Raw genomic sequence first — 60,948 nt, 5'->3', positions numbered from 1 at the left:
ACAAACTCCTACCCCGAGGACCTGACAAACTGCTGCATTTTTGGATTTAAAACTTACATTTCCAAAGCCCCTTGTTCCTTTGAAGTAGCAGAACATGAGCAACCACTGCTCATTCACGGAGAGTTGAAGGAGGCAGGGTTTATGGGAGGAGAAGGGATCATCATGGGGCTCTTTGGGCAGGGGGTTCTCTGAGGTCCATGTGCACTGGGGTCACACACGTGTTCCATCTCCCATTCTGCTCCTGGCTCAGTGTTTTTTGTGTAATTCCAGGGTTTATACACAGTGGATAGATTATGCCAGTTAAAGGCAGTGTTACGACTTTCACAGCTGAGGAAATCAGAGCCCCACCAAAGAAAAGTCAAAGAAATTGCAGTAACTCCTTGAAACGAGCCAGGGTACAGGAATGCTCCCTTCTCCTGAACATCCACTCCTGAGTGCAAGTGGGACATGTCAGGGTCAGCTTTCTGAGGAATTTTCCAACTTTCAGAAACTTTCTCCAACTTTTGGAAGTCAGCTGAATGCAAAGCAGGGCTGGACTTGGCAGTGGTTGGCTCAAGTGATCTTAGAGGCCTTTTCCAGCCTAAATGATTCTGTGATTCTGGATCTGGCTCCTTAATACTCATAATCCCAGTTTTACAGCAGTGCCTCCCCCTTGCAGAGGTGCAGGTCTGTGTCCAGTCCCCCCGTGATTCAAGCAGGTAAAGCCAAGCTTGCGACATCACAAAACAAGAAGTGGCACTTTTGGAAGAGGAGAAACCTTTTCAAATTATGCTGGGAGATGGACTGTTATCCCAAATCCATAAAGGACAAGAAGATGGGTGTGAAATTTCCTTTAACCCCACAAATTTTTGATGCAACCTTCTGCCTTGTTTTGCCAGCAAGGTGCAAAGTGTTCTTCCCCCATCCCTCAGTGCCACCACGAGACCCATCCAAGCAGAAACCCAAATACTGAGTTTCTTTCCCCAGGATGCTGGGCCGTGGCCATATAGAGCCATTCTGGGGCTGCTGAGCTGGGTGGTGGCAATCAGCAGACAAAAACAGCTGGGTGACATTCAGGGGGACACCTGGGAGCCTGTGAGGGGGACAGGAGGCTCTAAACACATGCTTAAACACGGTGCCTTTTGCCCAATAATCAGTAACATCAAGAGAGCGACATTAAACAAAATAATAAATCGTGCCCTGGCCCTCAAATTGGATCCCTTTTTTTTTTTATTTGATTTTGCTAGGATTTATTCCCTTTGACAAACCATGCTGTTTAGAATACAATAGTGGCATAATCACAGCCTGAGGCCCTCATTCTTCAAGATAATGGGATACTTATTCATCTAAGGCAGGTACAAGTCTGTCCTTGGCTTTCATTTTACAAGATTACTTGTATTTCTGTCTCATTTGCAGTAGGTGATATCTGTCAGAAAGCAATTTTCACCCAATTTGGGGTTCTTAATATTTTCTCTTTAAGCTCCTTTGTTGTTGATTTTTCCTCCCCCCACCCCTTGACATGCATTTTGCAAGCAACCCATGGACAAGCTACCTTTTCTCTTCCCCCCTTTTAAACAAGCAAACAAATAAATAAATAAAGAGCATCCCTGGCCCTGTTTACACAGCTCAATAATTTATTAGTTAAGCGTGACAGCACAGGAATTTTTCAGTGTACGAGGCAACCTCCTGGCTGGTGTGTGTTCCACTTCACCCCCAAGAAAAGGAGAGCAGCGCTCACTTTTGTTTGGCCTGACGGTCTGAAAGTTCAGAGGTAGGAGCCCCTCGTGCCCCCAGAAATGTGCCAAAAAAGCAGTATTTCAAAGGCCAGCTGGAAGACCTAGGCTGAGGTCCTGATTCAGGCTTTGAGGGTTTAACCTCAGCATTTTTTTCAAGTAAAAATGAATGAAAAGCAAGTTGTTAGGTTTGGGGGTTTGGGGTTTTTTTTTGGGGGGGGAGATTTTTGCAGATATTGTTGGGAAATTAAAAAAATATTGGTCCACTAGCAAGATTCTACTTCATGCTAAAAAGAAATATGTGGTGGATTTTTTAAAAGTTAAAAATGAAGTGAAATGGGGAAAAGTATGTGATAATGTGTTTGGACCTAAAAGGCATTTAGATAAAATTCTAACTATTTGGGATTTCAGCCCTTCCAGATTCCCTGTGTGAAATGCTCCTCTCCTTTCCTTGCTTTCCTGTTTTCCCCTGCTTGCCCTGCAGCCCTGCCTGCTGTTTTTGGATACCCCAGGTCAATTTGTCCCTAAATTTTATTTGCAAAATGCAATTGTTCTTGCTGAAAGCTGCAGGAACGTGGGCAGAGGTGAAGCCCCCTCGCCCCCCTGGCTCCTGAGCTGAGCCCTGCTGCAGACACCACACATTCCTGCAGGTGACAGCCCTGCAAACCTCCTGGGAGGTGCAGGGACTTAAAAACCCAGGTGGAAGCAAAGCAAACAAATAAAATTTGGGAAATGGAGCTGAAGTCAAAAGAACATCTCTCGTCTCTCTTTGCTTAAGCCGTTTAGAGGGGCTCTGTGTGCAGAGGAATTACTGTGAGGTAACTCAGACACCTTTCTTTTCTCCATGGGTGTCTCTGAAGGCAAAACTAATTCACTTCTGCTCCACCACGTCTGCCCTCTATTGTTCCCCACTAATGTAATTTTTTTTTTTTTGTCTTCAGAAACATTCCTGCCTGTGTAATCATCTCCAGCACAGAGAGCAAGGAGAGGAAATTAAGATGTTATTGAGGATTTGAGAGATCTCATGTTTCAGAGTGGATCAGAGGCCTTGTTTTTTTTTTTTTTTTTTTCTCCTTTAAGGTGCCTGTTTTGGGGAGATGAGGCAAATATGTTGTGTGGTTTGCTGAGGTGAAGCAGGGCTGGTCTTCAGGAAGCTGTGATGCTCCTCACTTCTCCTGACACAGCAATAAATATGTCCTTAATTCCACACGTGGGTCCCTCTCAGCAGGTCATCTCTTGGGGGAAGAGTTTCACCTCTGGTGGTCTCCACAGGCCAATCCCAAGGAGTTTTTACTAAACAGCTCCCAGTTCTCCTCGGGGAAGAGAGGACTATGTGAAGTGTCAGACAAGTTTTGGGGTTTTTTTATGACATGAAGCAAAACTGAAGCTGACAATCTCTGAGTATTGTTTTGTCTTCAACAAGGCCGAGCTGGAGGGAGCTGAGCTGCTTCCACCAGGCAAGTGATTTGTCTTGTTATAGGAGAGTTCATTTTTTAACTAAAGAATGAGACTGTACACATGAAAATCCATCAGCAGAGGTTTTTCCAGGGTAACACAGTGTATTTCAGTTTTCCTCATGTTTCCCAGGGCAGCTGTGAGGACCTGCATGGAGATTTTAAGGTGGCTTTGAAAATGCTTTTTGTTTCACTGCTTCTTCTCATGGTGTCATTGGAGAGATGGTCTCCTGTCCCCAGCAGCCACACTGGCCATGGCCACCAAACCACTGAGATGACACCTGGCTTAACTCACAGAGCCTTTGTGATGCTCATCACCTACTCATTGACTCCATAAGAAAAAAAAAATTGGAAAATTAGCATAAGTATTGCATGTCAGACTAAACTACTTGCAGCTGCCTTCGAAATAAGGGCTGGTGTAAAGTTTACTGCACAAAAATGATAGATAAAAAGTCAGCCTGGGAGTCACAGGTGCCTCAGCTGGGCTTCCTGGTGGTGGTGTGTTCTGCTGAACTAACTTCACCCTCCTGTGCATCACTTTGCCCATGTGTTTCCTTGTGGACATGGTGCAGTCCCACACGGATATTTCACCTTACTAATGCAGAGAGAACGTGCTGGAAAGAAAGCCAAGCTGAAGGAAATCTGTACCTTGCTTTTTGCACCTGTGTGTGAGCAAACTAACTTTGCTTTAGGCCACTGCATTCCCTGCTCAGCACTTGCTGGGATGGTGATTTGGAAAACCATGGAAACGAGTGGATGCTGCTGGAAGCTCAAAGGTCTGTAAACATGATCTCTGCTCTGATGGCTCCAGGAAAAGCAGAGCTGAGAAATGGTCTTGGCTTGTCCCAGCACTGCCCTGCTCCCAGCAGAAAAACAACCTGGGGTGCAGGTTTGTGAAAGAGGAGCAGGATTAGGGCTGCAGAGGGGCAACAGGGTCACCCTGCTCCTAGTCCTGCCACGTGGATGGGAGTCTGGGACTAACTAGACTTGGCTGAGCCACCTGGATGGGTCTTTGGTAAATCAGGGCTTGGAGAAAACTGTTTCCCTGACGTCTGCTGATTTCTGTGGAAGTCAGAGAGCTAAACACCTTCTGGGCTCTGTGTCTAATCTGGTGAGCCTGGTGCAGGCGCGATGCAATCCTGCCGTTTCTGCAGCTCGGCACTCTCCCAGCTCCAAGGGAATGGAAATATTCTCCTTCACCAGCTGCACAAGGCAAAGAACAGGCTGCAGTCTGACAGTGGAGAGCCTGGGATTCATCATCCCCATCCCCATCATCCCCCGTCCTCACCTGGGGCTGGCAGAGACAGAAGGTCAGTGCTGAAGAATTTGCCAGGGCTGAGCTAAAAGCAGCATTTATCCAAAAAGGGGCTGCAAAGCGTGGAGACACCAGGTAAAAGGTAAGCAAGAGCCCCAAGTGATATACAGACAAAAGCTGCAGGGATTTAAGCCACTTAGGCTTTATTGATGGCTAGGTTTCTCTGAGGTGTGCCTTGAGCAGGTTAAAATAAAACACCAGCACGGTCCCTGCTGGACTTGCAGCTCCTGAAAACAGAGGCAGCCCCAGTGCATAACAGGATCTTCACAGCTGTTCTGGGGCTTGAATAACATTATGGTGACTTTGCATAGATTTTTGCCCTTAATGCAAATAGGGAAATGATTTTCTAATCAGGTAAGATTAGGCTGAAACATGATAGCTAGAGTTTGGTTAGTTAATGAAATACAAAGAAGTAGCCTGTACCTTTGTAAACTATTTTTAAAAATAATGCAATGTTAAAAAAAAAAAAAATTGGTTTCTTTGGCTAGCAGTCATGTGAGAGAGCCTTGATGCAAATCTCTGTAATGAGTGCATTCCGATGAGCGTTTGAAAAATATATATGTATTTATTTGCATTGATATGTTTATATGGCTTTACATATCAACTTAGTCAGGAAAAATTGAATAAAATGTCTCAGGTCTGGGAAATGAGAAGAGATTATGAAAAGCAGATTTAATATAGCACCGTTTTTTGATGTTTGTGGCACATTTCATCATATTGCCAGAGACACCCAATTACACAGCTTGCAGAGTAATCAGCAAATGGGGAATCCGAAGGAGAATATTAACTCTGGTCTTTTTTTTTCCCCCTTTTTCCTCCTCCTTCTTTAGCAAATATTATGTTATGCCTTATGGAAATGGATCAAAATGCCACATGTGCAGTTAATACTGAGCTCTGGAGCTCTTTCAAATCTTATTTTTTCCCCTCACATTGTATTTTTCTGGAACAAACCTCCTGATAACTTTAGGACATGGTCTTCAAGGCCAAAGCACCACCTTAAACTTCCTGCAAGTTTGGCTTTCAGTTTTAGCTGGTGGCTGGCTTCACCTCATCAACCTTGCGTGAGGGACAAATTGAGTTATTAATTGAAGATAACCACGTGCAAGGACCCAATCATAGTTCATCCATTTATTTCCCTCTTTGTGAAGGCAGGAATTTACTGAGCTATTCGGTGTCCTTGATGGTCACAGACACTCCTTACCCACATGGTTTTTAATATTCAAAGCAGACTGGTAACTGCAGTGGAAAAGGAGATCTAATGATTAATATTTCCCTTACTGTGGATTAAAAAAACCAGCAATGGCTGCAGTGTAGGACAGTTGTGGCTGGCTGTTATTTTGGGTGCATGTGATCAAACAGTCTTCAAAGGCACTGATGGAACTGGGTCAAAACTATTAGCACTAAAATTTTTGCAGGCGGGGGTGTTCCCAGTCTCTGCCCACATTCCCACTGTTCTGGTTCTCTGCCTGGCTTAAGAAAAAGCCACTTTTCTTGAGAATGTCTAAAATGTTATTAATCACTGTTACAAATGCACTTCCATTTCCTCCCAGATTACTTTTTCCCTTCTATGTGTTTCCCTTTGCATTTTTTCTACAGTTGAGAAAAGAAACTGGGAAGTCATATTAATGGGGGATGACATTTTGAAATGGAATAATCTGATTTTTTAAAAAAGACCTTGATTATCAGATGACTTCAGGAAAGTATCGATAAACTCAGAAAAATATTTTTTTCCATCTGCTTCACCAAGCATCAAATTGGGCCTATACCCAAGGTGAAAAGGCCATGAAATCTCTACCAACTTCTTGCCCAAGAAGTAGTTTCATCTTTTAGGTTCAAACCAACCCTGAAACAACAGGGGGTGCAGGAACAAGTTTGCAGGAGCTTTTCTGCCATCTCCTGGCGCACAGCCCCCCATGGCTAGGTGTGGAAAAGGGGACAGGCTCTCCACCAGAAGAACAGGAACATCCTCAAAATCACACAGAAGGCCCAGTCGTTTGAGAGTGGTCACATTTATTGTGCACCACTGGCTTTAGGGATGTAAGTTTGCTCAGGTCTTTCCCATCTTCACCTCACCAGGCAGGAATTTCCCCTGGGTTGTGCAGGAAGGTGACAAGAGGTGCTGCAGCCGCTGCAGTGGTGTCTTGTGGCCCAGGGGGATTTTCACCTGCCAGCCCAGCTGGAGATGTCCCCCCCCAACACAAGAAGCTTTTTAGCCAGAACCTTTTTGTGTGCAGAACATTTTTCTGTGTGGTTCCAGCCTCAGGTTAATGAATGATTCACAAATTGCATTTTTCTTGGTTTTTTTTTCCTTTTTATTAGTGGAGTATGAAAACAGGCAATAGTTTTACAGAAAGCAGGACTGGCACAATCGGTACATAGCATCATGCTGCAGCTTTTCAGAAATGAATATAAACTCTTTTTTTTTCTCTTCTTCTTCTTCTTTTACCTACCAGAATAAATAAATATGATACACATTTGAGTTCCTTAATAGTGAATTCTAAAGCACAAGGTCTTACACTACAGCTCAATTTTACAGCAATCTGTACAGTATATTACTTTGATTTCCTTTTTGCAATTTAAAAGCCTTTGTTCCTTTGCAAGATGGGTCTGACATACAAACACGAATACACTTTGGAGCTAACTGTACACCTTGGGTCAGAACCTGGGAAAAAAAAATAACAAATTGACTGCCTCCTGGGATGAGAAAATAAACAAAAAAGTGATTTTCCATTGCACAGACGCATCTAAGGTTCTGCTTTATGGGATGGCCCCACTCAATTGACAGATAGAAAAGGCTTTGGCCATTCGTTGGGCACCAGCTGCACCATTTAATTGCTGTGGGTTTAACGTGTGTCTTACAGAGGTTTTGAAGAGAACTTCCAGCCTGGAACCCAGACTATTAAAAACATAATTGCATTTTTTGTTAGTATACAGAGAATTGTGTGTTCTTTACAAATCAGTGTGGGGGTTAATGTTGTTCCCAGCTGTGCTCCAGGGAAACTGCTGCAATAATTCCACTCTGGCAAGTGATGAGGGTCCTGATTTGTGCATCTCAGCTTTTGCACCTCTTCCCCAGGAGTCTGGGCCAGCCAGGGACGATGTGGATGCTGCTGCCCGAGCAGCTGGGAAGCAAACAGCATCCACAAAGTCTGTGGGAAGCAGGGAAGGGAACCTCCATCCCTGCTGGGCTGGTGTGTACACGGTGGGAGAGCGCAGCCGCACGCCAGGGCAGGGGATTTTTTGTTTGTTTGATCTTGCATTGCTGAAATTTTTGGGGGTTTTTCTTTTTGTTGTTTATTGCACCAACCTCTTCTTATCCTTCCACTACAGATTTGGGCTGAGAGCAGACCTATGCAGAGAAATAGCTTTTTTTTCACTCAAAAGAAAAAAAAAATAGAGGTATTATGCTGCTCTAGAACAGATCATAAAAAACCAGCAAGGGGCACATGGAGGGCTAAGAAGGGAAGAAAAGAAATATCAACACAGCTTGTAAAAACCAGCAGGAAAGTTCTGTAATTGACTTTTTTCAAGCTTAATTGAATTATGTTTCATAGCTACTGTAATTAAACTAATAGAATATGGTGGATTTTAATTTGCATTCCTTTTCTAGAGAGGTTTATTTAATCCTTTATGTATTAACTCCTCAGAAATGTCCTGATGCTGCTCAAAATTGTCACGTCAGTGGAAGTACCACACATGGAACACAGGGACAGAAGTAATTACAGTTCCCACGTCTGTGTCCACCCACTTTGGTTTTTCTTCAGCAAAACTGAGCATCTCTCTGGCTGGCTGCAGTGGCAACACATACCTAGAGCTCATTGAAATTCTTCACATGGTGAAACATCTAAATGAGAAAGGAGATGTGGAGGGATCTTCTTGCTGATGATTATTTTCACATTTGGCAGCTTTTTTTGAGTTTCTTACACAGCAAATGATGATTTTTCTTGGAGGAAATAGAGGGAAGAAAAATATCTCCCTTTATTCCCATATTCACCATCAAGGACTTTTCCCCTTCTTAGCCAAAAAAATTTAAAAGACAAGAAAAAGGAAAACAAGATGTTTCCTTTCAGCCTCCCAGCATCACTACTGGATACTTTCTCATTTAGTATTTCTCCTGCACTGTTTGAATATTTCCTTTTTTCCTCTCTCTCTCTTTTTTTTTTTTTTTTTTAATTAACACTTATTAGACTTCTCTTGCAGTGTAGAAGACATTTAACTGCAGACTTTTGCTCTCAATATTGTGAGTGATTTTCTCCTGGGACTTGGTCCTGCAAGAACCATGTATAAAACCTTTATAAATTCGCTAAGGAGGGTTTGGAGCTGTAGCTGGTTCACCAAGGAGAGCCAAAGCAAACAAAGCCATAGGAAGGGCAAAAGACTGGCAGAGGAAATGTCCAGATCTACGACCTGTTCCCAAATAGGAACTAGGGAGACTTTTTCCAGATTTCCCACCACTGTTTTTAAAGGATTGGGCAAATTCTTTTCCTGGCCTACGTGCCACGCTCTGCATTTGTCTGGCATTCCTTTCATACATTAAAAAATCAACTTGATCATCTGCCCCACAGAACAAAAAGAGTTGCTTCCCTTTTTCCATTTCACCTCCCCGTGGGTGGAGCTGTCCCTGCCCTGGCACCAGGCTGGCACAGCATCCAGAGGGCATGGATAACTCTTCCTCCCCTGGACCAGTTCAGTTGTAGGGCCTCTGTGTTACACTCCATGCATTTTATGCCTGTGATGGAAGAAGCCACGTTATATCCAACTAAAGCGTTTGTTAAGAAGTGTCAGATCTCTGTCTGGAAGTGAGGAGGGGAGCCTCAATCTGTTTTGATTCTGAAACTCATCAGTGACTTCATTTTCCTAAATAGCTGGGGCTGGTGGAAGGAAAGGGGACAAGCAGGGCTCACATCCCAAATCAGGACATTTGCAGGGGTTCTTCCTGCAAATGGAGAAACATCCAGTTTTGCAAAGTTCAAAGAGGAATTATGCAGAATCAGTCCTTTCAGCCTTCCCAATACATACACAGGATTATATTGCAAGTGGAGTTTCTCCCTGTGTTTTTTCATAATTTTGCAAGTGGAATTTCTCCCTGTGTTTTTTCATAATTTTCTTTTGGTCAGAAATAACCCAAGAGCTCAGAGACCTTACAACAATATGCAGGAAATACTCAGTTTTGACAGATAATTAATTGTTGTACTTTTGCAAGCTGTGAGCCTAGGTTATTGCATTTTTGCATTTCCAAATCAATTTTGGCTCTTTAGGTCAGCTCACTCCCCTCATGGATGTTTAAGGTTGACTGCAAGAAGGCAAACCCCAAACTTTGCATAAAATACTTCAGGGGCTCATCTGTATTTAAGGAAATCTTCTATTTTTCTTCTGTTTATTTTTAAATTTTAGACAGTTTCACCCTGATTCAGAATGGGAGAAATAATCTCCAAGTGGAATTATTCCCATGCCCTGGTCCAGGACCAGCTGCACCTCAGTCAGCTGCTGCTCCTCACAGAGGCAGATGAGGAGGGTGCTGAACAAATACCCCAGGGAAGTGATGGAGATCTGATTGTCTCCTCTCCCAGTTTGCTTCCTGAGCCGTGCTGGCCTCACCCTGATGTTGGTTTTTAATGGGGTGAGAGATGCTCCACTGGGAAGTTCCTGGTAGCAGCTCCAAGGCTCTGTGAGGAAGGAGATGAGCAGAACACAGGGATGAAGGGGTCAGGCTCCAGGGTCAGTTGAGATGTGTGAAGGCTGTGAATGTTAAAATGAATTTTTGCACCGAGGCACAGGGAAGAGTTTCCCTCCTTGGCTCAGAGGGAAGGTCTTGTCTCCCTCCAGAGGATCACGGCAAATCTAGTGCTGGATCAAGCTTATCCCCTGTGCTCTCTGTCCTCCCCTTGCAGGAGCAGGCCATAAACCCAGGTGTTCCGACCTTCCTGTGGCAGATGCTGTGGTATCCATCCTGAGCCATGGTAAGGCTGTGTGTGCCCTGGTGTGAGCTGATGCCTCCCTTTCCAGCCCCAAGGGCAGACAAGAGATGCCTGTGTTACCTGGGATGCTGCAAGAGTGGCTGCAGCCCTCTGCTCTCTGCCTGAAACACCCACTGACATGAGCTGCAGTTTCATGGGCATCTCTTATTAATTAAAAAAGAGCTCAAGTGCAGATCTGATCTCCCACTCAATTACCTTATTTGTTCACTGGCACCAGGGAAGGACATCGGAAGGGATGCTCATTAAATTTGTGTTTGCCCTGCTCTGGTAAAGAAACTCCACAGCCCAGAATGGTGCAGAGGTCAGCAAAAAATACAGGTGAAAAAAAAAAATACAGGTGAATAAAACCTTTTGAGGAAGGAGGAGGAAAATTAAAGCTTTGTTTGGGTGTCCCTGGTTTGGGTGACAGACAGCAAAAAAACGAAAGCTGGGACTTTGTTTTTGGGCAGAGTAAATGTGCTGTGGTGGTTTTAATTTACTCAGAGTCCTTTGAAAGTGGCAGCCAAAAATCTGCTTCCTACAAATACATTTGGTTTTGGCAAAGTGGAGAATTCTGCTGGTCATGGTGGCTGATTTGACACAGTCAGGAAAACTAAAGCATGAGAGAAAAGCCCCAAACTGAAGTGTTTAGCACAACAGAAATATTTATGGAAGACACTCCATTTTCCTTGGAAGCTGGTGCAGTTGATGAGCTGCTCCCTCCAGAGGTCTGCTCCTGCTACAGCTTTATGAGGGATAAACTATTATATCCCATCAAACAGTTCTTACATCTCCATTTGTGGGAGTTAGATGCTTTTTCAAGAAGTAACAATGTAGCTGAACACACTCTTCCCCTCCACGTTTAAACAGGTAATTTGACCCCCAGTATGAAGCAAGGTGGGAGTGAGAGGGGCCACACTTGGGTGGCTATGGGTCTACACTTCAGGTTAAATAAATTCTGATTATTTGCAGAGAGACAGCACAGATCTGCCCTAACAGGCTGCTAGTGACACACCCAGTCCACACTCTTGGGACACAAACATACCACCTGCCCCAGAGTCACTCTGGATTTTTTGATCCTAGGCAGTATTAGAGATGAGATCTGAGTATCATCCCGCCTTAATGCTCAGAGGAATAGCAGTGAGTCCAAAATGTTTATTTGAATTTGTTAGGCATTAAAAAATTAAAAAAAAAAATAGTGATTTAAATTGGCAGAAACATTCCTTCTCAACAAGGAAAACCAGCCAAGGGTGAATGATGAGTCATTCCAATGAATGAGACTGAAACTGTTCAGTGCAATAATTCTGAAGCTGGTGAATTTTGGTTACTTGCAAATCCTGCATTTTTGGCAAGTTCATCTATCCCTCCTCAGTTCCCAAAAGAATATAAAGGCCCTGCTTACACCTGCTTTGCCTCCAGCAGTTCAGCATTTGTCACTTGCTACATTTTCACTTGATAACCACTTTCTGGACTGAAGGCTTGAGAATAGAATTGGGTGATCAGAGATTTTTTCCTAGATGCAGCTTGCATCAATCAAGTTTTTTTGTCAAAGAACCATAAAATTCATGGTGTGTTAACCCACCAAGAGTTCATATGAAATTTTTATTACTATCTATTGTCAAAGTAAGACCAAAATGCTCTCCAAAAAGAAAACCCTGTAATTTGTAAATAAAATTTACACTTCACTGAAGATCAAAGAGGAAACAATATAGATCAAAAATAATCTGCAAATTTGGCCTGCATTTTCTCCTAGCCAGCAGTGTTTGGCCAATATTTTGTCCTCTTTGAGCAAGTGCTATTAAAAAGAAAATAAAAATGCCTGCCTTGTAGGAAGTGCTTAAACAGGAAAATCACCTTCAGATCATTTCCCGGTTGTTAAAAAATTTGCTTTAGCAGAGAAGGGAGAAGTGGAGTGGTGAAGTGCACGATCATGTCTCTTCCTCATGAACACCTTTATGATGCTGACCCAAGAAGAGCAACTAGCTACCAGCGGAGGCCAAGATGATGGCTGGTTTGTAACTCTGATACTAGCTAATAAAATTGAAAAGCAAAGGGGAATAAAAGCAAAAGAGGTCACAGTTCTGTAACACTGACAGTAACACACAGATGATGGGTGCTGTCAACATTATAAACTATATACAAGACGAGAGGCAGGACTCTTTCTTCCCCCAGAGAACATAACAACAACAACAAAATAAAAAGTGAATAAAACACAGTTGGCACCTTATCGAGGGGATGAGGAGAAGGGGCTGCTCCTGAACGTTACAGGCTGGACTCATGGCAGTCCAGAGGACAGTTCATCTGTCTAAAGACACATCCTCTCCCCCTTCCTCATTAAATACTCAGTGAAGACCAGGCCAGCAGCAATGTCTGACGCAACCGTGGTGCTGACAGGACGTTAATAAACGCAGAGTTTTCCCTGCGAGGGAGCACCTCACTCCAGGGAGAGGCGGGGGCGCGTGGGGATCCGAGGGTGCCGCGGCAGTGCCAGCCTCTGGCGCGCTTCTCAGGGCAGTCAGTTGGGGAGGGTGTCCAGCCCCAGCGACGCCGCGTGCTGCTTCGCCCGCAGCCTCAGGTTCTCAATGCTCGTGGTTTTACTGTTCAGGCTGGGCAGGGAGCTGGAGGCCTGCAGGATGGGGGAGGACCAGACCTGCTGAGCGTGGGACAGCGACTGGTAATAGGACTGACAGTGCAGGGAGCTCAGCGGGGCCATGTTGACGTTCATGCCCAAGTAGGGCATGGCAGACGGTGTCCCCATTTCAAAGGAGGAGTAATGGACCAAGTTGTTGGTGGCTGCCATGTGCTGGCGGAACTGCTCCTGCAGGCGGAAGAGGCTCAGGGGCGAGGAGGAGTAGGAGTGAGTCTGAGCCAGGCCGCTGCTGGACGAAGGCGTCACAGTCGCGCTGATAGGGGACTCTGTAGCAGGAGACAGAGGGGACGGGGGTTATTCCTACAGGCTGGATAAGCAGGTGCTTATTCACACCCCAGAAATGTTTGGGCAGCAGCAGGGGTTGTCTCTTGTACCAGAGGGCAAACGAGAGAGAGTGTGACAGCTCACGAGAGCTGAACTTGTGCCCTTCCTACAGCTGGCACCTCAGAGTGTAGAAATGGGCTGAGCTCTGCTGCTGCTGGGCACTGCTCTCCCCAAGACCTAACTGCAGCAGAAGGCCTTTGCTCTTTCAGTGCTCCAGCTGCAGTGGAGATCCTGCCCTCTGTGGGGCCTGTTCCATGCTGAGGACAAGCCTGGGCAGCCTATCCCTGAGCACCCACTCCACAGGGAATATGGGACGATACCCAAGCACCTTGGAAAGGGGTGCTGACCACCAGCCTGCCAGGTGCTGACACCAACCCCCATCAAGGCGCTGCCCCTCACCTGCTTTTGGGCTCGCTCTCTTGCAGTTCAAAGTCTTGCTGTCCACACCAGGGCTCTTGTCCACTTTGGCCTCATCCAAGGTGCTCTTGAACTCCTCCTCTCTGTCGGTCTGGTCCTCAGGTGCCGACTCGCTGGCAGACTGCTCCGACAGGGTCAGGTTGAGGTCGGTGCCCACCTCGCTGGGGAGGCTCTGGACCTTCTCAGTGTCCGCGGTGGGAGCCTGGGTCTCCAGCACAGGGGGCTCCATCTTTCCCTCGCTGTGGCTCCCCTCACAGTCCTTCTGCTTCTGCAGCTGCTCTTTCTGCAGGCTGCGCTGCTTCTTCCGGAATTTGGCTCTCCGGTTCTTGAACCAGACCTTCCGTGCCACAAACAGCAAGGGAGAAAAACCAGTGAGAGTCCTGCTTAGGGCCCACTAAGCATCACTCAGCTTCAGGAGCTTCAGGGGCACCCCAAGTAATGAGGGGATGCAAGCCCATGGTGCCCAAAGGCCATTCCACTTTGCTGGACCTTAGAGCTCGACTGTTTTTACTGAATCTACAAATAACATTTCAAACAGCCTAAAAAATACCCGGCCTCTATATTGATTCTTTAACAGGCTCCACTGCTGGTGTTTTTTGGGGTTTTTTAGTTCTTTTCCCCTAAATTGGTTAGGCAGCTCATCCAAAAAAATGTCTTGCAGCTGTAACTTCTGAAGACATTACACTGGCTTACAGTGTGTTAAGTTTTTAAAACCATTTGGTTATAAGTGTATCAAAACTATGATGGCAACACTCAAAGTATATCATTACAGGCAAAGGCTGGTGTTTGGGAACTGCATTTAGGAAAGGGGAGAGAGCCCATTATTTTTTTAACTTAAATCAGTAGACATGTATTAGAAGAAATATATTAGCAAATCTTGTTTGTTGTTTGCTTGGTTAGATAAGGGGACAAAGCATTTTTTATATCAAAATGCCTTGATACTTATATAAAAGAACTAATTTTTTTCCCACAACTTTTTCTCATCGCAGTTAAAAATATTTGTCTTTTAAAAGACAAGAACTGCTTCACCAGCAGGTTATGAACTAGCACATTTCACTAATTGAAACTGAAAAGCAAACAAAAACAAAAAGCAAACCCAAACCTTGGCCTGAGATGTTACAAATATTGACACTGGTGGAAAAGAGCAGCTGGAATTACTTGGGTCTCTACTTTTTTAGAAAGCTTGAAAAGCCTCGCAAATAAATAAATAAATAGACTTCTGTTGCTGTTTCTAAAATTTCCCCAAAGAAATGTGAAAGAACAAATGAAAACCAGTGTACACTTCAGACAATCCTAAATTTAAAAAATGTGCGGGTGGATTAGAAGTTTCTTAAGCAGATGTGTGACTTTGGATAATTTTATCCTCCCTGCCCCTGCCTTTGACAACTTTACTGCCCCAAAATCTTTGCTTCCCCTGCAAGAATCCTGGAAGGTCAAGGGAGCTGTCAGCCCTCTGGGAACCCGGCTGTGTTCTTTTAAACATCCCCACTGGCAAACCCCCAAAATATCAGTACCTGGACTCTGGCTTCGGGCAGGTTTGTGCACATGGCCAGCCGCTCTCTCATCACCACATCTGGGTAGTGAGTCTTCTGGAAGGTCTTCTCCAGGGCCTCCAGCTGCTGGGCGGTGAAGGCCGTGCGACTTCGCCTTTGTTTGCGGTGCTGGGATCCATAACGTGCCTCCAAAATGATGTCTTGAAATGTACAGCCGTTGGAAGACAAGGAAAGTGGCCAATTTAATTATTGGAATTTGTGCGCTGACAGTCGAATAAAGCATTTGCTAACATCAGACAAAACTACGGAATGTTTTTTCCATTCCTTTAGAGCTAGTAAAACACATACATATGGATTTTACTGGTGAACTGAGGTGTCCAAAGAGATAAAATCATTGCAGAGGGGTTAAAACTAGATGACCTTTGAGATCACTTGCAGCCCAAACCATTCTGTGATTCTAAAAGCCTGTTCTGGAGAGAGAACCTCTTCCTGTGACAGCTGTGAAACCTGTTGAGACTCTGGTGCTGAATATGGCTGAAATAACCCAATATCAGTGGGGCAGGACATGCAGATGCCCAAACCCTACCATGGCATAAACGTCTTCCATTAAGAAACACAGCTAAAAATGATGTGGGGACATTCACTCTTGCACTTTAATGTCTTGTGCATAGCCCACTGCAGTCTTCAAGGCATGATATTGGAGAGCTGTTCTGGGCTCCAGTTCAGAGAGCATTTAATCTCATGTGCTTTTGTGCATTTTGCTCCAAAGCACATCCTTCACTGAGCACGGACACTCTCCAGCATCTGGGATGGAAACACCAGCCAAGGCCACGTCCAGCCCCACTGGTTGCAAGCCCAGAGCTCGTGTGCTGAGCTCTTCTCTGCAGAGCACCTACTCACAAGGTCTGACTTTGCAAACCAAGCTTGGAAAATTGAGGGCAGAGAAGAAAATCAGACTGGGGAAAATCTGAGGCCAACAGTAAAGGGCTTATTATTTTACCAGAGGGGTTATTATTGCACAACAGTTAGTGGGAGTAGAAAGATCTTAAATCAATGAAAATAAGTTACTTGAAAATGAAAAAAACCCACCCTTTATTATGCAAGTTGGGACATGCTGTGCTACAGCCCTGGAATGAAACAGTCTGGCAAGAGGTTTGCTCTCATAGAGGAAATGCAGAAAGAGCAGTGTCTGGTATCACTTTTAATTCGGTTAAGAATGTGACTTCCAGTAGAAGGGAGGAATGAACACACGAGAAAACAACAGAACAGGGAGAAAAGCTGGCACCATCAGCACACGGAGCCCGATGAAGGCTCTGGCTGCTGTTTGTTTGCGCTTTTGTCACGAGCGTCGTGACACGAATCCAAACAATAAACAGAAACCTGCTGTCAGGCCACCCCAGCACCACACAGCCAGGCCTCAGACCCACTGGCTAACGAGCCTAGCAAATCAGCTTTGCACTGCTCAAACATTCCTCTTCCAAAACTTCCAGCTGTTCCATTCTAGGTCAGCACTCGCAGCGCCCTCCTGGGGCATTGCCAAAGCTGCGTGGTTTTGGCAACCTGGCAGAGATGTGATCATGCTAAAGGTCTTCAACAATATAGCGCTGGTTGCATACAAGAGAATTTTGTGTTTGAGGAATCAGAGCTCCTTGGGGAGTTCAAATGCTGGTGATAAAGCTGCCCCTGTGGAGGCAGAAGGACGATCCTTGTGCATCCAGGCACAGCTCACAGTGCAGCCAGGTGAGGAAGAGGGACATTCCAGCACAAGAAATTAAATTGAAGCTGCCCCAAAACACTTTAAAAAGCTAACATTTGTGTTTCAAGTACACGAAAACAGGAGAAAGGGCACTGGTTAAACACCCTACCTAAACACCCTACCTGCAGGCTGGAATATTCCCAAATTTCTAGAGTAGAGGTTAGACCTACCAGCTCCCCAGAGGCGGCAACTCATGCATTAAGTTTGGCCACTCCAGAGAGAGGCAACCAGCAATTATTTTAATGTTTTAACTATGTTTTCAGGCTTTGTGCAAGAAGGAGAATATAAATTGCAGGTGAGGCTTTGCAGTTACCACCAGAAACCTCTGTTTTCTGACTTAAGGTCATTTGCTTTTGTGCTGCTTTATTCTGACTGTCCCTGGAAGGCAAATGAGATCTATAACCTGCACTGAAAGATATTCAGAAGTAACAGAATGTGAGGCAGCTGCAAAGGAAACAGCTCATAGGTATATAATGCCTACACTGCCAATGATAAGCAGACAAGGGGACGGTGGGATTTAATTTGGAAAATCTTCCAGGTGGGTTATTAATTTTAAAGATAAGAGGTCAGGAAACCAATTGAATCTTCCAGTCAAGAACATGAGAATAGTTTTTTTAATTCTTTTTTTTTTATCTTCCTCTGCTTTAGCCTAGTTAGGGCCAAAGACATTTAGTCCTCCATGCTCTACTCTAAAAGACAGAGATCACAAACATCTTTCAAGAGATCCTTGCAGTTAGAAAAGGGGCACCTTGAGATGCAGGGTCTGCAAGGTACACTGCGGAGTTCAGGGCCATCTGCTCCCATCTGACAGCCTGCACACTGAAAGGGGCAGGGAACAAGGGGATGGATGACCAGGACAAGGACAGTGCTTCCCCCATCACTCTGCAGCCCAGGAACAGAGCCAGGAGCAGAGTCCAGGTCTCTTTGATTCCACTTGGTTGTTTACTGATGAGGATAGTGACCCCTGCTCTGCCCTGTGCCATCCCAAAGATCCCACAGGCCACTTGCAACCATGCTAAGAAGGTGACAAATAGAAGCTGGATAAGGGAACATTGCTGGCACAAATATCTGACAGCCAGCTGTGGCTCAATGATCCAAAGAGTCCAAGACTTTACCATCATGACTTTGTGGACTGCCCACCTGGGAGAACCTTCCTGAAACTTCTGCATCCTTATTTTGGCTTGAGCAGTTATTTGTCATATTTAGCCCACCAAAGCTCTCTGGACAGGTAATTTTTCCCACCTACTCTAGACTGGAAGGAATCCCTCTGCATTTTTTTTTTTTTAACTTTAATATCAGACAACTAGAAAGCTATCTTGGAACAGATACACATTTTTAGGCAGTCAGGAAAGATAATTCCATTCTGGGGAAGTTTCTAGAATCACAAGTATGGTAACTTTTTATTTTAGCTTCCACATCCTGGTTGTCAGATCTGCTTTACATCACTGCATCCAAGTCCAGACCAAAACAGTGATGTTGCAGCTGCTGATCACTTACACTGCAGGAGCCTTTGATAATCTGGATGTTTCATGGAAGGCTGAAATTTAGAGCAGATATATGTGCCCTATCACACCAAATATTCTCAGGTTTCCATTCATTATTTTTGAACAATTACTTCTACCAAGTCATAAAATACTGTCTGGGCTTTGCACTTCCTAGTAATGAGAGCATCAGTGCAGCGCTGTTACCACCACGGCTGAGAACAGAAAACCAGCTCAGATGTTCTGGACCAGCAGCTCCTGTCCTCAACAGTGCTGTGTAAATGACACTGCCTGGGTAAAGTCACATGTGACTTGATTTAAGCTAAAAAGCTGTTTTATGGAAGGCAGCATGATCTGCAGGAAAGTGCCACCCAACACAAGGTTTAGGATCCCCAGAAAGGAACAGGTCAAGGTGAAACACAAATAAGATTCAAATGAAGATCACCTCCCAGAGAGAAAAAGGGGTTTTTAGGAAAGAAGTGGAAAATAGTTGCTTGAAGAGACAACATGGAGAAACAATCTATGGCCTGGGATGGCAGGAGGTGGCTGTCAGGGAATGCAACACCTGGGTGCCTGAGCTGGGGAATCCAATTTACTTTGTGATCACGTCCACTCTTGCCTTATTTACTAACAAGAAAGGGAAATTCTTTACTGTTTTCTGTTCACTCATTAAAAGACATTTCAGTGTCTTTTTAATTCTCTCTTTTCAATCCCATATAATGAAGCCATGTCCCATCTCAGGATCCTGAGCTTCCCAGCTGCCGGAGGCCAGTCTAAAGCAAGGTGCCAGCACACACTGGAGGGCAAATGTCACCTGAGAGCTTGGCCACAGGGACAGCACTGAGGAGCACACCATGCCCCTTGGCCCTCTCACACTCCAGAAGAGCTTCACTCACTGCAAGCAACACGGATTTTTTTTTTTTTTTGTGGCGGATTTTTTTGGTTTCTTTGTGTGCGCAGGTTTCTCCGTTGTTGTTTTTTGGGGTGGTTTTTTTTGGGGTGGGGTTTTTAGCGCCAGGCAAGGGCACTTGCCATGAGTTGTCCTTACCAGCCAGTCTCTCTGCCAGGGTGAGGGCGTGCACGGAGGGCCGGTAGTCGGGGGCGTGCTGGGCCTGCTGAGCTGCCTGCTGGTGGAGGTTGTACATGGCGCTCAGCGAGTTCATGGCGTGCAGCGAGTAGCCGTTCACTCCATAGTGCTGCATGGTGACATCAACCTGCAAAACAACACCCACAGGAGACAGGGGCTTAGGGACCTGCTGTTCCAGCTGCCCGGGGTCTCAGCAGAGCTTTGGAAGTGCTGAGCTCAGAACTGAAGTGTTGCATGCAAGGCTCGTGTTTGACGTCTCAGCCCCAACATGTTCTGGGACAGGAATGGAAATATCTTCTGTACACCTGAAGCACCATCAGCACAAGGCCAGCTTCCAAACTTAAAGCCCAGAATCTGACTATATCTCAATCATGCTGATCAAAATACGGGAAATTAATTTTTTTGCGTACCACAATACAGTTTATCATAGTACAGTGACTTTTAATGCATTGTCCTAGCTCTATCCCAGGGCTAGCTGGGATTTTGCCCCTATCACTGCCTACAGTGGACTATTTGTAATCCCAGTGCTGGAATATCAAATAATGTTTCTCATCTGAACTCACTCATTTATAATTTGTTTCCATTCATTATTCATTTTTCTAACAGGTCTTCTTAAGAAAACACAAATGATATGGGGGGGGGGGGGTGGGAAAAGAGCGTGTGTTGTAAAAGAAAATAAATCTGCACCATAATAGCACCAAAAATGTTATGGCTAAAGAGGGAATAAGGTTTGCAATAAATACCGACATTTCATAACTCAATAGCAAGGAAATTATTTCAGAAAACTAATGGCTTTTTTTTCTAGTGTAGGCTCTGCGTGAAACTTCAAGCTCTTTTTCCTTACAGACCATCTGTAAAACTGAGCTAATATTGATCTCAAAAGCCAAGCAATGCTTCATTCATCCCTGTAAATGACTGAGGGCCTCCAGGATGTCGTTTCTGCAGTTTGTAAGACATCAGAAAGGAAGTTGTGAAACATTAGCCACAAAATAAATTTTTTAAACCACCGTTTACATCAGTAAGTCACCATCTGGAAAGTCAGTGCAATGAACAAATGCTCAGGGAAAGAGGGTCAGCCGGACTAACTTAAGGAAAGCAGACATCTTTTCAGGCAGCCTCTTAGAAAACAATTTAAACACAGGAGGGAGGTGATGATTTCAGGAGAAATGCTCATGGTTTTAGGAGGAATGTGATGCATTGAACGGTGAAAATTTGGAAGAACGATTATCTGCTCTATTTTTTGTACTGCAAAAATTCCTTCGTATTTGCCTGTAAATGATTTACACCATGGAGGGACAGACTCATGGTGAAGAGGCAGAGATGGAAATGAGTTGGTGCCACTGCCCCTCCTGCTCTGAACTCCTGTTCTTTTCACCTTGATATAACAAGTACAAACATGAAGTGACCTTGTGCAACATCCAGAGACCAAGTGGGAGTTCCTTGAAAAGCAGCTGAATTTAGTACAACAGGGTCTGGGCCATCTCATGGCTTCACCCTCACAAGCATCTCTGCACTGTGGTGCCCAGGAGCAGGGGAGGGGAACATGTAGCTGAGTTTGGTCAAACAGTCTGCCAGCCCAAGGATGACCTTCATGAATGTGAGTTTTGGTTCTGGGACTGTCTCTCAAACAGGCTGCATAAAATATAAACCTGTAATTTTGGGGTTTAGCACTCTGCTTCATTCCTGTTTCCCCAAGACCCTAATTTCATTTCAGCTATCATTTCAGCACTGAGTGCCGTGGAGGGTGACAGGTCCGGGTGTGGTGACACCACAAAGACCTGACACACACCCCAGTGCCAGCTTCATCTGCTTTGTGTCTGCCTGTTCACCCACTCTGGATTGGCTCCCCACTCTTGTAAGACAAAATGTGAAAATGGGCATTTTCCAAAGCTCACAAGGCTGCCACAGCTCTGCTCAAATGGAGCTTAGGAAAGATTTAAGCAGTGACAAAATTTTTGCTGGTTCTCTGATCAAGGTGATGGACTTCACACACCAACAGGTTTTTGGCATTCTTATCTATTTTCCTCACAATGGGGTTCACAGCGAAGTTACAGCTGTGATGTTGCTTTCTGGGACTGCAAAGTTTTGCTGCTGGTGGCACGCGTAAAGGGACGTGTCCCAGTGACCTGTGCCACTGACATGGCCACAGAGGACATCTCCCACCACCTGGGAAAGACTGACCTGCGCTGCAGCCTCACCCCATCCTTAGTGTGGCTCATTTCCCAGGAGGATCATACCACCCAATACAGTTGTTCACTGCCTTGCTGTCTCAGACAAGGGCAGGACTGGCTTTTCTGGCCAACACAAGCAGCAAAACAGAGGTTTGCAACTTCATTCTGCATCCTCTCCTCTCACCACCTCACTCGTGAGCCAGGTGGCTGGTTGCACCAGCTTTGGCCAGCGGGGTAGAGGTCTCAAAGCTTATTAAGTTCCTGCGTGTTTCGTGAAAACCATTTGAGGACACAGAACCTATTAACTGCCCTGGGCTGCTGCCAGACCTCTGTCCTTAATAGAAGCTGGAGAATCCACACCGGGGCTCAGCCTTGCCAGGAGATACGTGGGAGGCCAAGTGTCTTTGACTCCCAGCTCACAGAAATGCCTGTTTTTCTTTTCTAATCCCCCTTGCATGTCATCGGCTGTGTAGGAAGCTGGCACATTAAAGGAAAAACTAAGAGGGAGAGGAGGGGAATTTTTCCCATACCATACAGTATTCCAAGGACACTGCCAGTGGTGCTGTGTCTGGAACCCGGTGTTTCCACTGAAACCCTTGCTCCAGTAATATTTTGGTGGTTTTGATTGTTAAAAGATGATTGTATGTGTACATTTTTGGGTGGCCTAGAAGAAAGCGCATTTAAAAAAAAAAGAAAATAAAAAAGAGAAGGACCTCAGAGGGGTGGACTCATGATGGGAGTCAATGCCCATCACAGCTTTGGTGACAACTGCCTGTTACGCTGCAGTGCAGACAACAGGCAGAACTTCCTACTCACTTGTGCAGCAAATGTATCATCCCAGATTCCGTATAAAAAATGAGGGAATTTACTGAGCGAGACGGTTCAGCCGGGTAAGCAAAGTTAACTGAGACCACAAATAGCTCCTGTTTAACTGTCAGCTCCGAGCTCACTCCAACCCCAATAAATTAAATATTTAAAAGACATCATGCAGCAATTTTTTTTTAATGGAGAAAGTCATTCATCAAGCCACTGCTGTGTTTCACAAGCTGTCGAATAGTGCTTACACTGGTTAAAATAATCTTTATATTTCATTAAGCAACCAAATAAGCTGATCCCTTCCCACTGGCTGTATAGATGGTTTTAATTTTCAAAATCTGCAAATGCATCTTTTATGTCTCTGCATGGCTGGAGGGCCTCAGGAACAGCCACAGCCAGGAGCAGGATGGGAGCAAAGTTTGAACTCCTGCTTTCTTGAAGGGTATTGCCTTGAGCAGCTGTGGATAAGCTGGGAGGGTTACAGGGTCCATCCTGAAATAAAGAGGATTTCTCATCCCGATTTTGTGCATCAGACATCATTGAAGAGTTAGGAGCAGCCAAGAAAGGAGATGGAAGCTGAGGAAAGGCGCAGGAAAACAATAGGTGAGAGAAAAATGCCCCTGATGGGAGCCTGTGGGCTGATGCTGCAGCGCTTGCTCAGCACAGGCGGTGTGGGCAGTGCCTGGGTTGGGCCGGTGGTCGCTCCCTGCACAGCCCCTCAGGGCAGCAGCAGAGACTCTCCCACCCCCAGCATCACAACCCAGCCCTCTCCCAGCTCCCCACCTTGCTCAGCACCGATGTGAGATCCCCTCACACGCCCTGCACCAGACCCTGCCGGGGCTCCCACTCCTCCTGCCTTCACAATCCTGGCATTGCCACCCCAGGGTCAAAATCCCTCCTATGGCTCACACCTCTCACTTATGTTTTCGCTATGGAAGGCTCATGGATTCTGTGCCTACTTTTGTTCCCAAGCCTGCAGACTTCTCAGACCTCAGGAGCCGTGTCCTGCCAGGATCCAGCCTCACAGACAGCACATGGGATCTCCCCTAGCTCTAACTGCTGCTGGGAGAAATCCAGCTCTCTCCATTCCTGCTTTGCTTTGAGGCCAGGCAATGCAGGATTCTGCCCATCCCAGACTAATCCAGGGACCCCACCACTCTGTATTCAGCTGCTGCTGTTCAAAACAATCTGCACATTTACCAGCCAGAAACAGGAGCCCTGTTATCCCAGGGCAGAGCTGCCCTGCTCCAACCAGCGTGGCTCCCATCCATCCCTTCCCAGCACTGGCCCTGAAAACCTCAGGTTCCCCTAAAGCCATTCAGCACAAGAGTGGTGCCGTTTATGGTGCACCACGTAACAGCGTGGCACACAGGGGAGATCTGACCCTGGGTTTTCATATTCTCAGCTTTGTACAAGTCTTTAAGTTCCCTTATTTGGCTGGCAACTAATTTTGTATAATTCTGCATGTAATTCTGTCCTGAGAGAAGATGTGAAGAGAGACCCACGCATTTCCTCACCAGCTGAAAACCCCTGTTCCTAGTGGCTTCTCTGTATGTGGAATTCAGATCTGAGAAGAATTTAGATAATGAGGTATTAAAGTTTTCTGTAAAGTACCTGGCAAGAAAAAAATCCATATTTTCCCTTCTATCAGGAAAAAAGCAAACCACCAAACCAAAATCACAAACAAGACATTTGCCCTTCTCAAGCAAATTCTGTTGGGTGAAGTGATGCTGGGTGTAGGACATGCAGCTTTGCAGGGGCTTTGGACCATTATCTCTTTTCCCTCCAAGTAGTGAGTCATCCCAAATTCAAAGAAATACTGAGACTAAATTCATTCATCTACACGAGACCCTCAGGGGCCATCATAAAGAATGAGGTAATAAAACCTATGAGTTAGAAATACTGAATGATTCCTAGAGGTTTCAAGAAGAGGATGCCAGTTTGCTTTTTACTGGTGGGCACCATGGGGTGCTGCTTTATCGCTTCATGAAAGCTGTCCCCAAAATGGGAGGGTTGGTGATGGTAGAGAAGGTGTATGAGGCTTTCTTTATGGGGGAAATAAGCTGTACCAAAAAAAAAATAAAAAAAAAAATCTAGACTTAGGGAAGTCACTTTCAGAAGGGAATCTCAGCACTATATTTCATTGCTTGTGGAGAGATTCACCACAGATAAATTTAAGGTTTGGAAGAGCGTGGCACAGCCTCAGGTCGGTGCCCTGAATCAAGGCACAGTTTGAGCACAAGAAAAAGATAATTTAAAAAAAAATCAAGCATGAAACAGAAGTGTGGTGCACTTGATTGGTGTTCAGGGTCCTGCAGGTGACAGAAAAAATAGGAGTAGCTCTGTCAGCTAAGAGGAAAGTTGTGGTCCTCAGTTTAAACACCTGCAAAGGTGCTACAAATCACTGCTGTGTTTTGTGCCTATGCAAAGCACAGGAACCCACTGCTCGTTACTAACAGGGAAAAACGGCAAATGGTTTGTGCTGCAACATCCTTTCCCCCTTACTACCAGTGGCAAAAAACATCATTGAAAATAGACTCACAGCAGAATATTCCCCCTGGCCTCCCCCGGAGCTGTTCTCGTTGCGTGCTTTAATTCCTTACTCAGAAACACTTCAAATCAGAAAGATAAATAACAAATCTTGGACTCTGTGTAACTCACGTTCTAGGAAAACAGGCTCACTCTATAGACAGACATTGTGTTTATATGTATTTGGTGCTAAATGAATTACATACCTGGGGGTTATGAATAAATGATCTTAGCAAGAGGTTTTCTTCAATTTTTTTTCTTAATATATCCCTAAATCTTTTAGATATATAAAGGCCCAAAATAATGTAAGATAATAACCAATATGCTATTAATCAGTTTTGTTCCTCATGTGAGATTACCGAATATCTAAGGAAACAATTTCACCTTTGTAGTGGATGAAATATCGATAATTTGAAATACTGTAACACATCACAGTTCCTCATTCAAGTGCCAAAGTCTGAGAGCAGCATGCACTATAAAAACAGGCTTCCAAAAGACCTTCCTTGTAACTGAAATAAGGAACTGAGAACAGCTCCCAGAAAAAACCCCCACGGGACTCTGCATTTCTAATCTTCCTGAAATATTTTTACCCCTGTGCATTTAGATTCCTGGATTTAAATAAAATTAATTTCTAAGTGCAGAGAGAGATCACAATTAAGCAGGATCTAGTTAAACCTAAGTGACAATACACCAAAAGCCAAACCTGACCAATTACACCAATTCTTGCAGCTCACACTCAGCTATTCCTAGTGACCTTGGTATAAATAAAGAGATATTTTTTCTTAAAACCAGGAGGATTGCTAGCAGCTGAAATCTGGAAATACTTCCAGTTAGGGACAGTGTCACCAGTTTTGGGTAGAACTTGTCAAAAAAGTGACTCTGAGGCTGTGCTGACGATGAGCACAGCACCTCTGTTTGTAATGCTCATCTATTTGCAGTGGAAACATAAGAGGATGCAAGAGGGCTTGTAATTTTTGTAAAACAAACCTTAGAGCATCCTGCGGAGACAAAAAAGTTTGTTGCAGCACCCTAGAAGTTCTCAACACCAGGTTGTGAGCAGCTGAGGTGACATGCCCTGGCTGTCAGAGGTAACTCGCATCATTTGCTGTGATTTTTATTTAAGGCTTTTGTGAAATGATCGTTTTTCACCCAAAAGATAACGGAATCGAATGACTGATTAGACACTTCCCGGCAAAAGACTTTCCAATACCTCTGTTTGCAGAGGCATTCTTCAGAGGGCAGGCTTTCTAGGTACAAAATAAAGAAAATAAAATAAAGGCTCTGCTGTTGAGTCGGGGATAAGTTTCAGGGCTTGGAGCCCAGCAGCTTGCAGAGCAGAGCCAGGAGTGGCATCACTAAACATCACTATGGTGCAAAATCCCTTGCTTGCCATAATTTACACAAGACAAGCAGTGCTGACAGATCAAACCAGGACAAACCTCCCTTCTCCCCTTCAGAGCAGCACTCAAACCTCAGGGAAGCTCTTGGAAATTACATTGAAGCGGAGCATTTTCCTGGAAAAAGAAAAGCTCTTGATATGAAGATCACTTTGACTCTTGTTTCTCATCTCATTCTGCTTCCAGATCAGCCAGCAACAACAACAACAACACAAACTCATGCATTTAAGATTTCTTATGATTAACAGCAGAATGGAAATGAATGCTGCAGCCCAGCTCTGCCAAGGCTGCTGCTGCAGGCTGCACATCCGTGGATGTGAAATGCGGTGGCATCCCGCTGCAGCCAGGCTCGGCTGCCCACCTGCTCTGCCCTCTCCAGACTTACAGCATCTCTGCCTCTGGACTGCCCTGAATTCAGAACTTGGAGAAACCCTAAAGCACCCTGCAATCTAACTACTGAATTCACGAACTGCTTAAAGGGTTTATCTTTGGTGTTTTTATGAAAAGAAAAAGAACAAAGTACCTGCTCAGTCCTTCGCCTCGCCTCTGTGAAAAAGACTTTCTTGAGAAGCATCATTTTGTTTTTTCTAACACTGGCAAAGGGAATTTTCCAAACCAAACTCTGCCCTTTCCCAGGGCTGTTGGAAGCATGAGGGTGGCTTCCTGCTTTCTCTCTGCTCCCAAAACAGCTTTTGCCTGCAGCATATTTGATTGCAGATTGCTCCCATGAGCAAACTGACTGTCTTGGAAAGCAGCCTCTTGGGACTTCTGGTTCAGGAATCTCCCATCCCTGGAAGATGGAGCAATATCCTGGAGGATTTTACCCTTGACAATCTCATTAAGAAGACAAGGATCTACAGTTCTGTGTCAAAATATGTTTTTAAGCCTGTGACCCTTCCTGTGTCTATCCTGAGCACCACAACCACGACGCTGATCTGACAATCTAACCCTGAGCCCTAACAAGGGAGATCAAACCCTGCAAGAAATGCACATATAAGCTCTGTAAAGATTTTCTGAGGCAGTGTAAGACATTCCCATCTCCTCTCCTGCTGCTCCCAGGTGCTGCAAGCTGGCAGCCAGGCTGGCAGGAGGGAATGCAGGCTTGCCCTGGGTGATGCCTCAGCCCAGATGCTGGGCTCCACTGGCAGGCACTGGGATGAGGCACACAGGGAGGGTGATTTCTCCCCCCACCACCACTACTCATCAAGTAGAAAGTAAAAAGTTGAAGAGGTAAGTTCTGGGTGTTAAGCTGAGGGAGTTTGGTACCCACACAAGGAGAGGAGCAGTATCTCTGTGAAATGCAGAGGTTTCTGCTACACCACTGGAGTTTAACCCTGCTGGCACAGAAGGACTTTGCTAGGTGCTCTTTTAGCTGATCACGTGGAGGGTTGTGAGGTTATGATGCCAAGTACAATTCTGCTCGAAGGTGATTTTGAGAGATGGAAAGAGCAAGCAAAACTTGAAAGCAACAGAAGCTGAGAGCTGAACTCAGGATGTTTCTGCAAGTTCAGCTGGATCCTGCCTCTGCAGATGATTCTTGTAGCACTCCAAATAATGGTCACAAAACACAGGATGGCAACTGCTCAGACTTAAATCAGCTATAAGGCAAAATGACAGACAATCCTACCTTTGTCTAAAATGAAAAAAAAAAAATTACCCCAAACCTGAAAGGCAGCTCCACAAGCCATGAAATTGTGGGGGGCTTCTAATACCTTAAAAGAATAAACCAGAAGTTTTAAGTTTTTCTTCTCTGCAAGTGGCAACACAAATATTCATCCTACCACTAAAAAAAGATGCTTGAGCTCAGTGGCTTTTACAAGGAGGGGCTGGGGTGGAGAAAAGACTTGTGCCACCTTAAACCAGGGCCACAAAAGGGAGTTAGTGGCAGCAGTGCCAGGGGCTGGGGAGCACCACGGGGGCATGTAAGGCTTCCTTTCCCGTAAGCCTTTGGATCCCTACACCGATTTCAGCTCGGCTGCCAAGGTAAGCAATGTATTTTGGCCACCAGCAGGTGATCTGTGCTCTAAGGAGCTGCGTGCTGTAAAGCAGACAGAGCTGCTAAACATCTGCTGGGTTTTGGGGCGAGACTGAAGTCCCTCAGCAGAGGCACGTTCACCCACCCCGGGCTAACACACGCCAGGAGCTCCCAGAGCTGCTCCCTGCTCGCTCTGCCCGGAGCTCGGCACGGCTGGAAACACCAGGTTTCCACAGCTCCCTTGGCAAAAACATTTCCTCCCTGGCGAGATCCATCAGCTCATCTCCCCGAGTGCAATTGTGAATCTTTCTTTGGAAGATCCTAGTGGCGCTCCCAAGCATCACATTCACACTTTCAGTTTTACAGTTTTGCTGTTACTTACAGCTCCATTTCTCAAATCAGTATTTGCTCTGGCCATGCAGAGGCTGCTGTTGGTCCTAAGAGAGCAGTGCCAGCTACCCACAGCTCCTGGTGTAAATATCTATTTCCCTCCCTTCGGAGAACTGCTGGTCCATCCAGCTCCCAGCCCTCCCTCAGAGGCTCTCTCCTTCCCATGAGCTGTAATTCCACCAGAACTGCTTTAGGAAACAGAAGAAGTCTGATCCAAAACCTAATGAATTTAAAAGAAAAAAAAATCAATTTCAATAACTCTCAGAGTGAAATAAACTGACAGGAAAAGACCCAGGGTTTGGCTAACCCCAGTGCAACATGAATTAATTCTTGATTATTTGGCTACATTTCCAAATTCTCCACCAGCACATTTTGATGGAAATTCCCGCAAAGTAGATTGTTTTTTTAGTAGTTGTACAGGATTGGAAAATTTGGGATTTATTGAACCCCTGTTCTTCAGCATTTTTCCTATTCCTACGTTTTTCCAAATGAAGCAAGGTAGCCATAAACATTCTGTTCAGACACAAGCTCTGGAAACCAGCACTCAACCTTTTGAAAGGGTTTAAGCCCAGCTGATGTTCATCAGTGCCTCAGTAGAAGCATTTTCAACTTGACAAGCTGAATTTTGAGTTGCCCCTGAAAAACCACTGGAATGTTAGAAAATGTGGACTGCTTCTAGCTGAACAGTTTACCCATCGTGTAACCAGTAAAACCAGTAGGGAGCTATATCAGAAGACGTGGTCCAGAACCTTCTCTGCAGCAGCTTTGTTTCGTCAGGGCTGGTTGTGAAAATGACAGAGGAAAAAGAAACTCTTCGCTCCGGCTTCTTTTCATCCGATTTCCCTCTTTCTCAGCAAAATATTCTTTTAAAGGATAAAGACACTGGGAACCAAAGCCACTGCAGTCACTCCCTGTACAACTATATTGTGCAAAACTCGCCTGGCAAGCCTGCCCTTCTGTGATTTGCGGGAAGCTCCTCTGACTCTGTTCCTTTGGTGCAGGCAGCGACGCTGGCACTAAAGAAAAGCAATATCTGCACCAGCTCTGTGAAACAGAGCTGTGCCTTCTGATTCGCCAGTAAGATCACTTCTCATGTGTGTGAGCATGAGGAGAACCTCCTATTTAGACATCAAGATCTCTTTAAATTAGCGGGAAAAGCTGGAAAGCTGAACTAAACCATCTTTCTGTGTACTGGCAGTACAATTTTCGGTGTATTTTTGCATTGACTATGTTGGCATAATTTAATACAACCTCTCATCAGCCACAGGGTAACTCAGGTTTGAAGTCACTCTTACCCTTTCAGGAATTTTGTGCCCATTGCAGTTCTTAGTTAGCATGGAAAAACCGAACCTAGAAACACAATCCAAAAGCCAAAGGGTTGTAGGTCCAAGTCTCTCTGGCTGGGGCAAACAAGGAAGTGGGATTGACTTGCACCAATTTACTCATGGGTGAAAAGTGAACACGGAAGGGATAAGCTAAACAGTCAGCAAGCCGGTTCTGAGATGTGGTCAGGAGAAACACAGAGCAGTGAGAAACTGCAGATTTACTCTCTGCCTGCCTCTGCACGGGGGATGTGGGCCAGGAAGGGTGGAAAACCTCTCATCCTCAGGGTGAGTCCCATCCTAGGACAGGCAGGGCAGAGGAAAAGCCTGATCTGCACTAGGGCACCCCATGGGGCTCAGCCTTTGCCCTTCATCGAGAACACCACCCACGTCCTGCAGGTGTGTGATGTACCCAGCAGGGTCAGCTGTCCACGGCTTGGAAACTCAGGGAGGAGAGGGAAAAAAAGGAGCAGATATTGCTTGAAAAGCTGGGGAAGGTGGGTGCTGAAGGCTACCCCCGCAGCCCTCCTCGCTGAGCCCCGGGCAGGCTGGGAAGTGGCCAGAGGCTCCCCCAGCCCGAGGAGGGTCTCACCCGACCCAGCTAAGAGCAGATTTCTCTTCTCTTTCGCTTTGTGTTCCGTGCGGAGGTGAGGGAGGGAGAGGGTAAATAAACCCCAAACCCTCCAGCCCTGCCTTTGGGGAAGCGGGAGGCTACTTCAGACAAAACTGTTATCCATTAACATCCAATTATCTCTTGGTCCAAGCCATTAATTATAAATCAGCCTCCTAATTGGGATAATTAGCTCTCTGCTACTTAATGTAGTATGACTGATGCGTTTGGAAAGAAGGTAATCAGTCCATTTGTTTAGCGTTAGGCGAACAAATCCAACTCTCATGGTTTAATTTCAGCCGCAGCCTTCCCCCCTCAGCCCACCATCAGCATTCCGGGCTCATCGCAGCTCCGTTAATTGTTTGGGAATCACGGCAGGGATGGACACACGCATCTCCGCGGGGCTTTCGGGACAGCAGCCCCCAGCCCGGGGATGCGACTCGCCCCTCCCTCGAGGGGAATTGCCGGGATTTTGGGGAGGGGGTTAATTAGAGGGGACGGGTTTGAAGCTGAGCGCGACCCCAGAGTTGGGATCGTTCCGGAGAAGCGAGGGGCTCCGCTCCTCTCATCCCCCCGTCACCTCGGCCGGGCCGCGCCTCCAGAAACCATTTCAGGGAGAGCGGAAAAACTTTCCTCTTTATTTTTCCCTCACCCCCCCCTCCTTTTCCCCACTTCCCCTGGATGTCTCATTAATGCCGGCTGCTCGGCGAGCCGCCGATAGCTGCGGGACATGATTAGATATTTATTACTGTCATTTACATGGAAAACTTGAGCTAACCAAGTGGAACTGGAGGGGGCCGCCGGAGGGGACGGGATGAGGCGGAGCGGGGACATTTCTTTTTCCCCGGCGGAGGAGGAATGCGGGACACGGGCTGGAGCAGAGGCTGCGGGGACAACCCCGCAAAGTCCCCAGCCAGGGGCAGGGGTGTTGGGCCGAGCCCTCCCCGGGCCTGCGGCTGCGATACCACCTCGCTCCGGCCGCCTTTCGTTTCCAAACGCAGCGGGCAGCTCTCGGTGCGGGAATCCCACCGGGAAACGGGGGATGCTGCCCCCTCCCTCCTTTCTGCTGACGGCCTCGCCGAGGCGACCCTCGGGGACACCAAGGACCTGTCCCGAGATGCGCTGACCCCTTTTTTCCCCGAGGCGCCGGAGGTCGCCGCCTGGAAATAAATGGAAAGCGCAGCCGGGAAAAGCCACGGACCGCGGGGACAGGACGGCTCCGTATGGGGCTCTTCTTGTCCCTTCTCTCCCCGAATAAAGGGACAGGCACGGCAAGCGTCGCAGTCAAAGCCCATCTCCATCGGAGGAGAAACTTCCCCGAGCGCCTTGCTTTGGGCTGGAGCAGCCCGTGTGTCCGGCTCCCCGCAAGGCTCCCGGGAGCTCACCCTGGCCCTCTCCTTGGCCCCTGCAAGGGGAACGGGTCCCGAGTGCCCCGGGCAGCCAGCACCGAGTGGGGACACGGACTTCTTTCCGCTCAAGTGCTGGCCGCGGCGGAGCACAACCCACCCCCCTTCCCTATCTGTTATCCCATGGCCCGAGGGGCGACTCTGGCGGAGATGTATGAGATCTCTTGCGGTAAAAATATGCATGCGGATCCCCATTTGGTTAGCCCTATAATGGAGGTGTAAATAGGTTTCGACTGCGAAGCCCTTAATTTATCAAGAAGGGCTGACAGCGCAGGTCCGGGATTTATACACCCCTTAAAGAGGGAGAGCGTGCAGGGGGGCCGCAAAGACCGGCCTGCCAGCTCCTTACAGGGGGCTCCCCGTCCGTTTTGCCGTCTAACCTCGCAGCGGGGTGATGTGGGGGTGTGATTTGTCCTAGAGAGGCTTCCTAGCGCTGCCGGCATCTTGCCGTCCCTTCCGCGCTCAACTTCCAGCCGCACCAGAAAGAAAAACAAATCCCGGAGCCATCCCGAGCGGGGCCACCGTCCCCGGCTCCCGGGCCCGCTCGGGGCTGTTTGTGCCCTCGGTAGCTCTCCCCAGGCTGCGCAGCTTACTAAAACATCACTATGTAAATAGAGGAAAGTCGCGCTCTCCTCCCGTGGAGCCCGGCTCACGGAGGGATGCTCGTCCCCCACCATTCCCCGAGCCGGGTTACAACCCTCGCATCCCCGCCAGCTGCCTAAACCCGCACCGGAGCGGGCTGGCACTTGGAGTCCATAGGAACGAGGCCCCGAACTGGTAGTGGGGGATTGCATTATTTTTTTTTCGCGGTAGTTTGGATATTTTTTTTTTCTTTTGAAGCGCGGTACACTTCAAATAAACAAGAAAAAAAAAAAAAAAAGAAACAAAGAGGGACAGAAGGACAGATTTGCGCTGGAGCCCGGGCTGCGCTTCTCCTCGGCGGTGCGCGCATCCCTCCCCGGCCGCACATTCCCCCACGGACAGATTCCCAAAGCAATTCCTAAAGTCCTCTTCGCTCCCCACCGGCATCCCCAGCCCAGCCGGCCCCGAGCTGTCCGGGGGTGCGGGGGGTTCTTACCTGGGGCGGCGGGGCAGCCTCTCGGCCGGCCGTGGGAGCGGGGACACGCGTGGGAGCGCGGCGCTGCGCCCCGGCCCGCCCTACTCCATCCGCCCGCGCTGCCTGCGCGCTGCCTGCGCGCCCGGCGGAGCTGCCATCTACCGGGAGTCAGCATTGGAGAAGGATTTTTAAAAGGAGCTTCATAGCGACCCGGGAGCTACCCAGCAAGATTTTCAATGGTCCTCCACCCTGTCAATCAAAACGGGGCTGCTGGTACACCCCCCACCCCCCCAACACTTCTTACTAGTCATTTACTCCAAGCCGAGGTGTAAACGCCTAATTAAATCCCTGGAAGCGGACGGGATGCCGGTGGAGGGAGGAGGGTTAGAGCCAGGACCGGGGGGGTGATGGGGTCCGTCAGGCGCAGGGAAGGGAAGCCGTGCCTCTCTCCGCGCCCCCCGCTCAGCACCGCGCTGGATCACACCCTGAAGTTTCCCTCTCCCCCGACGGCCCCTGGGTGATGCTGGTGGGGGATAATCTCCCAGCTTTAATTACAGAGCGGCCGCGGCCCCCCACCCTCCTCCTGGCCGCCTCGCTGTCCCAGCTTTGTCTGCTGCACCCCTCCAGTACTCTTTAAAATGGGGGCTTGGGGGGCCGGGGTCTCAACCCGGAGAAATAAAACAGGAGCGGTGGAAGGAGCTCAGAGGAGCGTTGGGCGACGGATTCGCCGCCCGCCCCGTCGGGAAAGCTCCGCTGCGGCAACCAGGGGAGCCGGGAAAAGCAGAGGGAGGGACAGCGGGCAAGGGGGGACCCGGCCGAGCTTCGACGGGCAAGGAACAGCACTTAACGCATCTCGCTGCTCATGACATTTATTCTTTTTTTATATACTTTCCCCCGAAATACTTTTTTCCTTTCCTCCGGTATGTAAAAAGTGGAAAACCAACTTTTCCCTTCCTTGTATTTCCTTTTCTTTCCCTTTTTACTCTCTCTGCGGGATTTTCGCAGGTACCTTCGTCCAGCGGCCGGGCTGGTTATCTGGCAGAGCTCACTAACTGGAGCGGTGGTTGTGTTTGCTTTTCAGCTTTGCCATGCCTTCGCAGCAGAAAGAGCAGTTTAAAGCTTTAGAGAGATTGCTAATAGATGCCAGTTCCTTGCCTTTAGATTCTCTCCCAGCCCAGGAGGATTTAGGATGGGATTGGGAGACGAGACGCCATTTCAGGCTCCAAAACACCCTGTTTTAAAATGACTGCGGGTAAGAGGATTAAAACAATAATACCCTTCTCTTCTTGAAGGTTTTTTTTTCCCTCTCTCCCTCCTATAGAAAAGATTTCTTCTCCCAGAGCAAAACCGTTTAGACAGGAATTAAGGGAACAAGAAAGAATAAGAGGGTGGGGGGGGAGAGGACCTTTTAATTTGAGCTTGATATTTTGTACAAATTCTGACCGAAAAAAAAAAAAAAAAAAAAGGGATCGGTCTTGCTCGGGACACCAGAAGGCTCCAAGTACCACTTTCTTGTATTTATTTTTTATTGTATATATTTATTCTTTTTTTAAACCATAGGTTATGGAGTACCAAACGATCGTCTCGGGAAAGAGAGGGAGGGGGTGAACCTATTGAAATCTATTCCAACCTATTCGTGCCCTCGCTCCGCCGATGTCCCGCTCGCCCCCAGGAGCGAGGAGAGCCCCTCGCCCCCCGCTTCCCCCCGCACCCTCGACACCAACCACCCGCTTTTGGCCACGAAACCGATTGGGCGAAACTCGCCGCTCTGATGGCCGCGATCTTTTTTCGGGTGCGTTTTTCGGGGACCCGACCCCGGGCCGGCCTGGGCAGCACCCCGCACACACAACGCGGAGTGGCCCTTCTGGCTTGTTTTGAGGTGCCCCTGCAGGGGACACCACCAGTGCCACGGCCCCCCGAGTTTGCCAGCGGCACCTTCCCTTCTGCGCTAATCACAACGACTCGGAGCGGGGCACGGCGGGGAGCCGGCTGGCGACGCTTCCCAAAATTCAGCGGCCCCCCTGGAAGCCCCTCCTCGCCCCTCAAAACCCGGCTGGGAGCAGCCCCGCGGACCTGTAGCTCGCGGGATCCGGGGCACAAACATCGACCCCGGGGGACAAAAAGCTGCCCCAAAGCCGGCAAACTTGGCGGGGCTGCTGCGCTCCGAGCAGCGGGGAAGGGGCTCCCGCGGGCCGGGGGCTCTGCCTGTCCGGGCTGGGGCAGCGCCCCTTCTCAGTTGTTTCTGAGTTGTCGCTTGCAGCCAGGCACGAATTCCCGACCCCTGCGACCGCGATGTCACCATTGTCTCGACTCTCTGCTCGCTGAGAGTACGGGAGATTTTGTAATGACTTCGACGAAAAAAACCTGTTTAAATTCCTCCCTTCCCCTCGAAGAAATAATAAGAGTTTCCCTCTGTCTTCGGAGTATCTTCCCGAGCTCTCCAGCGACGGCATTCCTGCCGTTTAACCAGCCCCCATAAATAAATAATTGCGTTTAATTCGGCTCATATTCGCAGAAACGAGTAAACAGCGCATTTAGCGCAGCTCGGAAAAGTGACCCCAGTTTGTCTGCGGAACGGATTTACCACATCTCCCCCCCGGGCCGAGGTATCGATGGGGCAAAGCATCAGGGAATCGGCACCACTCGTGTCCAGATTACAGGGGTTTCTTCCCCAAAAAGCGGGGAAGCGAGGGAGGGGTGCGGAATGCACAGGAGGAGGGAAGGCAGACCCAGGGGGACCCCCCAGGAGCCCCCCGCTCCCCCACGAGCCTCCCCAGCCTCCCCGGGGCTCCTCAAACTTGTGTCTGGCACCGGGTCCGACACAAAACCTCGGCTCGGCTGGGCGAGAAATGGTTCTTTTCACTCCTGCCAAAATAACAATAATAATAATAATAATAATAATAATAATAATAATAATAAACAACGGAGGAGACGAGGGTAGATATCGGGCAAATTTTTCTCCGTGAGTTTTGCCTCACAGAACAAAATGAAATATGGAAATAAATAAATCTGCCACCCAGATTTGATCCTGCACTTCGAGACGGGGTGGGAGGAATTTATTAGTTCGCCATGTAGTAAGGATATTTTAAGTTTTCATGATATTAGCAGTAATATTTTTGGCAAACTGTCTGGGACTTTACATGTACCAAAAAATCCCCTTCGAAGACAATTTTTTATGTTTTTCCTAAGTAAACCGTGAATTTCAGGCTTCCATGTAGGATCTAAGCCCCCTCACCTGCATGACGGGAAGGACAGCTGCTACTCTCAATTTGAAAAACTGCTTATTTTGTGGGGAAAAAACAAACAAACAAACAAAAACCTAACCAAACAACAAAATAAACAGTGGAACGATCGGGTAATAATGTTGGAAGAAAATTGTGGTTTTCTCATTTTATTTAGAAATACATATAATTTCAGTATCTCAGGTACTGAACATACACCACTGCATCCCCATCCCCATCCCTGCAGAATAATGTGTTTGCATTTGCACAGAAATCGTGGTCCTTTCCTCCAGAACAACTGAAATCAAAGCCAAGCTGGTTATGTTTTAAACAGCTAATGCATTAACTCCCTCCCTCTCTCTCTTTGTGGGTTTTTTGTCGTTGTTTGTTTGTTTGGTCGTTTGGCTTTTTTTTTTTTTTTTAGTTTTTTTTTTTTTTTTTTTTTTTTTTTTTTTTTTTTTTTTTTTTTTTTTTTTTTTGTGTGTGTGAATTTTATAATACCTCTTGCCAGGACAGTAAACTGTGTTAAAGAAGTGAACATTTAATTTTAGGCTGAATAATGAGAAATATAGCTCCATCTTTGGAAGATGGACAAGGAAGAAATCTCGGAACACTTCCAAGCCTGCTTACCCCTGGATCTCTGGCAAATACAGTGCAAGACATTTCTACTTGCCTCAAATTATAATGGCAGCAAGGTCTTAAAATAGCTACTTAACTAAATCAAGGCCACTTTGCTGCTTGGTTTTGTTTTGGATTGTTTTGGGGTCCCCCCCATCTCTCTCTCTCTTTTTTTCTTTTTTAGTTTTTTTGGTTTTGTTTTATTTTTTTTTTTTTTTTTTTTTTTTTGGTATGGGGCATCTTTTGGGAGTTTGAAATGTTCCAGACATTGTCCAGTACTTTGTCCCCGACGCCAACCGCATTCGTGTGAGACCGAAAGGGGATTAACTTGTGAACTTTTAAAAATCAGAACTTAAATGAGAGGCAAATCTAGGCCACAGCTCATTGTGGGAACCGTTTCTTAAGCAATTAAAGCGAGAAGAAATTCCTCGCAGCCTTTTTCCTTAAAGCAGCTTTCTGAAGGATTTAAGGAGGACTAGTGTCCGGTCCATCAAGAAAGATTTAAACTGCACAGTGATATAGAAAATCTCCACTTGCTCTTATTTAAAGGGGCACTATCACCATTTCCATAAGACCCTTGACATTGTTTCTTTAATCTTGTTTATAAACTTAAACAGATTTAAAAAGTTTTTTTTTCTCTTCTCTGCCTCCTTTTTTTTTTTTTTTTTTCATGAATTCATTGAAAATATATTTGATGCAGTATTTGAAAAGAGACCAAAATAGGCTCTCAGTTGGCTCACAGTTAAGGATTTTCTGTTACTAAAAAGTCTCAAGCCACAGCTTGCTACATTTCTCCTTTTGCTCTTGGAGGTTTGGAGGAAAGCGAGATTAGTGGGAAGAGGAATTTATATTTTTTTCCTCTGGGGTCAAGTATGCAATAAAAGTTTCTTTCTCCCCAAATTAAGAGGACACAACACCAAAAATGGGGAGGGGAATCCCCAAAATGGGTCTGGGGTCCCCAGAATGAACCAAGAACCCAATGGGGGGGCGGGATCCCAGGGGATCCACTGGGGAACAGGGACCCCCCCAGAGATCCCCTGGGGAGCCCCCCAGACCCCTCAGGACCCCCCCAATCGACTCAAACCTCCATGCAATATTTGTGGTTTAGCACATTTTCTTTTGGCTGAGGGTAGAATTATATTCTAACAGCCTCCTGTAATGTCAGGTTTCTTTCTTTTATTCCCTCCTTTTTCTTTGCCCCACTAGTGCTCCCTCCTTAAGTCCTGGCTGTTGGGGCTCGTTCCTACCCATATTTAGAGGTCAGCCAGTATTTCTTACAGTTTTTCCAATTTGAGCTACTTGACAAGGTTTTCTGCACTGCATTCAAAAAAAAAAACAAAAAAAAAAACCAAACCTGCTAACCTTATTCCAGAAAAACCAGTTGTTCCCCCTTAAGTCTTAAAAAGAAGGGGGGGGGGGGGGAAAGAGAGGGAACACCTTGGAGTCACCAAAGCTTTTGGTGCTTATAGCTAATTAATAGCCCTAATGATATTTTTCCAAGCCCATGAATACATTATGTTTGCAATCCAAAAAGCGTTAGCCCCATTCAAGGGTACTTCAACATCTGCTCATTTAAGGGCAATTAATCATTTTGATATATGGTTTAAAATTGACTGCTTCCAAGGGACTTTTTTTTTTGACAAGAATAACAAAGCAATTTGCCAGGAGCCATCTTCTGGACATGTTATTAGCAGAGCCTTCATCTTAAAGAGGGTTTAAAAAAAATCCTCAGATTTAGGTACCTGCTTTAAAGGGAACCCAACACCTTCTCTCTCCTGCTTGCTTTCTACACTTCCTCCAATTCTTCATCCAGCTTTTCATTCCTCTGTCAAGAGTTAGAGAATGCTTCCATCTAGACCTAAAGTTTAAACCTTGACTGCAGAGGCATGTGAGTTTATAATTTTGCCCCTCAAGGAAAATGTGAGCTGAATATTACAGAATATATACCTCTCCTTCTCCCATTTCCTCTTTCTCTTAATTGTGATAACTAATTTTATGTTTTTGAGTAAAAAATGCTTCCTATTCCCCCACTGGTCTCAACCTTCTCTCAAATGCAGTCAAAGATTTTTTTTTTTTCCTTGCTATTAACTGCAGTTCGTAACTGTAATAAGCCATTCCTTAGTTTAGCCTATTTTTCAAAAAATACCTGTAAGTAATCAAATCTACCAAGAGCATTAGGTGAAAACAGCCAAAAAGATCAATTTTTTCAGCCTGTGGTTCCTGGTAAAAGTGTTAGCTGAGAGAATGTAAAGGGGAAGTCTCTCCCGTGCAGGGAATTTAAAGCATAGTTATGACAGGCAGATCTACTTATTTATTTATTCAGTGAATCCCAGCTGTGTTCAGAGGCTCCTGACAAACAGGGAGCCCTTTCCAGCCCGGGAGCTGCAGATGAAGGAGGGCATCCAGGGCAAGAGAGATAAGCAGGAAAGGTGATGAGAAAAGGCAAATAAATAGAGGAGAGCTGTGCCCAGCAGAGGCAGAGTCCAGAGGAGAGGCCTCCCTCAGCTGAGTCCCTGCCCTCCTGGGAGAAATGGATTTCAGGGTCCGTCTTCCCTTGGGGACACTGCGCTTCTGCTCTGCTCTGTCACAAAGGCACGGGGTCTCTCCTCCTGCCTTTTCACAGGCTGCCTGGAAAGAACCAGCAAAATCGAAATTTTGTGTCAGAAGGGCTCCTGTTTAGTTGAAAATGTTACTAATTTATTTTCTGTCTCGATACATCAAAAATTGGCTTTTTGTTAATACCTCGGTTGTATTCAGAGCCTCTTACCTGTGGTTTTATTCTGGTCTGGGGCCATCCAGTGCCCAAGCTACTCCTTATGCTCATGCAGCTTTTATTCACCAGTCTACAGCCAATGAAATGCCATTATTTGCCTAAAAAAGTTTATGTAAATGAGTGGATGTGATTTAAAAAAAATCCCACTTCCAGAAGATTTGGGTTTTTATCAGGAATTTGAAGGCACCCTCCAAGTAACTAAGTAGCCTGGAGAAAAAAACCCAACCAGGGGAGAAATGTGGGTGGTTCTGAGTTGACCCTGCTCCTGTGGTGGGTTGCAGTTTTAGTTTGGATATGAAACATCTCCTGTCCTTTGAGGATGGAGTGGTGGGGGCAGGTGACATCACCCAGGCCATGTGGGGGAGACAGCAGGAGTGGGAGGTTGGTCCATCAGCCACCACATGGCCAAAAAGACCTGGTAGCTCCTTGGTTTCAGATCTCCTGAGAAAAATGTTCTTCCTTCCCAGTGAGGCTGCAAGAAATGAAAATTTAAAGTCATTGTAGACGCTTCATCTCTGAATTTTGCTGATTTTTTTTTTCTTTTTTACATTTTTTCTGTATTATACAGACAAAAGGCAGGGAAACATCTGAAAACCAGCCACCTTTCAGTCAGGCCCACAGATCAGGAGGGCTGGAGCACAGGCTGAAGGTTCAGCCCATCTGCTGCTGCTGGAGGAGGAGCTGGGGAAGCCTGCCCAGCCTTTTTTTTTTTTTTTTTTTTTTGTCTGTCTCACCCATGGATTAATTTAGGGGAAAATAATCTCTTGGGGTTTTGCAATGGTCATACTGCAACATGGTCCAAATCTATCTACCCAGGCAGCTCCACAGACATCCTGTGCCTGGAATTTTAATATTCTCCACACTCATGGGATTCAGGTTGGGGTGCTGCTTCTCCTCTGGCAGGTGTTTCCTGGCCAGAAAAGCCTTTCCTTGCCTGTTTGAGAGGTGAAGAACTCTCCACATGGCCACTGCTTTGTTATTCAGACCTTGATGGGACTCGTGGAAAGAAATGTGAATGTGGAGGAAGGCTGTGATAGGGATGTTACAGCTCCTGGAGGGCTGGAAGTGTTATCCAAGCAGAAAACAAACTTCAGGAAGTTGCTTATACTTATACTTGAGTATAAGCTTGGGCTTGGCATGGAGAGACTGCATTTTCTAGCTTGAGATGCCTCCCACATGAGAAGCAAAGGTGGTTAAATAGCAAGGCAGTCTCTGCTTGGGTTCCTTTTGCAGCACCCCATAATTTTGTCAACAGCTGGGGGGATTTTTTGGTTTTTTTCTGTTCTGTTTTGTTTTAAGAGCACAAGGTAAATCCATAAGAGGACCTGCATCCTCTGGGAGCAAATGATGTACGTGCCTGTGTGGGCACGAGGCATGTAACGAGTTTGGGGCAATGAAGGAGTTTCTGGCTCAGGACTTTCCTGAGCCCTTAAGCTGTGGTATCAGCCCTCTGTTCTTTTAGCTGAGGCCCAGCTCTGCACTGTGGGGTGCTTTGAATCCAGCATCACTGTCTGCTGTGGTTCATCCCCCAGAGAGCTGCTTCTCCTCGTCCTCAGGAAAGACATTACTCTTGCAGCTTGGTTGCTCTAAGTGTGCGCTCAGGCTCGATTTATACTGAGAGCTGGGTTATCCCAGCTTTCCATCCCTGAAACCAGAGGAGGGCTTTGCCATTGGCACCAAGGATTTGTCCCTCACCAGCAGATCAGACCCAGAGCTGGATCACCCTAGCCATATTTTCAGAAAGAAGCCCAAATGTTGATCTCTTGGACAGCAGTGCAGGCTCTGCCAGTCCTGGCAGTGAGGCTGGATGCAGTTCAGTGCTATTTTGCTGGTGTAAACCCCAAGTAATTTATTCAAAAGCGATGATATTTATCTAGATTTACATCATTTAGCACTAAGTTCAGTCCTTCGGTAACGGATGCTCAAATGCATGACTGCATTTATTTTGTACCTACCTCTGAGCAAAATGACAGATACGTTTCCTGGGGGATAAAATCCATCTCCCAGGCACACAGCCAGGCTGGCTGTGTTTTCTGCAGCAGAAATTTCAAGGACATGAGAGGACTGGGGAAAAGGAACTTTTCCTGCCAGACCAGGAGCATGGCCCAGCGTCCACCTCCAGCAGCACTTGTGCACCAGTGGCTCCAGCCTTGTGTGGGGTTGTTGGAGCAGCTGGAGGAAGTGTTTCAACCCAGGTTCCCTGCACTGGTGCCAGTTTTGGGGATGTGCTGGCTGCAGGCACCAGCCAAGGCTGTGCTATGTCCTGTGCCACCCCACCTCAGCGGGTTTCTCTGAGGGAGGTGACAGAGGAGGGGAAAGGAAAATGAGCCCTGCTCAGTTTTGTGTAACACATGACATGAAATATATTAGGTACACACCTTATTAGAAATGATTTGTCATCCCTCTGCCTCTCTCAGCTGCATGTAACTCTATCTCCAGACTATTATAGTATCAAATATATTTTACAAGAGTTTTACCTACAGGTGACTTGCTCTTTATTACTGGATGTAGGCAAAATCAATATTTTAGTAACTAGAAGATCATTTATTTTGCTTTTTGAAACATTTTTCAACAGTGGGAGAGCAGCTAAAGCCTGCGAAGCTATGATTAAGAGCCCCAAACTCTACCTTCCTTTCCTTCTATGCCTCCTAACCCATTTATTGACTGAAATAGGTAATTTCCAAACCCAGAACATCATCCTGAACAGCCGTTGCTGGTGCACCGGGTTTTTTTGGTGTTTTTGGTTTTTTTTTTTTTTTTTCCCACTTGCAGGCAGATAATTCTTTAAACGGTGAAGTAAAGGAGTGGAAGGGAGAACCCACAGCTTCAGACTGCAGTTCTCCTTTTTTTTTTTTTTTTTTTTTTTTTTTTTTTTTTTTTCTCCACTTGCAGGCAGATAATTCTTTAAAGTTGGAAAATTTCAAGAGGGAATCAACTTAATATAAATATACCTGTCACTGGTTGAAATAGAAGCAGATTCTGGCCTTTCACTTCTGCAGTCCCACACTGGGGAAAAATCAAAAATTGCTCAGAACTGATAATGCATTCCTCCAGCTCCACAGCCCTGATGGAGTTCAGTCAGGCCAAATACCCTGACTGCTTTTAGGTGTTTATTTTACCTTCTGATTTGTTTTGAAGGTCATATGATGCACAGATGATGGAGAGGAAGTGTTGGCTGTTTAGGGAGGTTTGTTCCCGAGTCACAGTGCTCTGCTGCTGGCGAGTGCCCCACAAGGAAAGGAAAATGCTGCTGGGCTGGTGCACAGGAGAGAGAGGCTTTTGCCTCTTCTCCCCAGCCACAAAGGCTTTGTTATCCTTCAGGTTTGTGGCTCCTCTTGCAGCTGATAGAGCACTTAATCAATAAAGAAATAATCTCTGGCTGAAATGTCCATGTGCTCCGATGCCTGGGACTTGGAGGGAACAAGTGACATTGCTCTGTCCATGGAGGTGAGGGCTGCTTGGATAAAAAGTCAGACTTTAGATGCACAAGAAACAGCTGAACATCTGTACTCTACATCAGCCTGGGATTTTATTTACCCTCCTGTGAGCCAAGGAGAGGGCATTCCCCGGTGCAGAGGTGGGTGCAGAGGTGACGAGGAGCAGCCAGACACCAGCAAGAATTATGAAAAAAACCTTCCTCCAGAGAACCATCTCTCCAAGCACCTTTCCCCCACCCCTGGGATGCACTTCCCACCCATCCCACCACCTCTGGCCCCTCTGCAAACTGCTGGTCCAGTGAGACCCTGTCCTGGGGTCACTTTGGTTCACTTTGGTGTCAGCCAATTGTCCTGCTCCCAGCCCATTCTCCCTTCCACCAGCAGGAGCAGGACTTTCCTTATGGCAAAGCAAAGGGAAAAGCAAAACAGAAGAGATTTTTGCTCATCATCCCTTTGGTTTTAACAAAACTTCTCAACCAGCCATTTGGTATCAAATGAGCAAACATGTTTGCTTAGAAAAGCACATATGCACATACTGGTGTGCTCACATTCAGACATATGGACAAGTGTATAAACTACAGTTTTTGGACTATAACATTTGTCATCTGGAATGCCTTTTGATAAAGTCAAAAACCTTCTGAGTCACTTAATTTTCCAGAAAAATATGATATAATTGTCTACTTGTGACAAAAGGGATTTTTAGGGTTTCTTTTTAATGGGTATTTTCTCTTCAGTAAATGTAATTTCTTGTTTTGGAGGGAAGAACTTGATTCCCTTACTCATTTAAGCAAGGATACTTCTTTTTTTTTCATTCTGGCACAGCTGCACAGGGTCACACACACTGGGTTTTGGAGGATGAAGGATCCTTTAGACCCTGCAACCCAATATGGTGTTACACCTGTAGGCTCACGAGTTTTGCTGTTTGCTACGAGTGCTGTGGGTATCAAGGTATGACCCCATGTCCTCTAAAATAAAGAAAGAATGGGGACACATATAAATCTCAGCAAGATGGAAAGGAGTTGTCATTCACGAGTTTTGTGGATTTGAGTTGGGGTTTACTTTTCCTTGCTCCTCGTTCCTGCTTTTGAAATGATCTTGTCATGCAGGAAGGGTTGGCAAGTGCAATGCCCCTTTGTATTTTGATTTGGGTAGGGGTAAGTCTCCTATATGTGCAAAACCTTAAGGTTTTGGAGGTTCTCTGTCTCCTGCCAAAAACCCCCACAGTGTTCTAATGCTTGGAAACCCTGTTGGCAGAGAAAATTAAGTGCCATCACCACTTGGTGCTCAGTCATGATTTATTTCTGCTTTACTTACAGCTTTTTTGCAAGGATATCATCACATGAGGCTTTTCCAGTTTGTTCTGCTTCCTACCAGAGTCATGGCAGAGGACCTGGGTCTGGCTCATGGGGACATCTCACCAGCACATGCTAAGATTTAGGCATCTCCCAAAGGTGTGGAGGCTGAGGATCACCATTCCCTTACACAGCTGGCTGGTGTTTGAATAAACGAGATTCCCTCGTCTCCCAGTGCTGGGCTCCAGCGTGTCTGGAGCAATGCTGTGGCTTCTTTTCACCAGGTTTGCTGATGATGGTGCACGTTTCACCCAGGACAAATGCAAGTTTCACTCAGGAGAAATGCTGCCCAAGCTCTGCTGAGGCCTTGCCTTCCCCCCACTCTCCTCTTGCCAGCCCCAGCTGAATTTTGGCCATTTTGGGGCAGGAGCCTGGGAGGCTCAGGCAGCCTCACCCCCTCTGCCCCACCGTTCCCACTGCAGGTCTGGCCATCTCGCATTCACAACGTGTCCAGCAAAGTTTGTGTCAGGGGGTTTAAACTTTAGATTTGTGTGACCAAGGAATTCCCAGTTCTGTTGCATGTGTTCCCCTGTCTCTCCCTCTCCCCCCTGTCTTTCTCTTGGCTGTGAAACAGCACAAGGAGACTCTTTGTATGCTCCTAATCCTGAAGCAACACAGCTTTAGCAACATCCAGGGATAAAAGCACCATCAAACCACAACTTTATGGGGGCAAATCTCCTCTAATCCCTCGCTTTAGCTAAACAAAGCTTCTTGCCCTAATCCGCTATCGCTTTAAAAAAAAAAAGCTCAGATTTTGTTTTTAGTAAGAAGATGATCCAAAGGACTAATTTTAAGAGAGACTAACCAACTCTGACAGCTTTTAAAATAGACGACAAGAAAATAGATGCAAACTTTCCTCTCAATTCAAGGGTTTTCAGGCTATGCAATAAGAAAAATATCCAGGGTTTAACTGCTTTCCTTTAAGCTCACTTTTATTGTATTAAATGCTCTGACCAACTCAGATTCAAATCACCAGGCCCAAATGCCATTTGATCTTTAAAGAGAGAGTTAAAAAGTGTGCATATTATTCCCAGGAAGGCAGTCCAAGGAAAATCAATTATCATAAACAAGGATTATATTACACACACGGTCAATATGGAAAAACAAACATGATGCTGATAATGGGCCGAGGAAGTGGCTCACATCTGAGGCCACTTTGACTGCATTAAAGATAGTTCTCTATTAATTTCAGGATGATTGTGTGTAACTATGGTAATGAGGAGAAGTCAAGCTCTTAAACCATCAGGCCAAGCTTTCACTCCAGACATGAAACAAGTGTTGAATTTTCCTTCCTTTTACATTTTTTTTTTCCTTGTGGGATGTAGAACTGTTACAGTGTGACTTGGGGGCTCAGTGTGTGTGTGCAGCTTAGCACTGCTTGGCTTCAGACGTGGGAAAATGCTGGGCTTGGAGGAATCAGGGGTTAGCAGTGTGGTTCCCCAGGGACCCCGCTGGTTTGAGCCCTGCAGTGAGCAGGTGCCTGTCTCACTGCCATCGTGCTCCCTGGGTGCTGCAGGAAGCCAGCTAAACCCTTTGCTTTCTTCCCCTGGCTCATATCTCAGCACTTACTGTGAGGAATTTTCATTATCCTTCAGCACCTAGTCTGACATTCAGCAATCTGCCTGCAGGATGAGGAGGACGAAGAGTGGGGTCGTTGCAGCATCATGGTTTCATCCTCACTCATGCTTTGCTCCCAGGGAGCAAAGTACACAAGTAAAATGTGTACCCACGTTTTCCCAACATGTTTGATACAGCCTGACCACCTTGCTGATGTGAGGAGGGGGATGTTAGCAGGTCTCAGTTCCCTCAGCACACCTGGGTGGAAAGGGATGGAACCCCACCCATCTACTGCCACGCTTGTGGCCTTGCCCCAAACTAGGGATGTGACCTTTTCTTTGTCACAGATCCTTCCTGCAAGCTGGCTGGGGAGCAGCACAAAAACCCAAAAAAGTATTTCTGTCCCGAGGGGAATTCCAGCACCTTGAAATGAGCTTTGGTGCAAATACCACTGGGAAGTCAAAATGATCTGTGGATAATTTTGGCGTTCTGACATCAGAGGATGTGAGCAAACACCGAATACAGCACGAACACGGCATTCAATAAAACTGAAGCTGTAGGAATATTTTGACATAGCATAAACGTAGAAGCTAAACAAAGTGAGGAAACTCCCCACCGTGTGGAAACTTGCTGAAATGAAGCAGTTTTGATGCTCAGTGTGCAGAGAAAGTCTGGGCAGATTCCTTGGATGTTCTCCCATTATGAGAGGCTGTCGAGCATGGCATCTTTTTGCCACGTGTCGTGTGATTGCAGTCAGATGGGGAACGGTTCTGCCTGACTTCTTGGGAATGTTCCCCATAAATCCAGCTGGTGGGGGAGTCCCAAGCCTCTTCTTGCTGCAGATCAGCCCAGCCTGCACCAATGGCCCTGGATCCCACCTTTGAGGGGAGCCACTGCTGGTCTCCCAGATGCTCTCCTGGTCCCTGTGCTGGCACTGCACCCGCTGGCTGCACTTGACTCCCTGTGCAGCTGTGACAGGAGCGTGTTTCCCGAGGCCCTTGGCTGCCCAGGAGCTTTGTCCTCGGCCAGAGAGACGTGTATAATCTTTGGCTAAGCTCCCCCAGGACCCCCAGCCTCTCCCTGCTCAGCCACACTGAAAGGGCCCTTTTGAAGTCCATCCAGCATTGCGGGGTGTGTTTGCCCTTGGACGGTGCATGAAACCAGTAAACACCATTTCTGGGCAGAAATCTCCAAAGTCCATATCCTTTCGGCCTTAAAGTTTCCCTTTCTCATTGACCTGTGCCCAGAAGTGACTCCTGATTTGAATAGCAAATAGTAGCTGCCTTTCCCTCCACAGCTAAGCTGTTTTCTTTTCTTCCTCCCAAACCAAGGTGGGAGCTTTTCTCTTCCCTCTTTAGAGCGGCCGAGGGGAAGGGAAGCAGCAGAGTTGGTGGGTGCTGAGAGGAGTCCCCAACCTGTTCATGCAAAGAGCCTTTGTTGGACCTGTTTTCCCCTCTGGAGGCTCAGGTAGCAGTGATTTTCCACAGGTAATCATGATCCTGCAGGAGTGTTGTGGCATATAGCTGGGATTTTTGGAAGCAGCCTTTGATTTGACCAGCATGGGTCTGGATTGCTCAGCAACAGACTGATTTCATAGCATCCTGTGTCACCTGCTGATTTGCTGTGTATTCAGCACCAGACATGGAATAGGGAAGCCTCAGGGGAGGAGAAGGATGATCAGCAGGAAACTTTAACAATTTGAACCTCAGGACACAGCCAGAGTGAAAATACACCCCCCATCCCTGCCCCAGCCCCACGCTGCAGAACAGGAACGAGCCAGTGGGTTGGGTCTTGTAGCCCATAGCCAGGCCCAGGAGATCAAATGTTGGGTGGGACAAAGCTTTTGAGAGGCACTAATTTGATTTTTTTCCCCCAATATGCTTCTCTTCCCTGCTGGTCTTTGGAAAAACTGTGATTTTCACAGGCCCTGGAGGATGCAGACTCTGCCTTTCCCAAAACAGCCACGGGATGCTGGCAGGTAAAGGGGGTTCTGAAGAGCTCTACTGAGAGTTGTGGAGGCAATGGGATGTTTTCTGTCCCTCTGATGGGGCAGCCTGGGAGAGTTTCCACAGGTCACTGGCACTTTGCCTTTTCAGTGCTCTTCCACTGGAGCAGGACAATGGGGAAAGTGCCTCCATTTGCTTTTGTGCTAATGAAGTCAAACAAGCATCAGGGAATTTGCACTGATCTGTATTAGGGGTTTGATCTGTTAAAAAAAAAAAAAAAAAAAAAAAAAAAAGTGTTCTTTGGGTAAAGCTTATCCCAAAAAGCATCTGGTAGGCTGAGGGCATCTCCTTTGTTTTCAAAAGTTGGGTAGTGACTGGGAGTGAGGAACATTTTTTCCCTAGATTTAGACTTGAATCTATATTTTTTCCTTTGTTCAAGGGGGAAGTGATGGGATGTGGGAATACCCAGTTTGATCTCAATGCTGGTAATCAATCTGTTCACTGAAAAGAAAGTTGCAAAAGCCTGCAGCCTGGTGAGCAACCCCATTTGTTCTCCATCCCCAAATCTCCAGGTCCAGGAGTCATGTGATTGTGCCAGACTCTTCACTTTGACTTTTAATCAAGCTGCAGGAAGGGACCTATGTATCATTTCAAAAGCCTGAAAACCAGGAAGTAAATGTGTGACATTATGCTTTATTTTTCTTTTTTATCTCTTGACTTTAAAGTCCAAGCTATGGACAAGGGCACAGAATAACCTGGTGGGAACATTTTGAGGCTTAATGCAATTATTCAGCATGATATTTTGTAAGATTGTAAAATCCTCTTTGTTGTCTTGATGAACCCACCTGAAATCTGTGGAGTTCACTGTACTGGTGCTATTGTGACATCACTTCTGCTTTTCACCCTAAAAAATTGACTGGGAGCTGACTTTCAGCTCCAGATTTTGAATCTGAAGCCTGGAGCATCCAGCTCTCTCCTTCAGCCTTTTCTACTTTCTATTGCTTTTCTTAACATTGGATGTGCACAGCTCATAAAACCCCCTGCAAACAGCAAGCAAGCACCAAACCCAAACATGTCCCCATTGCAGCAAATGCTGGAAGAAATAAATTTAGCTGAAAAATCCCTGTCTTGGTTTTTTGTTATATTTCTTTCTCTTGGATAAGGCAAAAGAAGGGGGAAAAATTAAAATCCCTTGGTTGCAAAAATGCCTTCAGTCAAGTTCTCTCTCTTACTGACAGCTCAGTTCCAGCTACAGAAGTCTTAATGATATTTTGGCCATAATGCCGAGAGAAGCAAGAAAGCCCCTTCAGACACCGGGAGCTTTCACCCGGGCGGAGCAGTAAGAAGACAGCTGAAATGTATCTTTGAAACCAGGCAGGCAAAACTAGTTTTGCACTGGTTTGTGTAAAAGTGAGGTTGAGCTGAGGGAGAGGTGACTGCTCTCCTCAAGTGTGGGTCCTCCAGGGCCTCCAGCTCCCCTCTGCAGGAATGTGCCCCTTGCTGACGGAGTGGCAAAACTATCTTTGGTCTCCCTAAAAAGGAAAGAAGCCCAGAAGTTTCTCTCATCCATTAGGTGAAAAGCCACCTCATAGGACCTTGGAAACTTCACCTCAGACTTAAGGGTAGCTAATTGGACAGGAGCCAAAAAGTCCCGCCTAGACAATTTAGTAAAAAAAGAAGAGAACAAAGAAACTAATTGCTTTTGTGAGGTGTTTTACCAGAAGCAAGATCTCTTGCACCTGGTTCAGTTTTTTCTGTTTGTTATTTTGCCTTTTATTAAAGCTTTTTATTTCCAACACTGCAACAGAAGCCATCCTGCTTATTTTTATGCCTCCAAAGGTAGCTGAGCTATCTTGGGTGTGTTATAGGCCTCTGAGAGCTTATTAGACCTGGCTTGAAGTCTAATAAGCCAGGTCTAATTATAACACCCCTCTGGTCCAGGTGGACTTAGGCTGGGTGTTAGAAAAAGGTTCTTCACCCAGAGGGTGGCTGGGCACTGGAACAGAGAAGTGGTCACAGCATCAGCCTGACAGAGGTCAAGAAGGGTTTGGACAATGCTCTTGGCCACATGGTGTGACTCTTGAGGATGGTCCTGTGCAGGGCCAGGAGCTGGTCTCCATCCTTGAGGGTTCTTTCCCACCCAGCATGTTCTGTGACTCTGTGATCTCCTGCCCCAGAGCTCCGGCCAACCCTACTGAGCCCTCAGTGCTTGTGTCTGCCAAAAGAGACTGATCTCATACCCCTGATTTTGGACCTATACTCCTTTTTTTCTGCTGCTGACACCCAACCTGCTGGCTATTCTCATGGTGACCCTTGGAGCAGCCCCAAGGTAATATGGTATTGTGTTCTGTGGGGACAAAGACAAAGGGCTTGGCTGTGCAGGCTGTGCTCCCTCCTGTACCTCTGCCTTACGGCTCTCAGAGATGTCCCCTCCCCTGTCTCTCCCTTCCTTGTGTCCTTCCCAGGACTGAAGGCAGCACCAAACCACCTGGTAAAGGTGTTTAGAAGTGACACCTTGGTGCTCCCTGATGCTGCTGGGCTCTGTCTCACCCCCCCTGGGTTTGGCAGTGGACTGGGGTGCTCAGTCAGGAGCACAACCTCACAGGAGAAGCTCCAGGCTGAAGAGGAGAGTGTTGTACTTTCAAGGCTTTCAGTGCTCACTGAAAGTAATTTTCAAAAATGATCTTTTACGCCTTAATCAAAGTCTTTATCCATATGTTATAGTTGCCCTTAGTTGCCCTTCCTGCCCTTGGGTTGGAACCATTTGCAGATCTCTCTTGGCTATTGGATGATCCTAAGTAATAAGCACTAATATTTGAGCTTCAAAACCACTTGCAAAGTTGCAGTCTGGTAAAGCCATCTGGTTGAAATCTGTCAGTATTTATTATCCACTGGAAGTTTCTCTTTCGGCAGCTCTGATGCTGCCTTTCATTATCATGGAAAGCTGGTCATATTAAACTAATTACAGGGAATAGCTGATGACAAGTTGCTCTTTAATCTGCTATCTTTTTTTGGATCAGAATTAAGGTCATTCTCCAAAACTTTGATTTTTGGAAACTCCCTGGCAGCAGTTGTTAGCTGGGTTAAAATATTTACAAATCCCTATATCTTCTGTTGCTCCCGTTAGGAATGAATAAGCAGGGATTTGTTAGTGGGGCTGAAATTCACCATTGTTTTAGAAGGCTTAAGTATTGTTCCCATGTGCTGCTTACACCACGTGGGGTGGATAAGAGAGGCTTTCACACATTCAAGCTTGCCAAGTCAATCTTTCTTAGGCAATGTTAGATTGTCTTTAAATCAACATAATTTGTTTCCCATCCCTAGACTTGGACATACCAAAGTAATGCCAGTCTGGTGGTGTAAATCCTTCTCTGCTGTGAAGAGAGAGCAGCCTCTGTGCAGGATGGTCCCTGCCTGAGTCCTTACAGACACCTGAAGGCAGATGGGGCAGCTCAGGGCACCTCCTGAACACGAGGTGTGTGACCTTGCAGGAATTGCAAAATGGATTGGAAGGAGCCACTGAGAGACCTGTGGATGGCTCAGGCTCTGCCTCCCTGGTCTGCTTGCTGGGGGGTTGTGTGTGGGATGATGTAACTGCTGGCTGCCTTACCTTCCTTGGAGTTAAAATCAATCCCTTGTGGGGAGGCAGGAGGGAAATCTAGGCATTTAGAATCCATTTTCTTTGGATAACGCTTGGTTTTAGGTTGTAAATTGTCTATGTCCAAAGTTTGGAGGCTGTAGGTCTATCCCTCTCTATGGCCTTCAACAGTGAAATGTTACTGCATCTGCTCACAGTCTGCTGTGGGACCTGCCCAGCAGCTCCTCTGCCATGGCACTTCAGCTTCCCACCTGCCTTTCCCCTCCCCTGTGGATTTACAGGAGAGGAAGGTTTTGGTTCTCAATGTTTATACAGCCTGGCAAGGACACAGCTTTCCAATTACCTCCATAGTTCACAAATTGCTTTCCTGTAATGTGATGTAATTTATAGCTTGAGCTCACTGCCAGGTCCCTGGGATGTAACTTGGTATGACTGCCTCCATCCATGCAAACAGGAGCAACTGGAGTCCTTCCCTTAGGGCTTACTCAAATACACTATATTTAATAAGAGTTAATCCCTTTAACACAGTTGCTGGCCTTGCCTTTTAAAATTGGATTAAGACTGATGCACTATAGAGAGTTTTTAATGCCAATGAACCCAACCTGTTCTAGAAAATGGAAGTTGTAAACATGGTATGGATTCTAAGATCTGTCTAACCTTAGGAACTGGCCTTGGGAAAGGCTGCACAAAGGCCTTTTTCACACCTTTAACTCTACAAGACCTGAAGGCAAATCTGTGGATAGAGGAGCAAGGCTATGAGGAGTTCAGCTGATTCTCTGCTGCTCTCTCACAGGCACAATTAAATGGCAGCAAGGCAGAGAAAACACTTCCAGTGCAAGTGTCCTGAGGAGGAAAAGCACCAGGATTAGGAAACCAGAGAAGCCAAGCCCTAGAAGTGACCTTAAAACTCAGTAAAACTGATGCAGATCTGAATTACTGCTGGATCAGAAAAATGAAAAAATACAGTGTGTGTGTGTCTGATTGACAAAGGGTTGTGACATCTGTGGGCTAAAAAAGAGCTGTAGAAGAAATAGTTCTCATTCTCCTAGAAATGCCTTTGAGAAAAAATGCTAAGCTACATGCTTCTGAGTTAATTTTCTGAAAAGTTTATATATCCTTTTATCCCATATTTGGGGACAAAGTATTTTTACCTACAAATTTTAAATGTAAGTGATGGATTCATATTTGAGCTTAAAGGCAGAAATAAGGGCTTAGCCCTTACTTTTCACCAGGGTTGGTTGCTTGAACTCTTATTTATTCCTCTCCACAACACAGAAGCTTTTCATCTTATCTCTTTTTCAGAGCAATGAGGAAGAAGAACCACACGTGGACTGTGTCTCTGCTGGATCTTGTGTTCAAATGGAGCAGGATGGAAGCTGTCCCATGGACAGCACCTGGACTGCACCACGCCATCAGGACTCATTCATGGGGCATGGCACTGAGCAAGGCTGGCATGGACAGCCAGGGCTTGATTTCATTTATTTCCTCCATACCTCTCATGCTTTTAAAATATCTTTCACTCTCTGAAGCAGTAAGGGGAAAAAGGGGAAAGAGGTGTTTGCTTAGCCTCCTCTGTTTGCCCCATCATTTGTAGTGTGGAGCCATAAAATTAAACCCAGGATATCTTTAGCCTGTTGATAGGCACGGGCAATCTCAGATCCCTTTCCCTAAATGGAAGGGGCAGTTCACTCACACAAGCAATTGCCAGACTGCAGTGGTATTTGGATGGGAGGGGAAAAAAAGGAATAAACAGACCTGGGGAACTCCAGTTTGACATAAAAAACAACATGATGGATAGTCCACAGTGACCACTGGCTCTAGTGGCTGGAGGACAAGGAAAAAAAAAAAAAAAAAAGGGCAAGCAAAAAAAGAAAAAAGGAAAAAAAAAAAAAAGCCAGGACAAGCAATCTGCAACCAGCCTAGGAAGATTACTGCCATAAAAGCAATGCTGGAAGGGGCTAGTTATCAAGTGGAAAACAAGAAAGTACAACTCACTCCCCAGTCACCAGATTTAGGGGACTCTGGTTGGAAGGTTCATACTCTGGTGGGCCATTAGAGCAGAAACAGAAATGGATGCAGTAATCCAGAACATATTGAGTCTCTAGGTTGCCATGAAATATAATGCAGGGAGAAATGAATTATTTTCCAAGGGAAGCTGTAGAAAGCACATATATAGACTTTTTTTTATTGGGACTGTGTTATCAACAGTCTCTCTTAATAGTCGAAAACAGCTTCTTATGTTTTTTATAGAGTTTTAAAGATCCCTCTGGACGTGTCTTGAGGGGCTGGATGGGGGGACCTTCAGGAGGAGGGAGCAGGGGAAGAGGAGAAAGGAAGGAAGGGCTGTAAGAGTGAGCACAGTGCCGATTTCCTGGTGCTGTCTCAGCATTTGGGTTTGGTGCTGCATTACGCTGATTTTACTCATTCCTTGCCCAGAAACAATGTCACACATCGGTGCTGTGCCATGTGCAGCCACGCTGGCCACTTGTAACACTAACTGCAAGAAGGTGAACAAACACATCTCCAAAAATTAGATAGAGGTTAAAAAAAAAGTGACTTAATGGTGTTTTCATCCACCCTGGAGCACCTGCAGGTGGTGGCAGAAAGGCAGCTGGAGGAGCCCATGGAGAACTAAGCTCCTCCTGGTTTTGTTGGTTCAGGATCATCTTGTTCTCCTAAGCCCACATTTAAAAAATGAAAGAATCTTGTGAAATCCCTCTCATGACATTGATGAGACTTTAAATGTTTGGGAGTGAAAATATTAAGGCAGATCTAAGAGGTTTTGATGTTTTTTTCCATGCACAAAGAACAGTTTCATGCTTTAACACCTGTATCCACTTGTAATACTAACTTCTGGTGAAAGATCTGCTGCTGGTGACATGAAGTTGTCACAAAATGAATCTTGAGATTATGAAAATATTGTGTAGCAAGGTCTCTTTTGCCTGTCACCTGACTTTGAGGCTCTGTCTTGTGTGCACATCATGTTTGCAAAAAAGAGGGAAGGGAAGGGAAGGGGAAGGGGAAGGAAAAGGAGAAGGAGAAGGAGAAGGAGAAGGAGAAGGAGAAGGAGAAGGGACAAGAAATGGCTAGATCCCAAGCAAGCTGAATTGTCTGTTTCACAGGAGCTGAGGTTTGAAGAGATCAGAGCCAAGGACTCAAATCATGAGGGCTCATAGCAGAGATTTTTAGTCACAGCAGAGTCCTTCCAAGAAAAAAACCTCTGAGTTCCTATGACGGACAGAGCACACAAAAGCATGAAAATCACTTTGCTTCGCAATAGGCTGCCTGTGTCTGGAATTGGGAAGCTGCCTCCAGAAGCAGCCTCTGAAATGTAAAGACTGCTGCATGCAGGAACCAATCCATCAGCCAGGAGTGCAGGGATATTGTCCTCAAAACATAAAGTCGGACTACTTGGAGTAAGAGATAAAAAATTTAAAAAAAAAAAAAAAAAGAATGATCAGTCTAAAACTCAGAAATTTCTTGAAAAAATGAATTATCTTGGATAGAAAACTTGATTGATGCTCTCTGTCTGACCACTTAACACCCCTGTGCTTTTTTTCTCCCTGTAACTCCACAAAGCTGTTCAGCAGAAGAGCTCATAGCTGCAGTTTTTACTGTTTGAATATTTTTTTAAACTGCCTGTCTTGTTAGATTCCTCAAAGTTCAGCTGATGCTCTACACAATAGATATCAAAGAATATGGCAGGACAGTAGATAGAGTCTCATTCCATCGCTCCCTGGGGAGATGCTGGTGGCAGGATGGACTAATACATACAAAGTGAATTCTGCACCAAGTATAATAAGACCAAAATAATTTCAGAGACCCAGGCAGTGATATGGCACACTGTGCAGTCCAAATTACCCTTTTTTTTGAAGAGTCAGAGAGGTGCTTATCTCAGCTTAGCATTCACCTCTCGGGTTGTATCCCTGCCAAAACAGGGATTCCTGCCCCAAGAGCCAGCCCACAGCCCTGTGGGTGTGCAGGGGCTCTGGCAAAATCCCACTGGGAAGCTGTGGGATGTGGATGCTGCAGTGAGGTGGCTAAACCCCCTGGGAGGAGGGGGCTCCTCCAGCTGCTGGGACAGAGATCCCGGCGTGGCACGTGCTGGAATTTCTTTCTTGCTGTGCCAGTTTCTAGGTCTTGTGGGAGCATTTGGGCTGGCGGTGGGGGCAGATTGGCACAGATTTATATGCCAGCCTTGTCTCTAGCTCTGACTCTGCTGTTCCGCCTGGGCTTCCTTCATTTAGAGCCCTTTGTTACAAAATGTAATGGATATTGCCCTAGGAGCCGTTTTCAATTGCTCGTGACGAGGCAAGAAACAATTAGGCAAAGCATATTTTTGTTTATATCCTCACTGCCTCCTTTCCTAGGAGAGATTTAGAGATCCCTGGCTGGTTGGGTTATTGAAATGTTGCTCAGTCCGAGTCTTGCAGCCTGGGTTGGGGTTGTGGCTCCCCCCAGGCTGCTTAGGGGTGGGAGGAGTAAGGTAAGGGGAGAAACAGGAACTGAAAACAACAAAATGAGTGGAAAACCAGAGAATTTAATTTTTCATTTTCTTCAAAAAAGGTTTCCGAAGCTGCCCTAAGGGCGGTTTGTAGGCTGGTATTGTTCTACTGAGAAAAACCTGTGTGGGGCACTTCAAACTGTGCCGTGCTTGGACCTGGGGCTGAAATTCATATATCAGTGCTTGTGGCTGGTCTGCCAGAGCTCCTTGGCAGATGATCCAGGCAAGGGTGGAAAAAGAGGTGGTGTTGGAGGAAGGGATGGCAATGCTGCAGAATGGTGATGCTCAGGGAGCCTCATGGCTTGGGCTGTCCATTCCAAGCTGGGCTGAAAGCGAAATGCAGTGGGATGTGCCTGGACATGGGATCCTGGTCCTCTCTGTGTGTGTGTTGAGGAGATATAGAAAGGGATTGAGGGACAGTAGGAATCCTTCTGCCTCTCTCGCTCCCCTGAGGGATTGTGTTGGTGGATGTGAGCTGCCTTTGGTGTTGTGGGCTGGAAAAGCCTGCTCTCAGCTCAGGAACCCACCTGGAAATGTTGTCAGCCAGATCCTGAACCCAGTGGGAACAAGGCCAAGGGAGAGGGGCTGCTGCATGGGGGGAGGAAGGGGAGAAAATCCCACCCACTGCTTAGGGAGAGAGGTGATACAAGGTGACAGAGCCCTGAGCAGCATCATGAGCAGTGGGATGTGAGTCCATGTGTGAGTGTAAGGACAGGCTCTGCGTGAAGCTGTTTGAGAACCTGGTCCCAGAGGCTGCTGGGGCCTTCCACAGAGAGCTGAAGAAGCAGGGATTGCTGTCACATGGGCTGTGGGGACACCAGGCTGATCAGGCTGATCCCTCCACCCTTCTGACTGATCTCTACTGGGTGTCACTGATGGCGTATCCCCTTCAAAGCAGCCCAGACAGAGTGATTCGCTGGAGTCATCCTTGCGGAAGAGGGCTCTCCATCTGTTGGACATGCTGCTGCTGCGTTTGGACCCTGCCCATAAACAAAAACCCAGCCAAGAGCAGTGCAAATGCTCCTGCTCCGTGCGGGCAGAGGCAGTGCAGCCCCCTGCCCCCATTAGGGAGGGCAGCCCTTCATCAGCTTAATGAGCCCGGCGGTCTGCATGCGCTCCTCACAAAGGCAGAAAGAGCCCGGAGATGCTCGCAACACATGGCTTGTCCTTGGGAAATTGTAGCCCGAGGATAACGCAGCTTTCGGACCTTCATCTGGCACAGGGAATAAACTGGAAGCTGCCTTCCCCGGTCATTTCAAATAAATCTCAGTTACTGATACAAAAGGCTCTCAGGGGGTCATTGATAAACCTCAGTGTGAAACCCAAACAGCACAGCTACCTCCTGGTGAGGAAGGAGCAGGTTTAGAATGGGTTAATTAGAAAGATAATGAGCTAACAAGGCTTCATTTCTGTTCAGTGGCTCAATGAGGAATTCATTAGAAAGGCTTAATCTAACTGAACAATCCCAGGGCTTAGAGAGATTGCCCATTGATTGCCAGCCCAAACTGTTTATTTACAGGTTTTTGCTGGCTGAAAGGTCTCATTCCTTTATTTCCAAGGCCATTCGGATGTGCCATAAGGATGCTGCGCACCCGGCAAAAAGCAGCAGCAATAAAAACCTGGCAGGAAAGCCAGATGGGAAGGAGAAAGGGATCAATGATCCCAGTAACACCAGCCATGTAATTTTGGTGTGTTCCCCCAGGTAAAGATGAGGGCAGGGAGTTTATATATAGGGTTTGGGTGCCACTGGAAAGAGAGGAGAATTGAAACATTGAGAGAGGAAAAAATGGAGCACGAACATCATGTAAGTGGGGAGAGGGGCTGGAGCTGATCCCTCCAGGCTTTTCTATTTCTCACTTCATATCATAAAATGGATGTCATTTTGCAAGTCTTTTTCAGGGGCTTTCAAACACCCCGGGGAACCTTCTCATCTGGGGAGTGTGAGGTGCCTCCACAGGGTCAGGGAGAAGCCAGGAATGTGCCACTGGACGAAATCTCCTAATTAAATCTCCGCAGACAAATCCCCTTTCCCCCAGCCCTCTAGCAGCTACATTCTCTCCCCTCCCTTATGGGAGGAGGTGGAATTTGCACTGCAGGGACAGAGGGATGGGCACCTTTCCCACCACAGGACAGGAATCTCCAGCACATCAGGCACCAGCGAGGTTCTCTGCAGCCCCTCCTGGTTCCCTGTTCATTTTGTAAAAACACACTTCTCATGTTTGCACAAACTGAATTGATGCTGGGCTGGGCTGCATAGACATGCCAGGAGGATTCTCTGGCTGAGATCAGCTTCTGATGGTGCCTCTCTCCTGAGAACTGGCAGGTTGGTAAAATTTCAAGCCAAAACCCCTTTCAATGTGCTGTTTTGGCAATGTGGCTGGTTTGGAGATTTTTCCTTCGCTGTTACGCTGGGTTTTGGGGTTGATGTTTTTTGTTTTGTTTTTTTTTTTTTTTTTTTTTTTTTTGTTAGTTTGGGGGTTTTGGTTATTTTTTTGGTTTGATTTTTTTTCCTTGTTTTTTTTTGGTTTTTGTTTTTGTTTTTGTTTTTTTCACATGGAAGCGAAGCTGTGTGTTCTTCTGCTGGAGACTAAACCAATGTGTTTCATGTCCAGGAATCTTGGACCAGAACTTCATGAGTTTCTTCACGACCTCACACACCCTTTCAATGGTGCTTTTTAGCAGCAGATGACAGGACTGTATTTAGTAGGGAAATGAGTGTCCTGGACATGGGAATAGCCCCTTTGACAACACCATCTGCCACTGTCAGAGAAATGACAGGATGATGAGCCTAGACCTGAGCAAAGTTGAGAGTTGGACTCAGCTCTCAAAGATCCCTTGGTCATCTTCAGTGCTGTAAAAGTGAAAAAACCCCTAGAGTGTCTCTAAATAAATGGAACACTGGTGCTGACCTGCCCGCAGTGTTTTCAAGCTCTGTGTGGTGGGTGAACATGACCTGTGATCAGAACCATTATTGTTTGTGCCACTGAACGAGGCCGGTGGTAGTTTCTAGGTGGAGTGTGTTAGAGTCACATTATATTTGCTGAGCTTTTAAAAATCTTGCTAGATTAATAGCCTTTTTAAAAAATAAATCTATTTTAGTGCCACATTAACCACAGGCCACAGTGTATTAACTGACAAAACCCAAATTGTTCTTTAATATTCCTAAAGCTGGTGTTAAGCACAATAAGAACAATTTTCGCTTTCAATAAGAATCTGACCCTGGGTTTGCCCTCTGCCCTGACCTGGGTCTTTCTCTACAACCATGAGGGACCATGTGGAGTCATTCTGTTCTCCCTTGAAATGATGATAATTAAAAAGCATTTGCTTTCAGATCTTTCTTCCATCTGATTATCTCTTCCCCTTTGGTCTCTACTCCCTTCTGGATGTGCAACTGGATTTTCTGTATTTTTTTGGTGTGTTACTGGTGAATTCCTCTGTTCTTCTGGTGAATCACAGCACACAGCAGCCCAGCTTTTATTTATGGCTGGATTGGGCTTCCTGAGGTTTATTTATGGCAGAGGGAAGCAGCACAGCCCACTGTACAGTGTGTTATTCTGTTGATGTGCTTGCTAGCTCAGGGCAAGTTAAAGGCTGTCTATCACCACAGTTTGTTTGCCCATGCTGTGAAGTTTGAACACCAATACCTGTCTGGAAACCACTGGCTGAGGTTTTAGCTGGGTGACTTCAGCTGTAATTACAATGAAGGAGGAGTAAAAAGTAGGAAAAAATAAAGAATAAGAAGCAGAGTTTTTTCCCCTCCTTCCAATGTGTTTTTCAAAGGAGGAGCTTCATTTGTGTGTGATATCTGGACATTTTTGAGGTTAGCCTCAATGACAGTCAATGTCCAACTCCTGCTTCAGGGTTTAAACTGATCTCCAGGTGTCAGGATATTTCTGTGTAGTCGTGGTCTGTCTGCCACCAAACGGTGTTACAGCACCTCCTGCTAAAGTCACTGCTGCTGGCTCCTGATTGGGATGGGAAAGGTGAGCCAGAACATGGTAACTCCTGGCTACCTAAAATTGCAAGCACAGGGGGAATATTTGGAGGAAATCATTATTTTCCTAATTACATCAGTTGCATCACTGTTTAACAAAATCTGTCCCCCAGCACCATGACAGCTTGGGAAGCAGTCACCTTCCTCCCTGTTTGCTCTGCTGTCTTTTCCTGTCCTGTCAGTGCTGGGGTACTGCTGCTATCGCAGTGACCAAAACAATGAAGCTTAAAAATGCCCTTCTCCTTTGCTTTTTTTTTTTTTAGGACAGATTTAATCCTGGATCAATTGGCTGATCAGCGTGGAGGGGATGGAGGGGCAGAAACTTCTCAAGCCAACACTAAGGAGTGGCTGGGCCTCCCATATTTAGAGCAACTGAGGAAATCAGGGCATCTTCTGGATGGAGAATTTTTCTCTGCCATTTGGAATTAGAGCAGCTGTTACACATCTTGGACAATCATCCCTTGGAAATGCTGAGAGGAAGAAAAAGGACTTGTAGCACCCGACTTGTTTTCTGAAGTGAGTGACAAATTTGCATGCTTCAAAAATAAGTGCAGAAAGAAGAGATTGCCTATACAAATAGACCAAAATAAAAAGGGGAAAATAAGTAACTTCATTTACTGACTTATTCA

At 46.3% G+C, this 60,948-nt stretch overlaps 1 protein-coding gene across 2 annotated transcripts; it reads right to left on the bottom strand.

The window, feature by feature from the left end:
- Positions 1 to 12,953: 12,953 nt before the first annotated feature.
- DMBX1 (diencephalon/mesencephalon homeobox 1) lies at positions 12,954 to 33,494 on the bottom strand. Of its 2 annotated transcripts, XM_041421502.1 has the most exons (5): positions 33,341 to 33,494; positions 19,608 to 19,773; positions 15,344 to 15,522; positions 13,812 to 14,166; positions 12,954 to 13,354 (listed from the first exon to the last, which is right to left on the bottom strand). In XM_041421502.1, the coding sequence occupies exons 2-5, from the start codon at positions 19,759 to 19,761 to the stop codon at positions 12,954 to 12,956; spliced, it is 1,089 nt and encodes a 362-aa protein (XP_041277436.1). In that variant the 5' UTR covers positions 19,762 to 19,773; positions 33,341 to 33,494. The 2 variants fall into 2 exon arrangements, with proteins under 2 accessions (XP_041277436.1, XP_041277437.1); XM_041421503.1 differs by lacking the exon at positions 33,341 to 33,494 and having other exon boundaries at positions 15,344 to 15,539; positions 19,610 to 19,761.
- Between the last annotated feature and the right edge of the window lie 27,454 nt (positions 33,495 to 60,948).

This window comes from Onychostruthus taczanowskii, unplaced genomic scaffold, assembly GCF_017590055.1.
Source record: "Onychostruthus taczanowskii isolate IOZ18803 unplaced genomic scaffold, ASM1759005v1 scaffold7, whole genome shotgun sequence".
NCBI lineage: Eukaryota > Metazoa > Chordata > Aves > Passeriformes > Passeridae > Onychostruthus > Onychostruthus taczanowskii.
The sequence above is the reverse complement of the archived record's forward strand: the minus strand, read 5'-3'. Positions and strand labels throughout refer to the sequence as shown.

Coding starts and splice junctions, on each gene's coding strand:
- DMBX1 (XM_041421503.1), bottom strand. CDS start 19,761: ATGCAGCACTATGGAGTGAACGGCTACTCGCTGCACGCCATGAACTCG. Junction 15,540..19,609: donor ACCCTGGCAGAGAGACTGGC/TGGTAAGGACAA, acceptor CTTGTCTTCCAA/CGGCTGTACATTTCAAGACA. Junction 13,355..13,811: donor GAGAGCGAGCCCAAAAGCAG/GTGAGGGGCAGC, acceptor CTCCTGCTACAG/AGTCCCCTATCAGCGCGACT.